Here is a 60,948-nt window from a genome sequence, read left to right as displayed (position 1 = left end):
GTGATTACAACCCTCCCCCCGCCAGCAGTCAGACGGTCTGTAAACGTTCCCTGCCCAAGAAGCCACCTGCTTCCTGATCTCCTGTCTCCACCAGCCTCCGTTTCCACACCACCAGCTGGCACAGCAACAGATTAACTGGCCAGGGACAGCCAGCCCAGCCCCAGCAGACGGGGCGCAGTACAGAATAGAGCAGAGCATTAACACCAAAGGGGTTAGGTCTGGGGGGAAGGACTGCACCACACCAACCACAGGGATCGCCTGGGCCCATAGCTCTATATTTATAATATAAACCATATACAAATACATACATATATATAAAATCCATATATAAAATAGAAGGGTTTGCTCCTGTGTACTTGGCTCCAGCTGTCAGTGCTCCAGGGGCCGGGCTCATCTGGGTTAGCTAAGCCTTGGATGCTCTCCGGTGTATTGTTGCAATGTCTGGTTATGCTGTGAGGTGCATGTGTTCATAGAATATCAAGGTTAGAAGGGACCTCAGGAGGTCATCTAGCGTACCCCCCTGCTCAAAGCAGGACCAATCCCCAATTTTTGCCCCAGATCCCTAAATGGCCCCCTCACGGACTGAACTCTCAACCCTGGGTTTAGCAGGCCAATACTCAAACCACTGAGCTATCCCTCCCCCCAAACAGGGGTGAGGGAGAGGGGCTGTTGGTGGACAGGACACATGGGGAGGAGGCAAGGCCTAGTGCCCGAGGTGCAGGCCTTGGAGGTCCATGATCCTGGGTAAGTCACTGCCCTGCTCTGTGCCTCGGTTTCCCCGTCAGTAAAAGGGAGGTCATTGGTTGCGAGGCTCAGTTCATTCATGTGTGATGCTGAGATGCAAACTGTTCCCAGGTTAGGCTGGAACCGAGGAAGGCATCAGAGATGGGGCCTGTCAGGCGAAAGCCATGTGCCAGGAGAGAGCTGGGGAGGGAGGGACTGGGCAGGCCAACTGCAGGGCGTGTGCAGGAGGCTGGAATTGCAGAGGGCATTCCGGGCAGGCATGGCGAGACGGGGCGGAAGGGGCAGCGACTGCACTGCGTACCATCCAGTGCACTGGCCTTCACGACCCCTCAGCTGTTGGCATCATTTATACAGAATTGGCCCCAGTGCCATTGTTCTGCCAGGGCGGCTAATTCAGGCTCTGCAGCCTGGCCCCTCCCCCCTCCTCTCGTTATCGTCTGGTAACAGCCACCTGGGGATTTCTCTTCATCCCACTCTTTGGCGCTTTAGCTCCCTGTGTGTACGAAACCCACTGGGGTAGAACCAATCCTGCCCCCTGGGATGGGCCCTTGGCCACGGGGTTTCCCTCTAGCACCCCCCATGACTGGTGGTGACACAGGCCAGCAGGGCCAGAGGCTCTATCCGCACGCGTCCTCTGCCGGCTCTTGGCTTGTCTGACTGTCGATGCTGAGGCCTGGGACAGGGAGCGTGTGCGGCCCATGGAGCAGGCTCCTGCCAGTATTATCCTCCCCAAGCGTCCAGCCTGCCACTTCCTTCTCCTCCAGCCACAGTCTCATTGGCCCTGTGCGCCAGGCACTAAGGAACCTGGATCTGTAGATCTTCGTCTTCATCCAGGTCACTGGTCCCATCGTCAGGGTCGTCGGGGCCAAACCGGGAGCTCCGGATCTTCCCAAAGAGCGGCGCGTTCTGCTGTCTGCGGAGCCTGGGCCGAGAAAAACCAGAGCAAAGGCAAACATAGCGGAGAGGGGGACCCAGAGAAGCCCACGAGCTCCCTGCCGCGCTGTGTCTATCTAGCCCCAGATGTACAGACCTCTCTATACACCTATCGCCACACGTTCCCCTTTCCCTCTCTGTCTGGTTAGGCTCTTGTACGACATCCATCAACATGGCATTGGGGTCCACTCCCCCTGCCCCCAGACCTTTCTATTTTCTCCTCTCCATACCCTCACGCCTGCCGGGGTCCCAGTGCAAGGCAGGGCCCCAGGGCAACAGCATGTGGCAATCTAAATGCTGTGGGCTCTGCCCTGCCGCTCTAGGGTGGGTGCTGCTGTGTGCAACCTCGTCTGCGCTTTGCTGTTTCTCCCACGCCAGGGTGAAAGCCAGTCACCACGCGGTTGGTGTGGGGCAGACATGGGGCTGATGGGAGAGGCACTGGACAGGCAGGTCCCTTTGGCCTCACCCTCATTATAGACCCAACCTCCCGCAGTCTCACAAAGACCTGCCAGAGCCACCCTTCTACAGACCAGCTCTCGGCCCCACCTTTCCTGGCCAGATTCCCCAGGCAGCCCCGGAATCTGGCAACGGAGTGATACCTGGGAAGAATCACTGGCACTGGAGGTCAGTGCCCATCCAGAATGGATGCCAAGGCACAGCCCCTGGGGGAAGACCTGGCACTGGATTTCAGTGCCTGCAGTTTGATCCTGCGATCCAGCCCCGGGGGTCCAGGGTCTGCAGATAGCTATGTTACAAACAGCTGGAACCTGGCCATTCCCAGGGAGGGCTGGGCCTGGGAGAAGAACACAGAGCTGTCTTCTCTCTCCGCTAAGTGGGTGTTACCTGCTGATAAAGCCAAATCCGAACAGCCTTTCCCACAATGGCTCCAAGCAACACTTAATGGACTTTTGATTAAAGCAACCAAGTTCACTTAAAGCCTTTTTCAGATCCCGGGTACTTAACAGCAGCACATTATTGTCTGGAGCCATTTATCAGAGGGCAGAGGGGAGGGGAGTGAGGGCTCAAAGCTGTCATGACCTCCGCCTGCCTCCACCCGATTATCATCACCCAGCCTGGGCAGCACAGCGGTCTGGGTGTCACTAAGACCGAAATGGAGCCTGCATTGACACTGCTGGGAAGGGTCTCCCAGCACTTCCCTGATTAACTGGGATATCTCGTTACAGCTCCCGAGCTGGATCCCTGGACCCCAGCCCCTGCCAGTCCCAGGGGAAGCTCAGATCCAGCTCCCAATTCCACAAGCCCAGGGCCCATCTCTAGGCCACGATTCTGGCTCCTTGGGGGTGGCTTTGCATTTGGTTCTGACATTGGTTCGGCAGCGCTGCGTGTTAGTTAAAGTTGCACCCAGAGCAGTCAGAGTTTGGCTATTTTCTGAGATTTTTGTTTGTTTGGTAACAAACAAAACCAACCCCCGCAATCACAATGCGTCAACTTCTCAGAGCCTCCAGCTTCGGCTGATTCTAGGGCCAGTTCTCTGCAGGCTCCAGCCCCAGCATAGAGAGCAACTCATATCGCCCCCCACTGGCTGGGGATTGCAGCCGTCTCCTCTCCCTGGTCCTATGCTAGACGCTAGACGGGGAAGTGATATACATTGACTCTCCACCCCCTGTGCTCTCCTAGGCCTGGGGAATCCCTGGCTGGGGAGATCTGGGTGCTTTACACCCCTTTGAGCTGCCTGAGCAGAGCTGATCACAGCAGCATCACATGGCTCATTAATATTAAAAACAGAGACTTTCTGGAGGAGGGGAAACCCTTGGATCCCCCCCCAGGCCAGGTGTCAGGGCGAGCCCTGGAACGCTGCTTCAAATCAGGCAGTGAGGCCAGGTGGTCCCTGCTGTTCCTCCCCAGATGCCCTCTCAGCCTCGGGAGCCAGCGACTGAGCCCCATCCCAAACTGGATCTCCCAGGACTGCCCCCTAGAAGTTTCCAATGTGCCCTGGGCAGCAGTACGTGGTCCCCCAAGAGGTTTCTAACCCCTTCCTGGGTGGCAATAAAATATCCCTGCGTGGGCAGCGCCACTTAGGGCGTGTCTTCCTGCGGAGTTAGCTCAGGGGATCGGTGCCTGGGTTAGGCTAGCCCAAGTGTCAGCAGCCACACTGCAGAACCCGGCCTGAGTTACTGGATCCTCACGGGTGCTGCACCCACCCGTGCGTGGCGCTGGGATTTCTGGGGGCACATCCCATGGGTCTTTATGCTGCAATGCGCTGAGCCACTCTGTGAGTCTTTCCCAGTGAACTGTGGGAGAACTTCTCTCCCTTTCAGGGCACACGGGGGGGAATGTAGGAGGGCACTAGAGGACTATCCGCGCTCGAGAGCTTTGCCCTGTGTCCTCACTGCAAAGCAGGTGGGTTACCAGCCCAAGGGACAGTTGAACCCGGGCTCCAGCCTCTATCCCCAGCTGGGCCAGTGAGTCTGGGTTGAAAGCACCATCAAACTCGGGTGAGAGGGTTTTGTGTGAGAATGGGAGAGTGGCTAGGGGCAACGCCAGGTAAGAGTCTGGGTTAACTCTGCAGTGAAGACAACTCTTCGTCACCGCCGTGATGGCACAGGGGATCGAAGGCGGGGAGGGGAGGGGTCGAATGTTCCCCACAAGGCGGCCCAAGGAAGCTAGAGGTTCAAAGTGCTGGAATTATTTTGACAAGAACCGGTTTTCCCCCGACAAAAATAGGTTTTATCCAAAACTGGCTGTTTTTTGGCAGGGAAATAAATCAGTTCTACTGGGAGAGGCTTCAGAGAAGCGTGTGGAGGGCGATGGTGCCTTCTGAATCACCTCAATGCATCCACAGGGGAGAGTGGAGCACACCCTTGACTGAGGGAGTGCGGCAGCTGGAGCGGGGAGGAGGGTAAGGGCCGAGGTCTGTTATTGGAGCGATAGGAGGGAGGCCGAGAGCTGACTGGACATGGAGAACACAGTCTCATTGTGTGGCCTCCCACAGTATGGCCTAGTAGACAGAGCACTGGACTGGGACGCTGGAGATCTGCATGATATCCCAGTTCTGCCAGCAGGATTATATTACTGCTCCGTGCCTCAGTTTCCCCATCTGTAAAATGGGGATAATGCTCCTGACCTCCTTTGTAAAGTGCCTTGAGATCTACTGATGAAAAGCCCTGGGTAAGAGCAAGGGACTGATAGTAGAACAGTGGGTGGGAAGCCCATGACTGCTCTCACTGGTGACTCTCTCCAGGAGACAGGAGCAAGGGGGCCTGTACCCAGCACTGCTCCTCAGAGATGGTTTCAATGCCCACTGAGGTCAAAGGGAGGCTGTCCATTGGCATCAGGGGGCTTTGGATTGGGCCCGTGTTCTCCTTGTCAATGGGAATCTCTTTGTATTCGTATCAACTCACTCTCCGGAGCATTCTCCTTCATCAGCTAAATTTATGAGTCAAATTCCAAGCCCAAGCCCCGAGAACGTGATGGAAGCAGCTCTCCCATCATCCTCTGGGCGAAAAGCACGACTTTGCTGCCTTTTACTGGAAAGCATGAATTATTTAAAGAGGGGGCTGGGGAGGCGGGAAGAGCTGAAGCCTCCATTATTCCTGTATGATTTAATGGAGATGTCCCAGGAAAATAAAATCAGATTAAAAAAAGGCCAAGCTGCCTCTCAGAGGCACTTTGGATGGCGCAGAATCGATTTGTCATGCGTCCATTTCAGTGTTTTATTGCTGGAGGAACGTACCCCCCTGCCCGCCAAAAAAAAAAAAAAAAAAAAAAAAACCTTTTTAAGAGCAATGAAACCAGAGCATCTTTAAGAGGACAATGCATTTCTCTGGCCCTGTGTCGTCCCCCCACCCCCTTCAGCCCTGTCACACACAGCACGCTCTCTCTCTCTCGAGATCCCCTGCTCATCCGGAGCTTGGTTTGTTTTCTGCTGCGTGCTCCTGTGTCTTCGTGTGGAATCCTCTCTCCGCAGCACAGTCTGGGGGGACTCCAAGGGTCTTTGCATGGAGGGAGGGTGACGGGTCCAAGAACCTGGGAGCTGGTTGCCTGGCTGGGCACGGGATGGGATGGGTACTGCTAGATGGACCCTTTTAAGCCAGCCTAGTAAGAGTTGCTCTCTAGACCGGAACATCCTTCCGTGCTGCGAGCTAAAGTCGCGGGCTAGTGAAGGTTCTTCTAGCTGTCCCAGGCTTGGCAGATTATAATCAGGTTAAAATAATAATTCTGAGCACTTCCATTGCCTAGTGCAGCCATAGATCTCACCCTGATTTGCACAGCAGGGTCAGTATAATTATCCTCATTCTTCACACGGGGAAAGATGAACAGAGAGTCATGCCTCAAAGAGCAGAGCCGAGCCAAGGCCACGATTTTCCACCAGGACCAGCGATTTTGGGGGCCTGACCCGCTATAACGGAGCCTGGCTTCCAGAGGGCAGGTGCTTGGCGCTTTCTGAAAATCATGCTCCTTTAACATGTCTCACATTGGGCACTGATAGCTGAGGCACCCAAAAGAACTAGCCACTTCTGTTGATGTTGGCTAAACGCCTTGACTCCTGGCTTCGTGCCCAGGCCCTCACATCACACGTGCCCTCTCCCCAGGTCTGCCTCTGCTGGCTGAACACGGCTCCAGAGCTTGAAAGCTTCACTCCCCACAGGCCCTAAGCAGGGACTTTCTAGGAGCCCCACAGCCCTCTGGCCTCAGAGGGGTTTGAAATCTGAACCCAGCTCTGAACAACACACAATCTTCCCCGTGGGCCAAGCCCGAACCCCGGAGCTGAACAGCCCAAAGCCGGGGACACGTTGGATCCATGGTTCTGATTTGGGCCAGTGTAAGGACAGGAGCCATTTGTGAAACCCTCCTCTGGGCCCGATCCTCATTTACATGGCTCGAGTTGCGTAAAGGGGCCTTAGAGTGGGTGCAAATAATAGTTTATTCCCCTTTGAAGGCCCCTTTATGGTGCAAGAATGAGTGAGAATCAGGCCCATCACTTCCACTGAATTACCATCCTCCTGTGCAATTCCTATCGTCCAGTGTCTCGCTCCTGTTACTAATCACAGGCCTTTCCACGCAGAAAGTTAGTGCAGTTTCATGGATCGCTCACCTGGTGGAGCTCATACTACAGGCTGGTCAACACACCTGCTGTGGTCTCCCATTCCCCTGCTCCCCATAAGAGCTGGCCTGACCCCAGCATGGCCTGCCCTCGGCCCTAAGCCTGGGCTAAGAGACAGGCGTAGATGAGTATCAGTGCTCGTCCCTGCCGTGTTCCATCCAGGCGTCAAACTGAGGAAGTACTCCAGGAAAACAGAGACAACCAAGTAAATAATGAATGACTCGCTCGACCCCTGGAAGTGACCCCATGCAGGTTATGGCAACGGGGAAGATTGCTTCTCAGGGAACATGGATCAGCCTCGCTCATTACGCTTCCTCCTCGGGCACTGCAGGTCTATCCCAGGAATGCCGGATCAATGGAGGAAGTACCCATGTGCTTTATATCATAATCACTTGCATTTCCGTCAGGCCAAACCCTCTGTTGACTGGTGCCTTCCAAATGCCAGTGATGGGTTAGAGACAACATCCTCCAAAAACACTTCGCGGCCTAAAATCCAAGACCTGCCACTGCAACCCTGCCTCTCCTGGGTGCAAAGATGCAGCTGCTGAAAAGTGCACAGCACCCTACCCAATGGCTCAGGGCAGGAAACGAGGAGCAAACGGACCAACGGAAGCAGTAGGGGAAATTTAGGCTAAATCTAACTCCCCCAAGTGACTTTGGCCAGGACACTGGGGCTAGCAGCTCGGGAATCTCTCTCGACTACTCATTAGCAAGGCCTCATTTTGACATGTTGTCCATAAGACAGCATCTCCAGCGGCAGCCGGGTTCAGAGGGAAGAGCGTCCCCTTACTGAAGCCCCAGTGCTACTTTCTGTCACATCAGGGTGCTCCTTGGAAGTCTCCCAGCCCATTCGGACCCTGCTGAACTTGGGGGTGCTGATGGGATCACAACCCAGGTGGATACAGTTGTAGACCACATGGGTAGTTCTAGGGGTTTATGCAAGAGACTCTTTTCTCTCCTTGGCTTGTGCTATTCAATGGAGCTTGCTCCCAAGAGCACAATGGAGAGTCTGCTCAGGGTGTCCCAGGTGGCGGCTCTTGTGAAGCCAAGAGGAGAGCTAGATCTTGCCTAGAAAACCTGCCTGGTGGAGGGGAGAATTGGCTCCTGCTTCGGAAAACCCTTGTGACAGGATGGCCGTCCCCAGCACCTCCTCCAGCGACGAACAGAGACACCCTTTCCCTTCGGGAGGCTGGTACCAAACTCCAGGCACTGGTAGCTGAGGACTTATTAGTGCCTTTCAGAGAGAAGGGAATCCGGGGGCTGGGAACCAAAGCCAGACTGAATACAACTGGAGCCTCACCTACACTCAGGGGTCAGGCCTGGGGCAGCTGAATCAAGGCTATGCACACAAGGCCTGGTCCCGGACTAGGTGGTGTTGGCTAACACTTCCCTCGGCTGCTACCTGCATTCAGCCCACTGGCGGTGGCAGCAGAGAGAGGGTGCCGGTGTCTGGACCCAGCCTGTGGGGTTAGACTCAACCTGCTACAGCACCCTGAGGGGCTTGGCAGAGGAACAGCAGCCAGAGACGAGTGGAAGTGTCACACCATCTTGCTGGCCCCAACTACAGGTCAAATGCTGCTCCTGATGGTGCCAGACACATGCAGCCACGGGGGCAGTGGGGAGCCACAGGGGGATGTGCCTCCCCCCGACCTTTCACTGGCCTGGCCCTACTCAATACAGCTGCAGGGTTCATGCCTTTTCACCTCGCCAACTCGTCTCATGTGTCTTCACCTCTGCAGCTACCGGAATCCTGAAGCAAGTGAGCAAGGACCCTCCCCTGCATGTGCTTCTCCCCCTCCCCAGCTCACAGCTATAACCTAGCAGCTACCAGGTTACATACAGTGCAGACCCATCCACATTGTGACCAGGTGTCATCTGGCCTGTGTGAACTGCGCCAGAACCATCTAATGCAGAGGTGGGCAAATTGCGGCCTGCAGGCCACATGCGGCCCGCGGGACCCTCCTGCCTGGCCCCTGAGCTCCTTGGACACTCAGATGTGGGTAGGTAGAGGTGAAGCTCAGCCACATGGGACATCATTATTGGGGTCCTCCAGAGATTCGGGCCAAGGTCCCCCAGCAGAGGGAAGTGGGGAGGGTCCTGTTCCTAGTATAAAAATAGGAAGTCAAATGATTTGTAAAACCCTGGGACAGTCTCTGCAGAGGACAGTGCAGCTGCAGCCCCAGCCGCGTGGTCTGACACTGCCCGGGCAGCAGAAAGACGCCCGAAGGTGTGGGTGTTGCTGCCCTTGGCTTTCCAAGCTGCCAGGATTGAGGGAGGCTTCCCCTGGTTTTAGCTTCCAGGCCTTTCTTGAATGAACGTGACAGAGAGAGGGAGAGAGCACTGCCCTTGCAGATCCGTCACTACACACCGGCACTGGCCCCGCATTCCCATCATGACCCTCCCCTCTCCTCCCATCAGGAGCTGACAGGCATCCCCTGGGGGGACACTAAATGGATTAGCCCACTTTGGAAAGCAATTTATCACTGGCAGGAGAATTCTCTCCTGCTCCACTTGATAAATAATTCAGGGCAGATTCCGCCCCCATCTACGCACCCTGCCCTTCTTCGGTAAAATCCTCCTCCTTGTCCCCCCACCATTTCCAGCAGACGGGCTCAGACCAGCATTAGTCCAGGGAGATTTGTCCAGAGTCCCAATTAACCCTCCCTTAGCAGCACTTAGTTATAGGGTCTGTGCCCATCTGTGGTCTAGACGCCACCTTAAGTGACTATGGGGAACGTGAGGTAGGTGGGATGAACGCTCCGGCCAAGCACCATGGAAAACAAAGAGCCAGAAGCCCTGGCTTGGCAGCTGTTCTCCTGAGCCTCCATCCCTCCTGCATAACACAGTTTAGCTGGGCAAACCTGAGTGCCTCCCAGTTTGGGATTTCTGACAATGCAAGTACGGTGACCAGTCATTCTGCTATTAGGGGGTTTTCTTATATATGCAAATATAACCTTCCCCCGCACCCCACCCCGAAAAAAGTGTGTCCTGATTTTTCACACTTGCTATCCTAGGTGCAGGATCACAGCCAGCGACTGTGGGGTGAAAGGAAACCCAAACCAACCTTGTTTCTCAGTGGCATCCCTTACGAAAGGGTAGCTGCCGTTCTACTACTGTTTAGCTGCAGTGTGGCACCGATTTAATGGGAGGGGTGATTTTATTCCAGTGTAGTTAAACTGGTGTAAAAGGCGGTGTGGATGCTCTTATTTCGGTTTGGTTTAAATCGATTAGGAACAGAGTTATGCTGAACCGAAATAAGCCCCTCTTAAACTGAAATAAGAGTGTCCACAGAGAGGTTTAACTAACCTGGGGCATATTTGTATGTAAACAGAGCCTTAACTAAACTGGTGCAAGTCTGTGAGTAGACCACCCCAGAGTCTGCCATTTAGACTAATCACTGGGAATCCCAACTCCTGCTCCCTCACCATAGGCCAGTACCCTGGCCTATCCTCCCTTCCCGCTCATCCTCTCTTCTCCTTTCTTCCTTTCTGCTACTTCCATTCATCCACCCACTTCATACCTTTGTGATGCTGGCAAACCAGGTGCCAGCTCATGCCAAGGCCACTAGGTCTCAACTGAGCACTGACAAATACACAGCGGGAACCAGTCTGGCTCCTCCGTGGATTAGTGTCATGAAAATAGGTATTAGAATTATAAAACTGTGTTTAGTGATTAGACTTTATGAAATGCTTGTAAACTGCCTCATGTATCAATCTCACTTATAACATCTGTAGCCCACGTGAGAAAGTAATATTTAAGTGTTTGCTCTGTAACTGTAAATCACCAGAGGAGAGAAGCATTACCAGGTGTGAAATACTAGCTTCCAACAGGAGATGTCTTCTGCCCAACAAAGGAGGCCCATGAACATCAGACCAACTCTTGTGGAACATCAGAGGACAAAAGACTTTGTTGATTCCCCCCCACCCCCACCCCATGAAGATGAGATGAGCAAGTGAATTGCCCCCCACAGCTGAATTTGCAACTCGAAGCAGAAACCGGGGAAGGAACAAAAAGCCCTAACAAGGAGGAACTGTATCTTTCATGCTGCTTGGACTCTGAGGGCAGGGTTTACTAAGAATAAGCAAAAGATTCCCTGTGTTTGGCCTGGGTTAGCCCTAAAGGACATATAGAGCTTGCTTATTATAGAAGCTTCTAGTCCTTTTGGAAACTTAAAATTGGAACTCGTGTGTGTGTGTGTGTATGTTTACTTGCATTAACCTTGGAAATAACTCTCTTATTTCCTTCTCCTAGTTAATAAATCTTTAGATGGTTTATCATAGGATTGGCTACAAGTGTTGTCTTTGGCGTGAGATCTAAGGTGCAGTCAACTTGGGGTAAGTGACTGGCCCTTTGGGACAGGGATCAACCTGAATATTACTGTGATTTTTGGTGCAAGGGACCACCTATCACAAAGACAAGCTGAGCTGGGCAGCCAGACAGACCGGAGCGCCCACGAGGACTGTCGGACTCCATGTTATGGCTGTTACAGTGCTTGAGGAGTTTACACTTGAGAATTAGTTGGTGAACTCTTAAGTATAAAATTCAGCCAATTCGGGGTTTGTGCCCTGCTTCCTAACAGTCTGCCGTGAGGTTAGTAACCTCGCTTTTGAGCCACTCCAGGTCAGCTTGACAGCTTCACCTTTCAGTCTTTCCACCCCAGCTTCCAACTTCATCTTGCCCATCTTTATTTCTGTCCTTCCTGTACTCCCACGTTCCAATCTCTGTCCCTCCTCAGGTCTTGTCAACAGGGACTCCGTCCTCCCCAGCCCTGCTTCTCCTCACCTGGACTGCAGGTGCTCCAGTTGCACTTGGAGATTCTCGCTTTGTTCTGTCTGCTCATCCAGGGACCTCTGCAGTTTCCGTGCCTGGTTATGGGCTTCATCAAGCTGCAAGGCGAACAGAAACACAGCTGTCTTTGCCGTGTGCAGTACCCATCGTCCCCAGTCACTGCCACCCACAGGGTTTGTAGGACAGCCCAGTGATCTGAGACGAGAGGATCAGATGTAGGGCATAACTGAACAGGATGGAGGCAGCTCTGCATTTCCTGGATTCTGTGGGTTGGTGTCTGAACGTATATTTCTTTTCTGCCATTCTCTCGTTACTGTTATGGCAGTGCTGACACGAGACGGGCCGTGAGCACAGACCATCTCTAGGTCATTGGTTCAAATCTGACCCAGACTCAAAGCCATTACTCTTTGATGGCGGCCGGTGACAGGCCCCATGTGACAAACTTTGCCTATACCACGTCAGCAGCAAAGCCAAGCTACCCTCTCACCCCTAGAAGTGGCCGCACCAGGCCAGCATGGCGGTGCGCTGGCTGTTCATTCACAGAACAGGTGCAGTATGGCCAGGGGCACTGGATACTTGCCCCACAATGCACCACGCCCGGCCTGGAGGGGACTGCTCTGGGGGTGAGCAGGGAATTCATTCTTTATACCAACCCTTGCTAGCAGGAGAGGCAGGTAGCTACATGGACACTGAGTTACTCACTAGGAACTGGGCTGAGCCCCATCAAACTCGTTTCACACAAGGCCATCATCCATCAGATAGTAACTTGCAGTCACTTCCGACCTAGGCAGGAGATGAGCTGGCACCAGAGGTGGGAAAGGCTCTTTACCTCGTTAGCCTATCTCCTGAGCCACTCAGTCCATCACATTAATACTTAATCGCCTTTTCTGGTTCCATCTTAGCACCTTTGAAACGTTGCCAGGGACATGACTAAGTGCTTGGCCTGCCCTTTCAGTAGGCCAGGACCTCCCTGCGGTGTGTTTAGATGTCCCTGATCTTACTTGCAGGGGAGCTGCTGTGACAGTGCTATGGGAATGGGTTCCTCTCACTGGGAAAAGGAAATGCTGATAGTTTGAGAGGTTCTGATCGTTGGGCATCTATATGTCTCTCTGTGGGAGGCAGTGTGGCCTAGTGGATAAAGCGCTAGACTGGGATTCAGGAGACCTGGGATTCTATCCCCAGGTCTGCCCCGGGCCTGCTGGGTGATGTTGGGCAAGTCTCTGTGCCTCAGTTTCCCCATCAGTAAAATGGAGATAATGATCCTGACCTTCCTTGTAAAGCGCTTTGAGCACGACTCATGAAAAGCGCTTGATAACAGCTAGGTGTTAGGCTGCCTACCTGTGGTTTCATAAAACCCTCTCACTGCGGCATCCCAGACATTATGAATTTATGAAGATGACAGGACAAGGAGTAATGGTCTCAAGCTGCAGTGGGGGAGGTTTAGGTTGGATATTAGGAAAAACTTTTTCACTAGGAGGGTGGTGAAACACTGGAATGCATTACCTAGGGAGGTGGTAGAATCTCCTTCCTTAGAAGTTTTTAAGGTCAGGCTTGACAAAGCCCTGGCTGGGATGATTTAATTGGGGATTGGTCCTGCTTTGAGCAGGGGGTTGGACTAGATGACCTCCTGAGGTCCCTTCCAACCCTGAGATTCTATGATTCTATGAATTTTACCCTCCCAGCCCCTCTGGGCTGTGACCGACTATCAATATCCCCATCACTGGTCGGGGGATGCAAGAAATTAAGTGCCGTGCTCAAGGTGACCCAGGAACCCAGCTCTCCCCCAGGGAAGCGGCGATTCTGCATCTCCAGACTGGCTGCCTTTCTGGAAGAGACGCTTTAGCCATGCGCAAGTTGCTGGGCTCCACACAGGGGTAAGCTAAGTGAAACTGAATGGCTTGTGATACACAGGTCTGACGAGATGGTCTTATAGTCCTTCCTTAACCTCTCTGAAACGATGTCTCTCCTGAGTCCCAGCTCAGTGCCTTTGTGCCGTTGCCACGACAGAGTCGCCGCGTGCCAGCAACGGCCTCGCCATATTACCTGGGCTACCGCTCCATTTCCCTCTGCTCAGAGCAAGGAGCCCCCTGCAGCATCTGCTGGTCGATGGTGACATTTCAACGGCTGCCCTCCTCCGATTTTGGGCTGGGTGCTAAAAACCCTCCCCTTGTCCCCGAGGCCAGGGAGTGGATGGGGGGGGGGGGGGGGGAGGTGTGCCCCAGACTTGCCTCATCCTCAGCCTGGCCCAACTCCTTCTTCAGCTCCTCCACCCGCAGACGCAGCTTCTTCACTTCCCCCTCGTGCTGCTCCACCCGGCGGTTGGCGTGCGCCAGCTCGGCCGCCTTCTCCTGGCACTGCTTCTTCAGCTTGCTGTGAATGTGCTTCAGGTCGGCCAGCTCCTGCAAGGGCCGTGGGAGGGAGTTAGGGTACGGGCAGGCTGGGGCACAGGTCATTCAGGGAGGGCTAGCCAGCCAGTGTATTAATAATCCGCCGTGCTCTGGCCTCTTTAGCCAAGGAGCTGAAAGCACGGAACCAACACTAGTGCCTTAAGGCTCCTATCAGCCCTGCTAGAGGGCCAAGTATCGTCTCCCCTCTTTTACAGATGGGGGAAGTGAGGCAGAGAGAGGGGAAGTGACTTACTCAGGGTCACACAGCAGGGAATAGAACCCAGGAGTCCTGAGTCCCAGTCCCCTACCTGAACCACTGCCCCTCCTCCATACTTCCTCTGAAAAACGTATTACCCCAGGGCTCTCCAAGTTGGGGGGCGTGAACAGGTTTCAGCGGGTGGCAAGCACTAGGGAGAGAGGTTATTAGAGAGGGGCAGAGAATCATTAATATAAGGGCTTTCTTTATGGCTAGAGGAGAGGGGCACCCCAAAACTCTGTCTGGAAGAGGCCCAAACCCAACGTTCTCTAGTAAAGGGTACAGATAGGAGTGAGCAGAGCTCCCAACGTGCTACTGCAGGTGATCGACCTACTACGGCTTTACACTGCCAGAGTTGTCACTGAGCCTTCACCTGCATCTCAAACCAAACTCAAACATTGATTTTTGAGATTCCTAAGTTCAGGAGACTTCCCCTCCCACAAGCCCTCGTGTCTCTGCATTTCCCAATTGCTCTCCAAATACCAACATAGCACAAACTCCAGGATTTCCACCCAGCTGAAGCCAGGAAATGCTGATGTCCAGTCCCTTATCTCCACCAGAAAGGTTTGGGAGAATGGTCGTTCCAGGGGAATTGCTAGTGGGGGTCACAGCTACACCTGGACAAAGCCACCTTCGTTCCTTTCCCATCTGCCCACCCACAGGGCTGGAAATATGACTGACTCTCCAGGTGAGGAGGCATCCGATGATGGGTGAACCTCAAACAACAGGGGATTTTGCTTCAGACATGCACCCCGAAAGGTGCATCCAGAGCTTATCTGAGCTGCTGCTTATAAACCTCTCTGGCTGGAAACCTCAGGACTGGATCGTCTTGTATTTCAGCAGCTCCTCTCCAGAGGCAGCCAGGACCAGGTCATGCAGAAACACATGGACCTTGACCACTAATGGGGGAAAGGTTAATGGAGCTGTCTCACACCTCACAGCAGCAAAAGCCAGGGTGGATTTTTATTTACTTGGATCTAGTTCTTCCATCCCTAAAACCATGTAGGTTTTACATCCAAGGTAGCAGCCTCCTTTCCTCCCTCCCCCAGCAATGACACTGGGTGCCCGAGCCCAAGACGCACGTAAAGCAACGCCCAGAAACCCCCCATGATCACTGTGTCTACACCTAGCCTGACTCTGGGCAGCGACCGGAGGTGTCATGGCGTCTCTCACTGGATGCAGGTGACTAGGTTCCTCTGATCCCCTTCCCACCTCTCCCCGTTGTCCTCTTGGTGAGATCCCAAAGAAGCGGAGAAGCCCACAAACACCGTTTGGCCTCCTGAGCTTGACCTAGAACCTGGGCACCCTGCCCTGAGGTCTCTAAGGAGGACACGGAGGTTGGGATGGAGCATGGAGATGGGTTTTAATGGCCAGGAGCCTGGAGCCAACTGGGGTGTGACTGGCCCCAGATGCTCTCGAATATCAAAGAGCCCAATTCATCCCTGATCAATGGGGTTTCCCGAGGCAGGAATTTCCCCCCAAGGCTTTCCCACCGCGGTCGCTTGCTGGGCCCCCACTGTTACTGACGCTCTGCCCATCAGCCTCACCTTGTTCTTCTCAAAGAGCTCGGCCTGGATGGTTTTGAGGTCAGTGTCCAGCGCGCTGGCCGTCTGCCGGCGCTTCCGGGCCAGCACCTCCTCCAGGTCCTCAATCTGCGCCCGCAGCTTCTTGTTCTCCCGCTCCAGGTTAAGCTTCTCTGTCTCCAGGCGCTCGCGCTTCCCCCACTCCGCCGCGTTCTCCGCTTGCAGCCGCTCCATCTGGGTGAAGGGGTGGGGACACACACGCCATGTCAAACCAGGCGGTCGCCATGTGTCAGGTACCAAAGGGCATCGTGGGGAGCCCACAGCTATCCCCTGTCTGAGGGTGATGCCCCCCACGCCACCACGGCTCATCAGCAAGGCTAGAATCCAGGGCCTGCAATGCACTCCTTAGCTGAAGTGGAAGAGGCCTGACTCCCTTGGCTGGTGACAGTAGTAGACTCTTTTCTCTGTGGGCCAGCCAGTAGAGGGAGATATGCCCACACCTCTTAGTCAGTGGTTAACGTAACATCCCGCACGGAGTAGCGCAACTCCAGCCAGAGCTGGCCTCGGGGAAACTCACCAGGGGTTCCCCATTGAACTGGGTGTATGGGCGAGAGTGAGTAGACCCGGCCGGCTGCTGGTCCCCTGGGTACTGGTGTCAGTACCCAAAGGGTGGGCGGGACTCAAGACATCTCAGTTTGGACACTGACACGGATGAAGCTCCTCGTCTCCACCCTGCTACGCCGCAGCATACAGGGCAGTCCCAATCAGAACCAACACCAAAGCAAAGCCCCCTTTCTCCCAGTGCTGGGCCCCTCCATACAGCTCCGCCAGGGGTCCTCACTCCTGACTTGCCTCAATCACTGCGGGTCTAAGCCTCTGCACCCAGCTCTACCAAAGCCCCTCCATGCTGACCCACAGCCCTCTCTGCTAGCCCAGCCCCGTGGCTCCAACGCAGCTCTGCTGATGGATCCAGTCCTGACCTGCAGCTCCCCCTGCTGTTCCAGCCTTGGGCCCGCACATTACTCTGCCAGCACCTGAGTCCTGGCTACACCAACCCCCATGGGGCTGCCAATGCACCTCAGTCTTGACCTGCAGCGCCCCCTGCTGGCCCAGTGCTCTGCCTCTTTCAGGAAGATACGGCCAACTAATCTATTCAGTGGTGGCTTTGTGATGTGCAGACTAGGGTGGGGATCAGCCCCCTTTGTTCCCTAAATTCAGCCAAGCTTCGCACCTCACTGCGCTATGTGTCTCCCTCCCTCAGCTCTGTGCCTTTCTCCACACTCCTCAAATGCCTGGAATCCTTTCTGCCATACGCCAAGCACGCCCTGTCTCTTCCAAGAAACCATCAAAGCATTCAAACCCCACTGGAGAGATCCTGCTCTGAGCAGCTTGCCCTTGTCTCATCCTGTTGGTGTTCATTGGTGCCTTTACAACATGCAGCCGTTGGGATGGGGACCTGGGGGGAGGGATAGCTCAGTGGTTTGAGCATTGGCCTGCTAAACCCAGGGTTGTGAGTTCAATCCTGGAGGGGGCCATTTAGGGATCTGGGCAAAAATTGGGGATTGGTCCTGCTTTGAGCAGGGGGTTGGACTAGATGACCTTGTGACGTCCCTTCCAACCCTGAGATTCTAATAACGGGCACTGATCTGCTACTGCCCGACACATATAGGAGGCTCTAAAAATGATTGGTAGGAAGAGACCCAAAGCAGAAAGAAAGGATGTCCTAGTGGCTGGGCACCAAGCGGGCACTCAGGTGATCCGAGTTCAAGACCCTGCTCTGCCATAGACTTCTTGCGTCTCTTAGTCTGTCTGTACAATGGGGTAACAGCCCTGCCCTATATTTAATGCCTTGGGGTGCTCAGACAGTGGAGGGCTGTATAAGTATTTGGGCATTTGACTGGTCCCAAAATAATTGGTCAATTGAGCAGCCAAACAATGTAAAAAATGGCAGAACGATGATGTATTTTATGCGAGATAAGGCATGTGAAAGGTCATTGAAAAGGTTATGATTTGCTGAATATGGTTATCCAGTTTGTATGCATGTATCGTTCTGGCATCTGAAGTTAGGAATATTGTCTCTGCATCTATTACAAATGTGTTTACACCTGGGGAACACCCACTAGGCAGAATGCAATCAGTCTAGATGGCTGGCTGGGAAGGGCCATTAGGGACATAGGCGCCGACTTCTACTGGGGCCGGTGGGTGCTCGACCCCTGTCTGCCCCCGGCCCTGCCCTGACTCCACTCCTGCCCCGCCCCCTCCCAACCCCTTCCTCAAAGTCCCCGCCCCAACTCCACCCCCTCTCTGCCCCTATTCCGACTCCTTCCCCAAATCCCCGCCCCGCCCCCGCCTCTTCCCCGCCTCCTCCCCTGTGCGCGCCGCGTTCCCACTCCTCCCCCCTCCCTCCTAGAGCTTACCACAGCTGTTTGGCAGCGGCAAGCTCCGGCAGGAGCGGGGATGCGGCGCGCTCAGGGGAGGAGGCGGAGGAGGAGGTGATGTGAGGTGGGGCGGAGTGGGGCGAGGAGCTTGGCTGCCGGTGGGTGCAGAGTTCCCACTAATATTTCCCTGTGGGTGCTCCAGCCCCGGAGCACCCAAGGAGTTGGCGCCTATGATTAGGGAGAACAATAGGTCTTAGAAGATGCTAATCTCCCACCAGGAAACGTTCCTGGGGAGCCTTCCCGAGGATGCTCCAAACAGCCTCTGACTCATGGCTGCTATGGCCCTACAGAGACATGTGACCTGGTACTGGACTCCATCATAGAATTTCCACTGAAAGGCATGGGAACTAAAGTAGAGACAAAGGATTCCCGCCATATGCAAAAGCTATTTTAGGCAGGGGAGTGACATCATTGTGGTTCTCCTTCACTGACTCCCTGTCCAAGATGACTGCTGGAAAAACCTGAGAAACAAGGACTGAACTGGGGGAGAAGTGCTGAACCCAGGCTAGAGGGAATTCTAGCCTTTGAAAGGAATACCTCGGGTTTTAAGCGCAAGCAAGTGAAGCTTGCCCTCAAGAATCTCTGCAAACTGCCTAAATGAACAATTAGGGTGAGAATTTGCTACTCATATTCAATATCTTGAGTATGTTAATCTTAGATTGCGTTTTTGTTTTATTTGCTAGGTAATCTGCTTTGATCAGTTTGCTATCCCTTATAATCACTTAACACTGATCTTTTATAGTTAATAAATTTGTTTTATTTTGTCTAAAACCAGTGTGTGGAAATCATAACTTGGGGCAGAAAGTTGTGTATATCCCTCTCCACACTGAGGGGGTAAATTTCATGAGCTTGCGCTGTCCAGTTCTCTCTGCAGCACAAGACAGTAGAATTTTGGGTTTACCTTTCAAAGGGGGGTGTGCACTTGAGTAACTGGGCAGTTCTTTAGCTGAGCCTTCCCATGCAGAGCGGATCTCAGCATCTGTGTGTGTGGCTGCAACTGGTGTGTTCCTACCTGCATGTGTGCTGGTAAAGTGCAGTCTGAAGCCTGGGAAAGGGCTTGGCAGGTTTGCCACCGCAGTAGAGTGTATAGGGAGCCCAGGCTGGTGGGTCGGGGGGCTCAGTGGTACCCCATTTCCAGGTGGCACCCCGGGGGGAACCCGTCACAGCCGCCTAAGGGATGTGGCTGCCTGTGACAAAGTGCTGGGAATCAGCAACTGAACCAGCACTCTGGCCACTGTTTAACCAATGAGGACCTCGGGAGGGAAAGATTAAGGAGAGGAATTCCTGATTACCAGATCAAATTGCGGCTAGGTAACTAGTGAGCTAATTAGCCCCTTAACAAGGAGACTGGATAAAAAGAGCACAGGAAGAAAGTGCAAGTGGGGAGAAGCACAAGAGAGGGAATGGCTAGGAGGGCCTGAAAAAAGGTGTCTCTGGGAAGAGACACCTTTTCATCCCCCCCCTTTGGAGAAGGTGTAATAAAGCCAGATAACACTGTGACAGCACTAGTGTGTACAAGGTGGTGGAGTGTGACCCTGTAAATCAGGGGTGGCCAACCGGAGCCTGAGAAGGAGCCAGAATTTACCAATGTACATTGCCAAAGAGCCACAGTAATACATCAGCAGCCCCCCAGCAGCTACCCCCACCCCCACCCCCAGTGTCTCCCACCTGTCAGCAGCGCCGCTGATCAGCACCTAACCCTCCTGCCCACTGCGATCAGCTGTTTTGTGGTGTGGAGGAGGCTTGCGGGGATGGGGATCTTAACCACTGAGGAGCCGCGTGTGGCTTCGGAACCACAGATTGGCCACCCCTGGTGTAAACAGACGACACAGTGGTATCTGCATGAGGAAAGATCTCAGAGCACTCTGTGCAGAGCCAAGAAGATGGGAGCCACGGGTACCCCGTCACAATGCCCAATTCTCATTCATCTTCCTGCAAACTGGGCTTCCAGAGATCTTCCGGAAGCTTTGACAATCTCAGCCATATCCGGGAGAGGCTGCATTCCTCCCGCACACCCCACTCACTCTCACCTCCGTGCGCAGCTCTGCCAGCTTCCTGTCCATGCTTGAGCGAGCCCCCAGCTCGTCCTCCAGGTCCTCCGAAATCCGCCCTAGTTCATCCTGGTGGAGCTCCTTCAGGATGTTTAGCTGTGGGGAGACAGACGCAGAGCGGTCACCACAGCCCCCGGGCTGTGAACCAAGCTGGCACCAAGTCGTGGGCTCACACAGAGCAGGAAACAGGAAGCAGCTTGGGACTGATTTAGACCCAGAAGGGGGCAAGGGGTTAGTTGTACCCAAGGGCATTCAAATCCACTTCTCAACGGGACCCACCTGTGATGCGACAACCCGTGCTGGCAACCCTCCCTCTCCCGCACATCTGCCATGGCCTTGCGCAAATAGCGTATGCTGGTCATTGGCACCTCAGACTGGGCTCAGAGTCACTGCACATGGCAGCAAGGAACGTCCACTGCACTAACCCCGTCTGTCCCGCCCCGTGCCTTGCAGCTCAGATACGATGGGCACGGCCGGCTACATGCCTGGCCAGATTGATGGTGCGAATTCACTAGAGTAGAGCATCCGTGCAGCACGAGGAGGTTTTCCTGGAGCAGGGGCTCCCCCTAGTGGATATCAAGTACTAACGGTCGCAGGGCACGCAAGACGGAATGAAGGGTGTAATGGAAACAGCCCCCCCCCCCCCGCAGCCCGGGCTGAGTTTTCAGCCACGTCGACTGGGCAGGCCTGTGTGCGATCGCTACACATGAGCGCCCTTCGGGGCGTAAGGGGCCCCCCGCTCCTCTCCAGGGTCACAGAGCCGAGCTCGCCCACCTGCTTCAGCACTTCCTGCTTGTTTTTGTTCAGCTCCTCATACTTGATCTTCCACTGGCTGAGCTCGCCCTCCAGCTTCTCGATGTTCTTGCTGAGTGACAGCTTGTCCCTGGAAGAGACAACAGGGAGCGGGCTCTAGCAGGGCTGAGGCAAGGAAAGGCTCCAGCCGTGGGAGTGTCCAGTCCATTCCTGGAGGGGAGGGGAGGCATCTTTTGGAGGACACCTTAAAACCACAGCTCCGGCCTCTGGTGGCCACGAAAGGCTGCGCTTGCCACCACGGGGTGATTCCACTGCTGCTCATTGACTTGGGGGGGAGAGACTATTTTCTCCCACAGGCCCCAGAAAGCTTCCAGCTACATGGGCTGAGTGCTGGAGAAATCCTTTTGCCCTTAAAGCGTTCAGGTAAGATCCTCAGCTGGCATAAATCAGCCAAACTCCATTGACTTCAGTGGAGCTAGGTAGCTTGAGAGCAGCTGAAGACCTGTGTTCTGAAACTGAGCTGGGGTATCGGACAGGTGGGAGGGCCATGAGGACGAGTGACCGGGGGTGGGGGGTGGAGGGGTTAAGCAGAGAGGAGTGAGCAGGGGGCAGGGTCTTGGAGGGAAGAGGTGGGGCGGGAGCAAGGCTTCGGGGGAAGAGATGACATAGGGGCATGGCCTCATGGGGAAGGGAAGGGACGGTGCATGGATGGGACCTCGGGGAGAAGGGAAGGGACGGTGCATGGGTGGGACCTCGGGGGGAAGGGAAGGGACGGTGCATGGGTGGGACCTCGGGGGGAAGGGAAGGGACGGTGCATGGGTGGGACCTTGGGGAGAAGGGAAGGGACGGTGCATGGGTGGGACCTCGGGGGGAAGGGAAGGGACGGTGCATGGGTGGGACCTCGGGGAGAAGGGAAGGGACGGTGCGTGGGTGGGACCTCGGGAGAAGGGAAGGGACGGTGCGTGGGTGGGACCTCGGGGGGAAGGGAAGGGACGGTGCGTGGGTGGGACCTCGGGGGGAAGGGAAGGGACGGTGCGTGGGTGGGACCTCGGGGGGAAGGGAAGGGACGGTGCGTGGGCGGGACCTCGGGGGGAAGGGAAGGGACGGTGCATGGGCGGGACCTCGGGGGGAAGGGAAGGGATGGTGCGATGGTGGGACCTCGGGGGGAAGGGAAGGGATGGTGCATGGGTGGGACCTCGGGGAGAAGGGAAGGGACAGTGTGTGGGCGGGACCTCGGGGGGAAGGGAAGGGGCGGTGCATGGGTGGGACCTCGGGGAGAAGGGAAGGGACGGTGCGATGGTGGGACCTCAGGGAGAAGGGAAGGGACGGTGCATGGGTGGGACCTCGGGGAGAAGGGAAGGGGCGGTGCGTGGGCGGGACCTCAGGGGGAAGGGAAGGGACGGTGCATGGGTGGGACCTCGGGGGGAAGGGAAGGGACGGCGCAATGGTGGGACCTCGGGGGGAAGGGAAGGGACGGTGCATGGGTGGGACCTCGGGGAGAAGGGAAGGGACAGTGTGTGGGCGGGACCTCGGGGGGAAGGGAAGGGGCGGTGCGATGGTGGGACCTCAGGGAGAAGGGAAGGGACGGTGCGTGGGCGGGACCTCGGGGAGAAGGGAAGGGACGGTGCATGGGCGGGACCTCGGGGAGAAGGGAAGGGACGGTGCGGTGGTGGGACCTCGGGTGAAGGGAAGGGGTGGCGCGGGGGCGGGACCTTGGGGAGAAAGGGTGGCAGGCAGGGCCACGGTTCTGGCGCTGGTGACCGCCCCACTTTTAGGGAGCTTCCACCGCTCTCATACTGAGTGCACTGCAGTCCAGGTGACGGGGTTAATATTTTTCCCAGACGCCTGCTTCGATGCTGGGTTTGGTTTGCACAAACCTGCCCTTTGGGTTGACCCATGTGGATTCACACCCTTTGCGTTTTGGGTGCAAATGGCTGCCCCAGTTCAAAGCAAGACTCTGGAAAGCACCAAGCGTCCCCTGATCTCAGGCTGAGACCATGGACTGGGCAGCCGGGCCACGTGGGGATGGTTTGAAGCTGGACTCAGATCCTCTCAAGAGGTTCACAAACTGTAGGGAACCTGAGGCAGGTTCCAAGTCCAGCGCTTAGCTGCCAAGGCTAAATATGAGCCCCCCCGGCCTGCCCTGGGTGAGCGGGCAGGAAGTGATGTAAGAGGAGCACTCACTCCCGCTCCTTGAGCAACACTTTCTGGGACTCATCCAGCCTCAGCTTCAGTGCAGTCACTTTGGTGGCATCTTCCTCGATGACGCTCATGTCCTCCCAGAGCAGCCGGTTCCTCTCCGGGCGGGTGAAGGACGTCCGGATGCTGACTGAGCTCCGCTGGTCCCAGCACTCGGGCCCGTCCTGTTTGCTCTTCAGGAGGTTTTCCATCAGCTCGAACTCCTGGAATGACGCGGAGGGAGAAGGAGGATCGTCAACAGCACGACCACGCTCCCGAGCCATTCGGGTTTTCAAACATCCAGGATAGATCCTGAGATAGACACAGCCACCCAGGCACTTCCTTCCCACCTCCCCAGTAGTCTGTCTCCTCGGGCCACCTTAGCCCAGCTCCTACCGGTCTGGCCCTGGCAAGCCCCTTTTCTGAAAGAATTGGCCCACCAAGGTTCTTGCTCAACTGGGTCAATGCCTCCTGCAGTGTAGGAAACCCAAGGCCAAAGGAATATGGGCACCAGGCTGCAGGGGGACATGTGGGCTGTGCTAATACCAGGGGTATAAATAGTGCTTTGGGGGCCAGATCCTCAGCAGGTGGAAATGGGGGCAGCTCCACTGAAGTCAGCTGAGTGACATCAGTTTACACCAGCTGAGGATCTGGCTCCATTTCTTCAAAGCACCAGTGATCACATGAATCCTCCCAACCACCCCGGCCAGGTAAGTCCCATCCCTGGTTTACAGCTGGGGCCCAGATACGTCACCTCTGGGACTTACCCAAGGCCAATGAGGGAGTCAAGTGTCCAAGGAGGGGGTCAGCACTCAGGAGTTCCAGCTCCTGCTCCTATACTCCGGCAACTGGGCCACACCACGGGTGGGTGAGGAAACACTTTCATCCTTGCCTGCTATACGTAGTGGCCTATAACCCTTCCCCCCCCCACCTCCCCCCAAATCTTTTGGGCTGACATTTTGTCATGCTTCCCATGCCACGAGATGGACTTCTTTTCTTCTTAGAAAGGTTAAAAAAACAGTTTTTTAAGTATCTGACCATGAAATATGAGAGTTCTTCAGCAATCAAGAAACATCTCAGAAGCATTTTCTGTGCTCGGGTAACCCGCAAGGTTTGGAATGAATACTTCAGACGTGGCACGCATGTAGCCTTCAGCTGAGGGACAAAGACCTGGTCTACGCACAAAGCTGTCCCGAGATACCCAAGGGGTGATTTTATATGTTGTTAAAACGGGGCAGCTGTGTGCGTGGACACGCCGATGTCAGCTTGAACCTTCTGGCTTCTATTGGTTTATCACGGGAACAAACTCCACAGGGTGCATTTAAGAGAGCAGGCTGGGTCGGATGTGGAGCTGCTCAGTAATAAGTTACGAACATCGTACATGGTGTTGCCAATCTCAAGGGAACAAAACCCAGGAGTCAGATCCCCCCGAATCATGAGATTGGCCCCACAAATCATTAGACTTTTATATTATCATCAAACCATGTTTCTTCAGGCTGTCTTTTGACTGTTTAATTCCCCTCTACTCCGCCGGCTACGTGTGTCAGGTAATAGACTGAGAAGTCAACACACAATTCACACCTCTCCCTGCCTGCTCACTTACCCTCTCCTCACCCGAGCTAGGGGAACTGCCATCCGTTTCCTATTACTGTCCTGACTCCCCCATGGCTTGTCCCCTTCCCCAGACCCAGCAGCACCAACTCCCTGTCTCCCCCTCTCTCCTGCCCCCCAGGTTTCTCCTCTGCCCAGATCCTGAGTCGAGACATCCCAAGGCAGCGGGAGCCAGGGACGTGTTGTGACGGGGACCAGGCCCCTGGACCCAGCAGCAGCTTTTCCCCCCATGCCTCCCTCGACTGCCTCCTGCTGCCCCAGGACCCTCTCTCTGGTTTGGGGTCATGCACGAAGACTGGGCTCAGCTGCAGGGCAGGTCTGTGTCCTCAGCCCCGAGCGCTGAAAATCAGAGGAGCTTCTTGTGCCTTCACAACAGCTCCCGCTGCAGGGCACCAAACTCTCAACATTTATTTTTTGAGCACTTGTAATCCTGGAACACTGTCTTCCCCTGGCTGCTCGAAGGGACGCCCCTTCCCCACTGCTCCCCCCAGCCTGGGGGAGTGGCCATCTTATCTCCTCCATCTCTCACCCCAATCCTCCGCAACCCCCCCAACCTCCCTTCTGCCCCCCACATCCTTCTCAGCCTTCCTCCTTGCCTTCCCACCCCACCCCCTGCCTCCCCCGCTTCCCTGCACCCCGAGCCTCCCTCCTGGCCCTACATTCCCCTGTCCCCAGCCTCAGAAGGGACTGTTTATGATCATCTAGTCTGAGCTCTTGTACCAGCTTCTCCTCGCAAGCTGCCCCTATTCTAAAGTCCTCCTTAAATCTCGCCTCAACCCATCTTAATAATGGTATTGGAAGGGCCCCAAGCTGCAGGCACCATCCCCTGCTTGGGTGTCTATCATGCCCCTTTCCCGGGGGCATGATAGACACGCAAGCAGCTCTGGCAGCCACTCTGCTGGCCTCCAGCCCTGCACACTCTATGGAGCACCCCTGCTCTTTGAGCTCACAGCCCCAGCGCCTGGGAAACCTGAATGAAACGTGCCCAAACATGGACATTTCTTTAACGACGCCAGCCCCTCCTAAGCCCGTCTGCAGTGCTTTTTGTCAGTAGAGCTCCAACCGCTTTACAAAGGAGGTTAGTTTCATTATCCCCATTTTACAGCTGAGAAAACTGGGGCACAGGAAGGGGAAATGACTTGCCCGAAGTGGCCAAGCAGAGAGTAGAACCCTGGTCTCCTTAGTCCCAGCCCAGTGCTCTAACCCCTAGGGCCAGTAGTTTTCAAAAAAAATTTCTGGCGACCCAGTTGAAGAAAATTGTTGATGCCCACGACCCAATGGAGCTGGGGCAGGGGGTCAGGGTGCGGAAGGGGGTCAGGGCTCTGGGCTGGGCATGCAGGCTCTGGGGTGGGGCTGGGGATGAGGGGTTTCGGGTGCAGGAAGGGGCTCTGGATTTGAGGGGAGGGTCTCAGGTCTGGGGCAGGGGATTGGGGCACAGGGTTGGGGGCACGGGGTTACCTCTGGTGGCTCCCAGTCAGCGGCGCAGCTGGGGAGCAGAGGCAGGCTTCCCACCTGTCCTGGCACCGCGGACTGCTCTGCGCCCTGGAAGCGGCCAGCAGCAGGTCCGGCTCCTAGGCGGAGGCGCGCAAGCAGCTCCGTGCGGCTCTCGCCCGCAGGCACTGCATCCGCCCACCTCCCAGCTCCTAGGAGTGCAGAGCCGGTGCTCAGGGTGGGGGCAGCGCACGGAGCCCTCTGGCCCCACCACCTAGGAGCCAGATCTGCTGCTGGCCACTTCCAGGGCGCAGCGCGGTGTCAGAACAGGCAGGGACTAGCCTGCCTTCGCCGGGCAGCACTGCCGCCGGGACTTTTAACGGCCCGGTCGGTGTTGCTGACCAGAGCCGCCGTGACCCAGTGCCTTCCATTCTGTGACCCAGTTCTGGGTCACGACCCGCAGTTTGAAAACCACTGCACTAGGCCACGTCGCCTAAAATGCATTTTTTTGGATCCTGCACTGTTTGACTGTACAGAGTCCAATCAACGTATTGGCTTCACACTGTCTGAACATAAGGAAATTAAATGCAAAAACCTACGTTAACCACACGTCACGCTTGAGATTTTACATACCCAGGTGTCGGGCGATTCTAAGTTACGGTCGCCACACCCTTTGCATCTCTTGTCACATCACTCAGATCCAGAAAGGCATTCAAATGAACACCCCACCCCATACAGAATTGGAGGGGGAACGCCGGGGCAAGGTACAGTTGCTGTGGGAACTGTATCGTTGAATGTTGATTTTTGCTGCTGTGCAATCATCAGCTCAACGATCCATTCAAACAGGCCTTTGCGTCTAATTCACAGCACCCTGCAAGTGCATCTCTTTTGATCCAGGCCATCTGGCCCTTTGAAGAGGGACAATCCCTATTAATTTTCTTGAGCAAAATATCTATTATTTTTCACTCTGCTCCTGCAGGAAACAATCCCAACTGAGTGCATTTCAGGGGAGTGGTAATAACTTTGTTTTTTACCCCGGATACCACTATGAATAGCTTCCAAACATTGGCAGATGAAACCCGGCAACCCACGCATTCGTGGCAGGGGACAGCAACTGGAGATTTGCCATCCGGTATCAGTATCACACCCCGAGACTCCAGCACAAAAGAGGAGACAGCAATCTGACAAGCAGGACACACAGCTGGACAGCTGACCTGATCCATTTTTGTAGATCCCTCCCTGGTCTCTGGAGGAGGAAGGAACAGGGGCGGGCGGGGAGCTGGGGGGGGGGGGGTGGAGAGGTGGTGGTGTCTGGTAGACTAAGCAGGATGGTGGGATTAATCTAAACTCAAAGCAAGGGAGCATGCTGAGCTGTCCTGCCCCTAACTGACCACGTGCTCTCTGTCTGCCCAAGGGTGGAAGAGAAGAACAGCCAGGATCTGTTTTGCAGAGGCACAAAACTCCAGCCTGGGGTTTCTCCTCTGGCTGCCCTTCCAGATCTCAAGACACTGTGGCCGTTTGTGTCAGCCTCCAGCTTGGAGTGGCCTCCCTTATGGGCGAGTGGGTTATGTGGATGAAGGGGGATAGTTTGGATCAGATGTCTGCCCCCCCCACCCCTGGGGACAGGCTCAGCGATACAGCCCCTGGCAGAAGGAAAACCCGGACTGGAGTTCTTGCTCATTTCAGAAGGGACTTGGGGCACAGCATTGCCTCTGGGAGAACTTCATTTCTACCCCCACCTGGAATGGGGTTTATGTTTCAGGGCTGAGACAGCACGGTGCCAGTGCTATGGAAAATGCTAAGTACACCTGCCGTGGTGCAGACGAACCTGGAGCAGGCTCTGGGTAAAACCACTAGGAGACCTAGCCCAACACAGATTTCCTAGCCACGTGTGAGTGGACTCAGGTTAATCCCCAGCCGGTGAGGATCCTGAATTTGGTCTCTCTGGCCAGCTGGATAGAGAGGAGAATCTCAGGTGGGTCTTCTTAGCATAGACATGGGGCACAGACACCAAACCACCGGCTCCTCTAGCAGGGACAGGGCTGGTCCCTGATGACCACAATGCAAATACATTTGCTCCTCAACTGGAAATGTTACAGCTTGTAAAATCCCTGCTGGTCCCACCCCAGAGCCCCCCAGCTAGCCAGGGAGGAGAGGGTCCTAGCACAGGGCCGAGCAAGGGGGAGACTGGGAGGGGAAACAGGGGACAGAACCACCAGGGCGTGCATGAGTCTAGCCTGCTTTGAAAACAAACATGCCCGGTTCTGAGAGCGAACGTCACTCTGAAGGCCTGTGGAAGCTGTTTGCGGGGCGGGGGGTTAGTAGCCAAGGAGAAGGGGCTGGTTAACTAACTGGTGATGCTGTGTTCCACACCCCCATCACTGGCAAGGCAAAGCTTGTACACGGCTCTGTCCACAGATCTCAGGGTGCTTTACCCACAGGCTGATCATACAGACCCTCCTAGTCACAGATGGGGAAACTGAGGCACAGAGTATGGCACGGACTTGTCCAAGACCACCCAGCTGGCCAGGGTCTGAGCCCACAACAGAGCTCTGGTTCCCAGTCCAGTGCCTTGTCCACTGGATCATGCCGAGTCAACCTGCGAGCGCATCCATTTGCACATGAAGGTGCCCTGCATGCGTTGGGGGGTGATGGAAACCTGTTCCCTTCTCCCCCCTCACCTTGTTTTTACTCAGCTTATCAGAGCCCACATCCCGCACGGGTTCCTGTTCCTGGGAGCCCTCGTTCTCCTTCTCTGAGGCCACCCTGTTGTCCAGCTCCTTCTCCCGCTCCTCCTCGCCCTCCCCTTTCAGCCGCGCCACCTCCTTGCCGAGCTGCTCGTTCTCGTTCAGCACCTCCTGCCGCTCCCGCTTGAGGCTGGTCAGCTCCTTGGTCAGGGTCTCCAGCTTCTGCCGCAGCTGGCGCACCTCCTCCCGGGCCTTGTTGCGCTCCGCCCGCACCTTGCTCCACTTCTCCCGCCAGTTGGCGGTGCAGTCTGACCACCAGCGCATGGTCTTCTCCATCTGGGCCGCCCGGGCCCGCGCCTCCTCCAGCTCCCGCAGCCGGAGCTCCTCCCGGCTCTCCCAGTCCCCGTCCAGATACACGGCGCCCAGCAGGGGGAGCTGGGGTGGCCCCGGCGAGGGCGTGCCACTCTTCGGGGTGGGGGGCATGGAGTCCGGCACGCTCATCATCTCGGGCTGGGGGCTGCCGAGGATGTTGAGGAGGCTGGCCCTGGAGAGCTGAGGGGAGTCTGCCAGGCGCGAGCTGGTGCTTTGACTCATGGCGGCCTAGGGGCAAGCCCACCTCTCAGATTTTGGGTTACAGCAAATTCTCTCTCATCTACTGCCGCTGGGCAAGCGGTGGGGAATGCTGGACCCAGACTCGCTGTGCACAGACATGCAATGGGGAGCAGTTACAGCGTTGGATCAAGGGGAGCCCTATCTATCCCAGGTCAGAAACAGGCCAGGCATGACGGGCTGAGCAGCCAGACCCCCTCCAAAAGGTGCCTCAGACGAAGAAGGGCAGACATGATCCAGCCTCTGCTGCCTAGCCCCTGAGAGGCACAGCAGATGGCACCCCAGCGGAAGGGAAACGGCCTGCTATCTCCTCACTGAGAGGCAGCTGAGGCCCGTCATGCTCTTGCTTTCTTGCGTGGGAGACACTTTTCTTGCTGGGCTAGTTTCTCAGGCGACGAGATGATCCTGGAGCCCTGAAAGGAGGAGGAGAAAGATGAGACGTACAAACACCTGCTTGTTCCTCAACCCAACCCAGGACTCTGCACTTCTCATCTCACACCTCAAGCTCCGGAAGCAACATCCCCGATGCCTAGCTTTGGATTGACTGAAGCGGGGGCCTATTGAGGTGAAGGGCAAGACGCCACCTAGCACCAAACTGGGCATCATGAAAGAGAGGACAACGGGGAAGGGACACACTGGTGCTTTGCTGCTTCTGTATTATTAGGGTTGGAAGGGACCTCAGGAGGCATCTAGTCCAACCCCCGGCTCAGAGCAGGACCAATCCCCAACTAAATCAGCAACTAGTCACTGCTTCGGTTCTGATCCTGGCTAGCTGTTCACTAAGACTCCAGGCCAGAAGTAAGTGGTGATTCTGGTTGCCTCAGGTTTTTGGAGGCCCAACTTGAGACATCTTGAAGGAGGCTGATTTCCAGAGGGTGGGTGCTCGGCCCTTTCTGAAATTATGCCCCTTTTGGGCATCTCAAACAGGGCATCCCTGATTGCTGGTCATATTTGAAAACCACATTTTCAAGCGGCTACTAAATTTGGATATCCAAAATGAGATAACTAGGGCATCATTGCCAGGAGGTTCTGAGCAACCACAACTCTGGTGGAAGCCAGTGGGAGTTGTGGGGACTCAGCTCCGCTGAACAGCAGCCCCCAGGGGTCTCCAGCTGGACACCGAAGAGAGGCCCCCCAAACTGGGAGCCCCCTGGTGAACGCGTTGATCTAAACTCTCCTGGGATTCTAATAGTATGGAATGGAATTTGGTTTTGTCTCACACTCTTCACCCCAAAGGTCTCCTGCAGCGATTTCCATAGGGATGATACCATGGTCTAGGTAAACTTTATGCTGCTTCAGCCCCGGGGGCTGGCCTAGATGACCTCTTGAAGGCTCTTCACCCTATGTTTCTATGATTCTATACAGGCCAACGTGACAGTATTAACATTTGCTCTCTCAGTAATTTCCAGTGTACCCATTAAAATGTGCCAACCCTGCCCACTCTGCCTGGAATCTAGACACCCAGCTATCTCCTTTCTACCCCTTCCACCATCAACAGTAAAGATTCTCCAGTCAGAACTGAGCCTGCAATTCTACTGATGTGCAAACCAGAATAGAACCTTACTCACCTTCCCAGGCTAAGAAGAGTAAAAGTTTATGTCAATAGAGTAGACACAAAGGGAGATGATCGGTCATAGATTTCAAGGCGGGAAGGGATCATTTTGATGATCTATTCTAGTCTGACCTCCTGCATTACACAGGCCAGAGAATTTCCCCCAGCGATTCCTGCAATGGAGGGAATTATTCCTCTCTCCAGCAACTTGTGGTTAAGCTGGAACATGTCTTGTTGAAAAGCATCCCACCTCGATTTAAAGACTCAAGTGATGGAGCATCTGCCCCATCCCTTGGCAAGCTCTCCCACTACATTGCAAAAGATTTCCAATTTGAATTTGTCTCTCTTCCAGCCGCGGGATCGTGTTTTGCCTTTATCTGGTCCCTAATATCATAGATATTTATAGATCACCACCAAGTCGCCTCTTGGCCTCCTTCTTGTTAAGCTGCTGCGTAAAGAGGTGTCTTTTCTGCACAGTCCCTTTTCTGACCCTAGCTGGAATCTCACAGTTTGCACCCATCTGCCAGAGCTTGGCCACCGAGCTGCAAATGTTTCTTAGAAACGCCTTCGCAGAGCTTCCAGCGGCACGTGTGTTCCAGTGGAGTCGTACTGCATTCCACTGTGCAGCCAGGACTGGGGGCCCAGGCCGGGAGCTGGATCGAGCTCCAGGGGGCGCAGGGAAAGGAGCACTTTGGCGAAGAATTCTCAGCGCACGCGCGCGCGCACACACAGCGGGCTGGGCGAGCGAAGGCAGACGGATATAAATAGAGCAAGCGAGAGAAGCACACATATACAGGAGGAATTGGCAACGCCAAGGTGCAATTTGGGTCTAGCAAGCCTGTCATTAGAGGCAGCCGTACAGCATCTCTGCTGGCAGGGGTGAGGCAGGGACAGAGACCTTGCTCTTTAAGGCAAGGTGGGCTGCAGCTGGTTGGCCGTGATGTGTCTCTGGAGGGTTGGGTAGCCTAGCCCATCTGGGGGCGAAAGCCTAGCTAACATGCTGGAAAGTGGATTGCTACAGGGGGCCCTCGCCAAGCAGAGACCTGTGCTTCTCTCTCTCTCTGTGGCTGGGCCCCAGGACCGGTGCGTGTATGCACGTGTGATGGGGAAGGGGGACAGGCTAACCACAGCGAACGGAGGGGCCTTTGGAAATGGGAATGGGGGAGGGAGGCTGGATTCACGGCCAGTTTGGAAGCATCACTCCAGCCAAATGCCGGAATCTCCCCTGACCTGGTGTGGGGGGACGCAGTTCAACATGCATGAGTGAGGCAGGGCAGGGGACGGTGGGGCTCAGCCAGGGCGCTGATCATGAACTCTCTCGCCTTCCCTCCCTCTTCACCTCTCCCAGCCCACCCCAGCCGACGTCTGGCATTGCTCTGTTTCACTGTAACCAGGCCACGGATGAAAGCAGCCCCCTTTTCCCTGGGGGTGGCATTGTACCGTGCCCCGGAGTAGTGCTGGCACCGCAGGGACAGGAGCTCTTCGCGCCAACCCCCGTCCCACAGCAGGACTTGGGCTCGCTCCCAGCACTGATGCTGCACCGCAGTCGCTCTGGCGTAGGCCTGCACCCCTTTACCAAGATGTCGTATCGCGGCTCCTGCTCCCCATCTCGGGTGGCTGCCCAGGTGTAAGTTGAAAAGCTCATGGCTTCAAAGGGCCCAGAGGCCATAAACCGTCCCACCCCAGGGCCATCCAGCGACGGCGCAGGGTGCCACGATCCCTTTGCAACGCGCCGGTGCAGCAGGAAGGTCACCGGAGCGTGATCACAGGTTTGTGCCCACCGGAGAGTTGTGGAAGGGTGTCTCCTTAGGGGGTGTCCTGCTGCGATGGGGAGGCTGGGGTCTGCCTGTGGAGAAGCCACCTGTGTGCTGAGCGACTGCTCTCGTGCAGGGCATCCTCACCCGCCCGAGGGGGCCATTTCTGCACTGCAAACCTAGGGGTAAGTGATGGGGATCGTGGTGGCTTTGTGAGCCCACTATGAAGGGAAACAAGGATACTAATTCCCACTACAACAGTCAATGGGCCTCACCCCTGCTCGGCCTCCTTATCCCCAGCCAATAAGTGCCCTTCACCGGGACCGCTCCACCCAGCTCACCCACTGAAAAGCTGGGGATGCCATGGGAAAACCCAGCAGCCTGCTCCAGAGAACTTGGGTCTCTCCTCATGGCTCCATCACAGTGCGCTGCCCCCACCCAGATTCCTCATGGGGGGCACAGCAGTTGCGCAAACCTGCCCTTCCTGCAACGAGTGCACCCTCATGCTGCTCCTCACGCCCAGTTCTCCACTCTGTGCGACTCCCCAGCAAACCCCAAGATGTGTGGGCCATGTGGGATGGCCACCCATCCCGCTGAGCCCTTGGCCAAGCCCTGAGGATGCCACCCATTAGCCATATTTGATCCCTTTACTATGGCCCCCGCCCCAATGTGCCAGCCGAACAGCACAGGATGGGACCCCAAGGAAGTCACTGTTCAGCAATGCCAAGCGCTGCCCCCCACCACAGTGCCCTTAGGCCGGAGCACTCCATCTCCACAGCACCCCAGCCCTGGCCCACCCTTTATAGGGAGCAGAGTCCTCAGAGCCCCCGGGGCCACACGCTCTCTGCTCTTCCCGTAACCACCACCGCTGCCCCTCTAGGCCCCAGTCCAGCACAACCATCCCCCTGGCTGAGAAGAGCCAGGAGCAAGCTTCTGTGCCATTCAGGCGAGGGGAGGGATCCAGGCTCACCCGCCCTGGGCACTGAGAGAGATGTAGTATTTATGTAGCTCTCTCAAACCCCCAGGGCAGCCTCCCTTATATTCCAAGCCCCCCCCCAGCCGCCAGTTACACATGCCATTGAGGAAATCCAGCAGCAACCCCACACACCGTAAGGGCAGCTGACGGGAGCACAGGAAGCTCCTTGCCCTCCCTGGACAGCACTTTGTGACCCAAAGACCCTCCAGGCCACCAGGACCGGGCTCTTCCAGACTGGAAGCAGGGGAGGGGAGAGCGTTCCAAAGGGAAGGGGTCTTCATGGAGAATCCTAGTGTCGGCACCCCAGCTGATCTCAGCTTGCTGGGGTAACGGGCAGCCTCTCAAGCAGGGAGACCTAAGCCTCTCAGCGCTCTACAGGTCGGAGCCAACATCTTGAAGCCACCCAGAAGCCAACAGCCAGAGCAGGTCACAGAGCACTGGTCTACGTGCTTGAAGCAGGACAGTGCTTCCCACGTGGGCAGCGGCGCTCTGCGCTAGTTCGAGTGGCTTCAAGGCACATCCCCAGGCAGAGCACATGACCGGGGCCTAGTCTCCAGGTGCCAGACAGAAGCAAGGAACCGTTCCAGGCTCCTAGCCAGCCAGAGACAATCGCCACCGAACTTGGCTGCAGCTCCGGGCACATGACCCCTCTCTGATCCTTGAAGCCACTTCCACTGGCTCCTCACCCCTACTTCCCCGGGCTGAGAAAACCACAGCTGCTTCCCGCTGCCCTCAGGAATCTTGCTTCGCGTTTACAGCCAGGCCCGGAGACCAACACGCTGGAGTTTGCTGCAGAGTCCCTGGCTCCTCACCCCTCCCCGTAGCTCGCGGCACAGGCCACCGGGCCATTGCTGCAGCAACATGAGGACAGGCAGAGTCAGAGCATCGCAGCCCGGCTCCATCCGCCAGGGTCCCTCTGGTCACAGGAGGCTGGCTGTGCACATGCCCTCAGCTTGTCCTACAGCATCTTCTGGGCCAAATCCTGGCCCCCAGGGCGTCGGTGGGAATCTTGCCATTGACTGCAATGGGCGTCCATGGCATTTCCCTCGACACTAACTCACTCCTTTGCTAGCCCCACCTCCACAACTTGTCTCCATGCCCTGGCAGCACCTCACCTCCAGCACCACCGCTTCTTCCTCTCCGCCCGCCCTGGCTCCCGGCGATCTGTCCAAACCACGGCTGACCAGATCCGCTTTCCCCAGGTCAGCCCGGGGAATCTCTGCACTGGCTTCCCTTCCTCTTCCTGCGCCTTGGAAAGGCTTCAGGGCTCTTCTCTCAGGTCCCCCTTTGTCACCTCCCACACCCTACGCCCCAGCCGCGCCCCTCTCCTCGCTGCTCCCAGCATCTCCTTCTCCCATGCTCGACTTCGTGCCTCCATCCCAAGGCCAGCAGGAACAGGCCAGATCCTCAGCCAGTGTAAATTGGATTGGCCCCAGTGAAGTCTACAAAGGGAAGCGAAGTCAACAGGTTCACACCACCTGAGGGTCGATGCCGATGGTCTGTGCTGTATGTCTGTGCTCCCTTACCTGCAGCATCCAGTTCCGGCGCCAGATGACTAACGACCATCGGCTTTCCCCAGCATCTTCTTTCCTTTACCTCGCTCCCTTTCTCCCCAGTTTGCTCTTCCCCTCTATTCCCCTCTCTCGCCCCCTTCTATTCTGCATACTGCCCCATCACCATGGCATCTGAGCCCCCTTCCCCGCCCCCTTCTACTTTCACCATCTCTTTGCTCACGCCTTGGCCATAAAGTTCTTTTACAGATTTCAGCTGAACCAGGCTCTTCTATGTGGCTTTCACCCTGCCCGCCACTCCCTCTCTCCCCCTCCCTGTCTTCCACCGCCCCCAGGATGCCATGGGAGGGGCTGCTAGGGAAGGGTGCACTTGTTAAGTCTGAGGGCATAAATCACTAGAGGTAATACAGCAAGGAAGGGGCAGCCGGAGGGTGAATAGGCCTCATTCAGAGAGTGGAGGGCTGCGGAGGGAATTGCAGTAAAAAATGAAGCCATATTCTCCCTAACAGGAATGTGCCCGAGGAACATCAAAGCCAGGGATCTCCCCAGAGCAGGGAACGTGGCTCGCCAGGGCACTCACGCAGGGAATGTCGAGGGGAGCCAATCTGGGCTTACTAGCCTGTGGGTTCAGAGGCTGGGAGAGCGACTTCTGGCATGAGTGGATCTTCTACGCTCAGATGTTGGGCACACGGATCCAGACGCTAGATCCAGACTCGGGGGCTGAGTGCGAATCCTGCCACTAGCGGCCCAGGGGATGGATACGCCTGCTCGCAGCAGCTGGATACTGGTGCTCCAGTGTGGATCCCTCACCAAAGCGTTTACAAACCAGGCTATTGCTGACATGCCCCAAGCTGCTCTAGCTGGCGGTTACACAGTGACGCTCAGAACCGCCAAAGGTTCATCCGTCTCCACCTCCCTCCCTCGCTGCCCCTGGCAGGCCCTCTGATCTCTGTCATCCCTAGGCAGAGTGGGCCGCACTCCCCTGCCAGCCCAGCGGCCAGGCGCACCGAGCACCTGGCTGTGCCCGCACCGCAGAGCCGGTCCCAGTCCCGGGCCAGGGGCTGGCGAGCTGTTTGAGGGGTTAGACACCACCCGCAGGACACCCCAAATGCTGGCCGCAGTGCCTCGCCCAGGGAGAGGAACCCGCACCTTACCTGCAGGAGCTCTGCTCCAGCCTACACCCTCTCCCCTTCTCACCCACTTCAAACGCTTCAGTAAGTTACTAATTAATTCATTAACTCCTCCCTCTCCCCAGCTCTCCGGAACAGCTGTCACAGCACTGTCTGCCTTTGTCCAAAGAACAAACCCAGATAAACTCTCCCAACCTCTGACCCCCACTCTCCCCACCCCATTAAAGCCAGGCATCTGGCCACTCCCACAGCAACCGTCCCAAAACTAACTCTATGCCCTCACGTATGACTTGTGCAATGAGCTTGGGGGTTCTCTGCTCAGCTTCTCCCCCAAGGTCCTGTCCTGCTCCCCCTGAGATCAATGGGGCTTCTGCCTTCAGTGGGAGAACGGGATGAAAGCCCAAAGGCAGGGGCACAAGGATAAGGCTTTTCCTTATTTATAACAAGTACATTGCCTGGCTCTCGCCTTTTCATTCAAGGATCTCAAAGCGCTTTGCACATCCCCTGCGGGACAGCTAAGGTCACCAAGCCCCACAAGGTCTAGGGAGATTATCTGCCTAGTGCTTCCTAATTATCGGATCTCTGGATTGCCCCATCATCCTTGGTGTTGCCCAGGTAGCTCACACAAGCTGACGCTGCATCTTTATCCCTATTCTACAGCTAGGGAAGCAGAGGGTGAGGATGATTTGCCCTGGACAACACAGCAGGTGAGTGGCAGAGCCAGGAGCTTTGATCACATATGGCACCTGTCACTGCAGCGTCTGCGTGCATCTCACAGAATGTAGGCCAAGAGCCTCACACATCCCCCAAACTAGGAAGAGAACCCAGGAGTTCGGTCTCCTGGGGCCTGCTCTGTGATTGATGACGGAGCGGGAAATAATGATCTCGGAAACATGTACAGCCCCATCGCACCCTGAGGAGCGCAAAGCCCATTACAGACGATAAGGAACCAAGTTTCCCCACCCGCTGATGCATTGGGCATTATGATCCCTATCGTAACGGGGAGGAAATAGAGGCATAGAAGGGGGGAAATGACAGCCGAGGGTGACGTGAAGATACCGTGCAGCTTGTGCAGGGAGAGGACACGGGGTTTAAATCAAACATCCCGTTTCCTGCCCTGCGTCAGCGCAAACATTCAGCTCGCTAACTAAATCCGACATGCCAGCAGCAGATGGGAGTTTGCGGTAATGCCCTATGAAGGGATGAGCGTCTGCTGTAGATTAATGCTTAGGACTGTAGTCAAACAATGGAGGGCGCAGGAGGAACATGCGTGTGTCTATGGCATATTATCCTAATTGTACAGTGGGGGAAACTGAGGCACAGAAAGGCAAAAAAACAGGCCCAGGGTGAGGCAGAGAGTCAGTGGCAGGGTCAGGGAAAGAACCCAGGTCTTGTGAATCCCCCCGAGACAACGCAACCTGTCTCATGAGGGCATGTAAGTGAGCATGCGTTGCATGGCGGAGGGGAGCAGACAAGTACTCCAGGAGGAAGCCAGGCTGGAGAGGGAGCTGGAGAAGGTTCGAGGTAGAAGCTCTGCGGTGAAACCGAGACTGGGAGACAGCGGAGTTTTAAGGATAATGGGAAAGATTTCCAAAGGTAGTTAGGCACCTTATTCCTATTGAAAGTCAATGGGCATTAGGCACCTACATTCCATTGGGGCCACTGAATATCTCCCCAACACAATTTTCCTGATTCTAACAGAGCTCCTTGTTCCGTGCTGGAAGAAAGCGACTCTCTCTGGGAAATCTGCCGGTGCCGTACAGTAGGTGGTGAACCACTTTTTGGCTTGGTGGACAAGAAAAAGAGATGGGCATGTTGGAACAAGCTGAAGCCACTAGAGAGGTTACAGCAAAGATTAGCAGGACCATCAGAGGAGCTGGGATTCCCACAACAGAGAGCAAGCCAGATGTTCTAACACCTGCAAGCTTCACTTCACAGCTGGAAATTAACACCGACGGTGCACTTACTGTATAGTCAGGGCCTGTTTAGATTGGAAGCTCTTTGGGGCAGGGACTGTCGCTTCATTATATGTTGGGAAAGGGCCTAGTTCCACAGGGCCTGGATCCCTGCTTGAAGCCTACAGGCACGACCATAATAAATAGCAATAATTCACAACATCCCCTGGCAGGACACATTGCTGTTGCCAACTCTCGGAGAGCTAATTTTTAAAGCCCCAGCTTCTGGAGTCCTTGGGAATCTCAGTTTCTATTTATAAAAGAGAGAAAGGTTCTAGCTCTCATGGTTGTGGAAAAAAACACAAAGGGATGAGATGGAAAGCCCTGGAATGGGGCAGCTTCTCTGTTGCACTGCAGTGCCAAAGTACAAGCCTGGGGAGAGAAGGGAGGGGAGAGAGGCAGAAGATGTGTGTGTGTGGGGCACGCATGTGTGTATACAAGGGGATGAATTGGGGGGGGGGGGGAGGAAGCCCATTGGAAGCCTCTCTTGGAATGGTTCTGCAGTGGATCAAAGCCCAAAACCACAACATAGTTTCCTCCTTGATACTCGACTTGGGGCAGAGGCAAGGGCGCTCTCCCAATGTTTCCACTAGAGCCGTTAATCCCATCACTAAAGCCGGAGTGGGGCTGGGGGGGAGGAGGGCGGGCAGTCTGGCTGGCTCTGGCTCTTCCTCCTGGCTCTGGGCTCCATCCCTGCGCGGAGGGGGAAGCGAGCTACCCGCAATTCACACTAATTAGTTGCAGATCTGCCCATTTCCAAGTAGTTTTGCCCACATGAAAGGACATTGCCACGAGCAGCCAGACAGCATGCAGACATGGAGGAGGGGGGCGCCTGGCCTGGGAGGGAAAGGGGGTTGTGCCAATTTTCCACTGGGCTCTTCTGACATTTCCACATTGCTTCAGCCAAGTGCCACAACACAACACAAGCCCCCCACCGCTCCCTCCCAGAGGGAAGGGAAGAGGAGAGAACAGAGGTCTGCTGTTGCTCTCTCCTTCCTCCCCGCTATAAAGCCCTCTTTACACTCTTTCCCCAACCCAGCACAGCTTGGGGGGAGGGATAGCTCAGTGGTTTGAGCATTAGCCTGCTAACCCCAGGGGTGTAAGTTCAATCCTTGCCGGGGCCATTTAGGGATCTGGGGCAAAAATTGGGGATTGGCCCTGCTTTGAGCAGAGGGTTGGACTAGATGACCTCCTGAGGTCCCTTCCAACCCTGAGATTCTGTGATTCCCCAGCGCGCACACAGGTGCTGCCTGTCACTCCCAAAAGCTGATCGCCAAAGACAACTTCCGAGCTACAGAGCAGGAAGCTTGTCCCATCCTCTGCACTTAGATCACAGAGCAAAGTGCTCAGCTGGCATAGGAGCTGTGTAGCTTCACAGACTCAAAAAGCTTTAAACTAGCTGAGAATCTGGCTCCCTGGTGGACTGGGGAGATGGAGGAAGCTCAAGGCCCAATGGACATGAAGAATGAATCCTTTGGTCTGGTTTGTCTTCCTGAAGCGTGGCCTGCTGTAGCCAGCCAGCATCCCCCATGCAGAAGAGAAGTGATGGGTTAGATACAGAGACAGTACAAGAGTGGGATGGCACCCCTGGCCTGATCCTCCACTTTCCCCTGTGAACGCAAACCTCAGGAAGAGGGAGATCCCATTCCTTTTCCTCTCGCCCTGCAGGCGTGCGAGAGCCCTCTTCTGAACGGAGCGGAAGCAGAGTGGAGACAGAGCTGGCACGCAGTGCTTACTCCCACCAGCACGGCCCTGTGGGCCCCACCACTTTCTGCAGAACTGGCATGTTCGTTCTTTAAAAAGCATTATCACATTCCTAGCTTTTATGGACACAGAGGAAAGCTTCCAACTGTGGCCTGATTGAGCACCGTTTGACTGAGTCTGCAGACAGGCAGCGTGAAACAACAGCTCTGAGAGGTGCCATTGGCCCATTGAGGTGTATCCCTGAAACCGTTCCAGCACAAACTAACCATCAGTTCTCTAACCCAGTGGTTCTCAAAGCCGGTCCGGCACTTGCTCAGGAAAAGCCCCTGGTGGGCCGGGCCGGTTTGTTTACCTGCCGCGTCCACGGGTTTGGCCGATCGCGGCTCCCCCTGGCCGCGGTTCGCCGCTCCAGGCCAATGGGGGCTGCGGGAAGTGGTGCGGGCCGAGGGATGTGCTGGCCGCCCTTCCCGCAGCCCCCATTGGCCTGGAGCGGCGAACCGCAGCCAGTGGGAGCCATGATCAGCCGAACCCGCGGACGTGGCAGATAAACAAACCGGCCTGGCCCGCCACGGGCTTTCCCTGCACAAGCGGAGGCCCTAGTTTGAGAACCACTGCTCTAACCGATCTCCCTGCCAATGCTGCAGAAACATCCAGCTACGCTGGTATCACGGGCAGAGCTTGCCACTGTGGGTAGAGTGCCTGACCCAAAAGCACAAGGGCAAAGTAAAGAAAGCACTTTAACACCGTATTTTTGTCCCCATTTTGAGGGACTACTTTTGCAGCACAGGGGGAAGAATACCAAAATAGAAAAGCCGTGCACACTGGCTCTGCCATCCCAGAGCTGAGCCAGAAGACCGGTCACCTGCCATGGGCAGCGACCCCTGCAAGAACGCTCCGACAGCGCCGACCCCTTCGATGCCTCCACCCCCTGCTGTCTTTGCCCGTTCTGCACAGTCTGCCCTGCTGCACCAAAGCCTTGCTTCAGAGCCTGACAGTGCCACTTCAGGGCGGATGCCTGCTGCCCCAGGAGCTGAACGGATTTCTCAGTCCAAGAACCTGTGACCACAGCACTGTGGCCGGTGGCTCTGCTAAGCTGGTAAACCGCTTCAGGAAACCTCAATGGGAGGGTGCTGGAGAGTCTTAATTGGATAAGTACAGGGTCCCGAGGACAGTCAGCCCACAGCTGTCACAGTCCCTAATCACTTAAAGCTGCTTAACTGCACGGGGCAGCCCAGAAGCAGATGGACACAGCAGCCAGCTACAGGTCTCAGTCCTCCATACGAATGCCAGACGAGGGGATAGGGCATTGAGATCTAGCTATGCTCATCCCCCAATATACACCAGCCTGCACCTGCTAGAGGGCCCTGCTCCACCCTGCAGAAGGAGACCAGGCCTGCCGATGGGGTGGGCAAAGGGGGCAAGTGCCCAGGGGCCTAGGCGATTTAAAAGGGCCCAGAGCAGCCGGGAGCCCCGGGCCCTTTTAAATCACCTGGGCAGGCCGCAGGGCTCCTAGGCGCGTGCGACCGTTCTGGGCCCCACGCTTTGGGGGACCCCTGGGCCGGTGCGATTGGCCAGCGGGGTTGGTCCCGGAAGTGATGGGTCTGTCCCAGAAGTAACTGATTCGTCACTTCCGCCCTGGACCCCACCCCACCCCCAAAGAACAACCCTGGTCCCGGGGCCCGGAATGGCTGGCGACGGGCCTGAAGGACACACAGCGTTGCATAGAGTTTAAGGCCAGAAGGAATCACCTAGTCTGACCTGCACATCACAGGCCATTGAGTTTCACCCAGACACCCCCACACTGAGCCCAAGGACTTTGGTTAGACGAAAGCATTTCAGACCTCAGGAGACTAAACTGCAGTGGGCCACAAGCAGAGAGCAGGCGGGACCAAGGTGCCAGCAATACCCAAGGCCCCTGCGTCAGCAGGGGATTGATTAAGTCAGCTATGCCCGGATGATCCCAGCAGGAGAATCGTGCCCCATGCCGCAGAGGAAGGTGACTCCACCCCCCACGGTCCCTGCCAATCTGAGCTGGGAAAAAATTCCTTCCCGACCCCCCCTCGGATGGCTGGTTTACCCTGAGCAAGACACACTAGGTAGGCATGTGAGAAAGGATTCTCTGCAACCCTGCAGAATGCTGGTCCACCCTGCCCAGTGCCCCAGCCGGTCTCTCCAATACGGGTTCTGCCACTCAGCCCAAGGAGGGGAGAATTCCCGTCTGGCTGCATAGCCGGGGCCAGTCTGTGGAGCCCTTGCTCACATTGGCGAGCACTTACTCATGTAAGGGGTCCCATTGGTTTCAATGGGGCAACCTGTGGCGTAAGGGGCTATTCAGTATGTCTAGTCCCCGCTGATCAGTTTAGTTCCGTGCACGTGAGCAAGAATCATCCGCATCCAGCTCCATTTACAGCCTCAGGTTCTGTCAGTGTCCAAGGTCATTAACCCTTTGTTTCCTGAATCCTTATGTCTGCAGGGGCAAAGAATGAAGAAGAGCAGGATCCTAGTCGGGTTACTGAAAGGAAACAGGCACACCCCGTTAGGACAACCCCACCCCCACAGGAGAGAAATCAGGATTGGTACTGGGTCTCCAGGCATATGGCACATGAGGGGTCAATGGAGGATCCTCACTGAGGAGTTGGGAGACTGCTCCCAGACATCTCAGCCACTGTTCTGTGTGAATGAAGGGCTGGTACCGTAGGACTGGGGGTACCAAGTCAGACCACTGGTCCACACAGTCTTGTACCCTGCCTCCAGCAGGGGCTGGGAGAAGGGCTAGAGTTAAGAAGAGAAAGCTGAGAAAACATCCTACATCATAACGCACCCAACCAATTGTGCAATGCTGAACCCAGGAGGAAATTTTCCTTCAGGACTCTCTGGCCCAGGGCATTAGTTTACTTCCTGCAGCATGAAATTAGATGATTTGGTATATTGGGTTGGTGCACTAGCCTGCCACCTCTGGACAGCTGTACGGAGATCCTACGTTGGATCTTGGTTCTAGTCCTAACACCCCTAAATGTCATGGAAGCTCAGGGACATCCATAAGAGATGCAAGTGGATGGAGTTTGTTAGGGCTCAGTCCAGCCCAGCCCCCATCTGTTCACATCACAAACTCTCCTTCACTCAGAGCAGGGTTGGCCATAAGAGGCTGATAGCGTTTAGTAGTTGCAGCATGGAACCATGAGATAACTCCATGTACCCGAGAGCTCCAAACCCAGCTCTGGCATCACTCCCTATGTCACCTTTGGCAAGTCACTTTACCTCCAGGCCCCTCAGTTTGCCCATCTGTAAAATGGGGGGATAATACTTCCCAGATCTACTGTGGCAATTAGCTGGTTACTCTCTGCATAGTGCTTCAAAGAAGTAAACTCTCTATAAGGGCAAAATACAACCCTATGTGAGGCCAGTCCCAGATTGGAACAGGAGGAGGTGGTGTGGGTCAGAGCTGAGGTTAATTGGCAGAACTGTGATTGGCCTGGAAAACGGTGCTTTAGGTCAGGACCGAGTGCATTGACAGAGCTATGTGAGAGCTGCCACAGCAGGGGCAATGCAGGCCAGAGCAAAGGTGCATCAGAAGAGCTGTATGGGGCTCTAGGACTAGAATAGTGGGGGAGAGAAGGGCTGCAAGTCACAATTCAGGTGCACTGGCAGAGCGGTACAGGAATCAAAGACTGGTAATGCAGATCAGAGCGGCAGTGCATTGGCAGAGCGGTGTGAGGATCAAGACCTTGAATAGCCGAGGTTGACTGTGCCTTGTGTGAAGAAATACTTCCTTTTGTTTTAAGCCTGCTGCCTATTCATTTCATTTAGTGACCCCTAGTTCTGATGTTATGAGAAGGAGTAAATAACACTTCCTTATTTACCTTCTCCACACCAGTCACGATTTTATAGACCTCTATCATCTCCCCTTAGTCGTATCTTTTCCAAGCTGAAAAGTCCCAGTCTTATTAAACCCTCCTCATATGGCAGCTGTTCCATACCCCTCAGCGTTTTTGTTGCCCTTTTCTGAACCTTTTCCAATTCCAGTGTATCTTTTTTGAGACGGGGCAACCACATCTGCACGCAGTATTTAAGATGTGGCCGTACTATGGATTTATATATAGAGACAATAGGATATTTTCTGTCTTATCATCTGTCCCTTTCTTAATGATTCCCAACATTCTGTTGGCTTTTTTGACGGCCGCTGCACATTGAAAACATCCACTCAGAGAACACTCCACAATGACTCCAAGCTCTTTCTTGAGTGGTAACAGCTAATGTATATACATATTCCAAGCCGAGTAATGCAGAGCATGCTGCAGGTCAGAGCTGAAGTGCACTGGCAGAGCAGTAAGGGGATCAAGGCCTTGAATAGCTGGGGGTGCTGTGGGTCTGGATTCAGGTTCATTGGCAAAACCGGCTAGGATTCAAAGCCTAGTAACGTAGAGAGCGCTGCAGTCAGATCTGAGGAGCGCTGGTAGCGGTGCCTAGAGGAAGCTCACGGTCAGCCTTCCTACAATACGTCTCGTTCTGGCCAGCATTATGCCCAAGCACCAAATTCTACTAGCAACCCCCCGCTAGACAAACCGGGGCTGGAAAATACAAACTCAATAAGGAGCCTTTTCCACTACCTGCAGCAAATCGATAAAGACCAACCACTGTAGCTTGCAAACAGAAAAGAGCTGGCAGAGCCACCTGGCTCTCAAGTTTAATGCCATTCCCTCCGCTTAGGAGCGGACATGTCTAGGGCTGGCTCCCAGGTCCCCCAGAGAGTGCATTTCACAGGCCTACTCCGCATGTTTCCGCACACGGGGATTTGCATGGAGTGCAGAGCACGACACACACCTGGCAACCCCAAGACTAGCTTGGAGCCGTTCTGAGCAACCTCCCTGGCTCCCAAACACCGGTGCATACCGTGCAACTCACTGCCAAATGGAGCCCATTCTTGGCTCTGACTTCCTGCCTCTGTGCCCACTCAGGATGCTATAAACCCGACATGTTTCCAGATGTTTCCCTTTCCTTCTTTCGTTCTTCTTTTCTAATTAAATAAGGAGCTTATGAGAGGTTTTTCCACACTGTACTAGACGTTGCAAGCAGGAGCATTTATCATTCATATTGCAGTAAAACGCACAATTTGCTGGGTGCTTTCCAAGACAAGAGGAAGATGTGGCACGAGACCCAAAGAGGAAATTATCTAGGGGCTCATTTTCAGTGTTAAGATCCAAATTTTCCTAATCTTCAGGGGGTGCTGTGTTGGTTTGAGCTCATCTCTAAAAATAGATTAGATGAATTTAACATGGTGATAGAAATATGCCGACAGAAAGCGCGGCAGAGATGGGACAGACATAGGGCAAAATCCTCAGCCGTGCTCCGAACTCTGTATGCCACATGTAAGGGCTTAAGTGGGCTAAAAGGCTGCTGAATGCACAGGGGGAGGATTCTCCCACTGTGGAAGTTACCTGTCAAGCGGTCTTCCAAGGACCCCCTGCAAGCCCCTTGTTACTCCTGGGGGAATTCTGCACCAAAAAGTTTAAAATTCTGCACACCATATTTTAAAATTCTGTATTTTTTGTCAAAATAATGCAATATCATCAAGTTGGTTTAAATTATTTTAGTAATTTATTTAAACTACAATATAATGGATGGAGAATGGGAGTGGGGGGCACTGGAGGAAATCACCGACCCCCTTTGTCCAATAGTAATGAAGCTAGTATTGACCCTTTACTTCTAGTTAATAGTCAAATATATGCAGCCATCTGCTGTGTTGCATCATAGGCAACTGAGAGGCAAGTGAGGGCTGGGGACTCAAACTCACAATTTATATTGGCTACAGACCACCTTCGGAAAGGTCGGTGGCAAACAGTTCACGGAGCAATTTTGACAGGAATTTTTTTCAGTCCAAAAATGTAGACCAGTTCTAATCACTAAAGCACCATAAGCTTTATAAGGCCATACTTTCCTTTATACCAGTCTGGCAATGTAAGGAGCCTTAAAATGTTTTACACCTGTTTTATACTCCTGGGGGAATTCACCAAGAACAATGGGAACAATTCACTCATCAGGCAGGCTGTTACAATATTCTGCTCTGCCTGAGGGAACAGAGCCAGCCCCACACCTGCTTCCTCAGAAACACCCCAAAGTCCTGCCCCTCCACGCCAAGCGGGCCACAATAGCAAGCGAGAGGGACAGAGGCTCTCTCCTCTGTCACATGCATGACTCGCCAGCCCTCCACCCCCACCCTCAGGTGGTCTCTACTGGTTGCTCTGGGTGCCCAAACCAACCTGCCTGCACTGCCGGGGAGGGGGTGCATGACCGCTCTTGCAGCTTCCCTTTGCTTCCCCATCAGAAGTCATTTTTCTGCAGGGAATCAAAGAAATCTGCAAGGGCCTTGAATTCTGCAGAACCGCAGTGATGCAGAATTCCCCCAGGAGTACTTTGTGAAAGACATGCAGAAGAGATTCCAGGGGAAGTTGAACCGGGGCCCTTTTCAACCCCTGAAGTAGCCCAGAATTGGGATGGTACAAAGGTGGGTTAATGATACCTTAGCCCCCTCTCTCACTGGGCTGTCAGTTCTTTGCTGTGCTTCTTGGCGGGGCAGCACAGAATCTCACTCTTATGAGAAATTCTTTACACACGTTCTCTCGTGCTCAACTTCCCATTTAATCCCAGTATGTCTAGTACCTACTAAACCCAATACAAAAAGAACATTCATGTCGCAAAGTCAAGCACTCAAAAGTTAGGAAATGACAGAATTAAGGCTGCCCAGAGCCTTGTGTGCATGCATCAGGCTACAGCTTTGAATTACGGGATCTCATGCTACTCTTCGACAGTACCTCTGCCTCATTTAGTGCCCAGAATGGACGATGCTCACTGCAGGGGTAGCTATTCAATATTCCTTTTTATCGTCCTTCTAAGAGTGGCCGCAGGACCTGTTTAGTGCACACCATCCATACCCTGCACTAAAGACAGAATTCTTAATTTCTTAATTAATTAGCTGGACGTTGCAACCTTAACATTCTGTTAATGTAGTTTTGTGCATGTAATTTCCTAGGTTTAAAAAAAAAAAAAAGCAAACTGAAAAAGCAAATTCCCTCACGTGGAACTATCAGCAGGAGTCACACCTTGAGAGCCACAGCACAGCCTGCTACCACTTGAACCAGTAGCAGTAGTAGGCTGTTATTCTCTAAGTGGACCAGCTGCTTGGGGGAGGGGGGCAGGGGCGATGAGAAAAATCACAGCTTTTGCCACCGGGTGTCACAGCTATTTGCTGATAGAAGAGGAATGGTGAGCCTCGGAATCCAGGGTTCAGTTCCAGGTTCTGGAGGGAAATGTTCTCTAGTGGTTATAGACCTTTCTTTCCTAGTCCCACGTTCTTGCGCCATCCCATAGCATATACCCCACCCACCCATCTCTGCCCCCTTACTCTAGCCACCCCCACAACCCCTCTGCTTGCTCCCTCCCTACCACAGTATGCCTCTTCCCCCCACTTCTCCCTACCCTCACCCCCCTTCGTCTCTCTTTGTGTCTCTGCATTCCAGCCAGGCAGCTTCCTCTTTCTCCTCTCCATTGTCTGGGAGCTAGCAATGGGAGCTTTGAAAGAACACACAAGTATGGTGCCACGATTGCCACTGATGGCTCACCCCCAGTGGCCCTGGGCTAGAGCCTGCTCAGTGCAGATGGAATTCACAGAGAATTTAGCTGCCAAACTACCAAGTCTCCGTTAGGTGTACATGAACTGAGATTTTTCAGAGGCTTATAACTTGGCCAAATTTGGACCAGTTTTCACAGGGAAAGCAACAGGCACATCCCTGGCATGAGGGTGACCTCGCCCTGCCAAATTTCAAGTTCTTGGCATAAAACATGGGGGGTGGGGGATGGAAGGAGCTAGGGCTTCTCAAGGAAAGCAATAATTGTTTAGCCATCAGTTAATCATGTATTTTTCTCTAACCTCACTCTCAGAAACAGCTGAAATTTTTTTGCTGAAACTTTCCAAAAAAATTCAGTCCGAAGCAGGCAACTGGTATGGAAAATTTCAGCCTGAATGGTTAAAGTTGAGGAAAAATTTGTGCGACTGAAAACAGGGTCTTATAATGGAATGTGTCAGGCAACCTTAACTATAGGCAGTGCTACCTGTTCCACCTACAATTTACTTTTTTCATCTATCATAATAATGCCTAGCTCTTATACCAGTGGTTTTCATCCCTAGATCTCAAAGTGCTTTACCGAGGAGGTCAGTATCATTATCCTCATTTTACCAGAAGGGGAAATGGAGGCACTCTCTCCCCCCACCATCTAGACAGTGTGACACTGTGTGGATGGAACAGACAGAGGTGGGTATTCCCCCAACATTAAAGTATAAATTACGAGTATAAACACAATCACGCATTCTTTCTTCGGGAGTTGAAAAGATCTATATTCAGGGGTTTAGTTGAATTTTAACTTTTTCCTTCAACAGTGACCAACACTTTGTTCATTTTGAGGAGGCGGGGAGGGGAAAACTGCCGGTTTGTGTTCTTCAAAAATCTTTTTCGGGTTAAGGCCAGAAGAGTCCACCTAGGGTTGCCAACATCCTAATTGCACAAAACGGAACATCCCTGCCCCGAGGCCCCACCCCTTCTCTGAGGTCCCGCCCTGCACTCACTCCATCCCCCCCACCTCACTCACTTTCACTGGGCTGGAGCAGGGGGTTGGGGCACGGGTGAGGGCTCCGGTGGGGGTGAGGGCTCCAGGGTGGGGCCGGGGATGAGGGGTTTGGGGAGGAGAGGCCTCCTGGCTGGGGCAGGGGTGCAGGGTCCCAGCAGCGCTTACCGCAGCTCCCAGGTCTCAGAAGCCCCTAGGTGGCTAGGGAGGCGCTGGGTGCTGCCCTTGCGCCCCCAGACGCCACCCCCCACAGCTCCCATTGGTCGCGGTTCCCGGCCAATGGGAGCTGCGGAGCCAGCCCTCGGGGCGGGGGCAACGCACAGAGCCTCCCTGGCCGCCCATGCACCGAGGGGCCACAGGGACCTGGTAGCCACTTCCGGGAGCCGCGGGGAACTAGGGCGGGCAGCGAGCAGACTTTTAATGGCCCAGGGAGCGGTGCCGACCGGAGCCGCCAGGGTCCCTTTTCGAGGGGGCGTTCGGTGGAAAACCGGCCGCCTGGCAACCCTAGGTCCCCCAGATCTAGTCCCGTGGCCGGTATAGCACAAGCCAGCGGCGCCACCCAGAACCCACATGCTAAACCCAACGACCCAAAGGAGACCACATCGCCCCGCCGCCCCCCCAGCTGGTGAACACGTAGCCAAGGGCCCCAAGCAGCAGGGGGCGGTGGACACACACAGCCCCCCCCCAGCTCCCCGCTGCGCCGGGCGAGTGCGAGATCGAGCCCGGGCGCCCCCTCTCCGAGCCCGGCGCTGCCCGTCAATCGGAGCCGGAGCCGGAGCCCCCCCGCGTCCCATCGCGCCGCCCGCCCCCGCGCTGCGCCCATTGGCCCGGGCCCCTCCTCCGCGCAGTTCGCTCACAGCCCTTTCCCCATTGGCCCGCCGGGCTCGCCAATCCTCAAATCACCATGGTGACTCCCCCGGGGAGAGCTTCAAATTCCTCTGCACCCCCCCCCTTTCCCCAGGCCCCGCTCTCTCTAACCTCTCTAACAGATTCCCCCCCCCCCCCCCACCGAACTGGGTCGTCCGGAAGTGGCAGGAGCAGCCCCCCGGCCCCACCCCTCGGGAAAGCCTCCCTCCGGCTGCCTGCAACCAGGTCCCTTCCTGCCCCCCCCACGCTGCTGCCCGCCCCGGGAAAGTTCTGCTTAACTCTGCAGCCGGGACGAGTTCCCAGTTTGCCCTTCCCCGCCCCTGCACCGCATGGAGCGCCTGCAACAGGCTGCAGGGCAGCGCAGGGGCTGCCCGGGAAACTTTTCCGGGGGGGCCGAACGGCTGATCCGCTGGGGCAGCCCCGCCGACCCGCCTGGCTGGAAGGGCTTCCCATCAGAGCCAGGGTTTACAGTTTGGTTCAATGGCTCTCCGCACCCGCACTGTACAAACGGTTCCAGCACCCGCCTGCTTTAGTGCGGGTGTCACCCAGAGGCCCCAGCCGGGATCAGAAGCTATTGTCCTCAGTACTGTACCCACAGATAGGAAGCAGCCGTCCCTGTCCCAAAGAGGCATGGGGGGGGGACCCAATAAGCCCTGAAAGGCTCCCACTGGGCCCAAGCGTCACTCACCTCCTTTCAGAGTATCGCGCCCCCCTTTGCAGCGGGACCGAGCTGGCCGGGAAGCCGAATTGTGGAGGAACCAGGGTCTGCACAGCCAGCCCAAACAGATCCGATTGCTGTGGTGGTGGTGACCTAGGAGAGAGGCATAAGAGAACTTAGTCTCCTCCTCCTCCTCCTCCTCCCAGCTGGTTACAGAGCTGGGGGAAGGGAAGTGGGAAAAGACTGGCACAGCCCCGACAGAGAGGGGAGGTGGAATGGCCCAAGTTACACACCCGTTTCCCCGCGCGGTGTTGGGGCCATGAGAAGTCCCCCAGGGTGAGTGGGGGGTAGGAGAGCAGAGAGCGTCGGAAAGGGGGGGATCTTAACTTGGAAAACAGTCCTGGAGGAGAATGGAAACAGGCGCACAAAGCTTGGGTCAGCTTCTCAGCCTCTGCTTGCTGGAGCGGGGGAAAGGGGGCTCTGCGCTGGGCTTGGCACTGCATCCTGTTCACACTGGCAGCAGGGAGTGCGAGACACTAGTGAGCATCAAAGCACAGGAATGGGAGCCCCAAAGAAAGACCCATCCAAGGCCCCCAGGTTTGCTCTGTGTGACTTTGGCCAGTCTCCTCTTTTCTCTTCAAGCCTCCTGGTGTGCAGACGAGCCCTGAACATCAGCAAAGGGCTCTGCACTGAGCCAGATACTACAGAAAACAGGCTGAGGGCAGCAGCAATTCCCCTGCTACAGCAGAACTGAACCAGGCCAATAAATCACAAAAACCCACACAAGTAAGGCTGCAAACCCCAGAGAGGTTTGTTGCAAATATTCAGATTCTGACCACTCCCAAGTTTTTCTGTGCAGGCGTATTTGCGTGTGCACATCTCAAATCTCAAGTTTGGGTTTGATCCCTTATAAATAATAATAGTACCTAGCTCTTACTTTCAACAGTAGATCTCAAAGCACTTGATAAAGGAAGTTGCTATTGTGATCCCCATTATAAAGATAAGGGCCATTTGCTAAATTCAGATCTGGACCTTTTTTCAGATTTCAGGCACCCCTAAAGCTTATGGGTGTTTGCATGAGTGGAAATTCAGAGCAAACACCCCATGATCTAGAAAAACACCATAGGATCATCAGTGGCCACGAGTGGTTAGGACCCTGGTTTTCCATCTTATCAGAAAGGTGTCACCCCCAGAGCCCTCTTACACCACATGGGACTCCTGGTTCAGGGCTACTAGGGGAATATGCTACCTACTCACTCAAGAAACCAAGACAACTTTCTACTTCACTATAGGTTCTACTGAAGGCCACACCATTCAACACTGACCAAGCGTAGCCTCTGTGATGGGGCATGGCACCCACCTCTCGCAAGCACCCCCTTCTGGTCAGGTGTGTCTGCAGTCTCAGTTTATGGTGACCCATCAGTGGTTTCTCAGGTGGTTTTTCAGTGACTCAGCCCTCCAGCCGAGTCACATGCGGTGTTTGAATGTGAAACAGAGCAAACCCCTTCTGGGGTATACAGTCTTTAACTCATCCCAGCCCTGATATGGGGCCATACCCCCAAAGGCTTCCTCCCTGTCTTCTTGCAGCCCTCCCTGAGCTCAGTCCTTATTCACTCCCAGCAGGCAGCCATGAGCTCCTGCTTTTCTCCCTGCTGGCAACCATCTTGGGCTCAGTCCCAGCAGCCAGCCAGGAGCGCCTTCTTAGCTCTTGCAGTCCTTGCCCACAGTGAGTTATCAATGGTCCTGCTGCTCTTTCAGCCAGCCAGGAACATGACCCTCTCTCCTCCAGCTCCAGGCAGCAACTGACTGGTGCTTTAGTCTGCAGCTCTCTTTATATGGCCCTGATTGGCTGCTCCCTGCAGCCTCTCGCATTGCCTGCTACCCCACAACCGTGCTAGGCCGCTTGGAGGACGTCTCTTCTACTCCTCTGTGGAATGAGCGTGGCAGGGCCCTGAGGCCTCCAGGAGGGGACCTTTGGGCCTAGTCCACCCCACCACAGCTCCTGAGGGATTTGATGAAACGACAGCCCCAGGGAGCATGGCCGGTTTCAGTACTGGACCCTGGGGAGCTCCAACCCCCGCCCCGCCCAAAGACTGCCGGGGAAACTCAACCCCAGCTCCTGCACCATGTGTGTTTAATATTACCACCCTCACGCATCAGCGCCTGGAGGGCTACGAGGCGCAGTGCTACCAAGGTGACCCAAGTGCAGCGTTTGCTGCTGCAATCGGATCACTGACATCATCTCACTCACACGTACCCCTCTGGCTCTGACTCTGCGCCCAGTGGATTTGCTGGATTGTCTTCACCTCACCACTGCTCTGTCATTGTCAGCACCGACTGCTTATGCAGGATGGACTGCGGGCAGGCTAGAGGCAGCTTGATGCAGGTTCTTGGGCATCATCTGCCATCAAGATGTAGTAACGGTTGGATTAAGAAGGTGACTAGTGATGGGCTAAGGAACCTTTAATCTCTACGTTGCTGGCTGGACCCTTGGCCTGATCCAAGAGTGACAGGAAGGGCTGGAAATCAGACACTGTAGAGCAGTGGCTCTCAACCTATTTACCAATGTGGGCCCCAGCTGCAGCTCTCTCCGTGTTATGTGGGCTGCCCCCACACAATATACATACTACCGGTATGGCTCCGAGGATGCCACCTGGGCCGCAGCTGTGTGCTGATTGCACCGGCACCAACTTCCTCTCTACCCAGGGGGTGCCCCGCCCCAGGCCTATCCCCCTACCCCACCTCTTCCCGCCCTCGCTCTTCCCCTGGCCCGCCCCCCCTTTCTCCCTTTCCCCCAAGGCCGCACTCTGCCCCGCTTCTTCCTGACCCGTCCCGCCTCTTTCCTCCCCAGAGCGTGCCCTGTCCCCGCTCCTCCCCCCTCCCATCCCTCACCTGAGGCATGAGGTCCTGGGAGGGTGGGGGAGAAGTGATCAGTGGGGCTGCCGGCGGAGGGGAGCTGGCTGCCGGTGGGTGCTAAGCACCCGCTAATTTTTTTCCATGGGTGCTCCAGCCCTTGAGCACCCGCGGAGTCGGAACCTACGGCTGATGGGGTCGCAAGCGGCCCCGCGGGTTGAGAACCACTGCTGTAGAGGAACAGGAAAGGCCAGGGGGACATCCTGAATGGAAGCCTCCATGAGCAGCCTTTGTGGAAGCCCTAGTGAAGAGCAGTCACCAGCTTTACTAAGCAGGGAGAGCCGGGGCTGGAAGCTGGGGGAGTGCAGGGGCAAAGAGAGGCTCTGTGGCATGATGGTAAGGTCATAAAGTGACTTGCTCCCACTGAAAACAAATTCCACCCTGGCAAACCAGAAGCTTTGACTATATCAACCCCCACAAGAGCAGCCTACCACCTGGCCCCAAGTGACTTGGGTATGAAAGCAAAGGAGACGGAGTCCTACAGTGGAAGCAGAGACCACTGAAGCAATCTGCTCTTCCGAGGGTCAGGATGCTCCGAGCCAATGCTGCAGAGAGCCTGGACTGGTCAGTGCTGGACCTGGTGTCAGTCACTCAGCATGAGGTGTCCTTCCATGGGAGTCAGAGGTGCCAACTTCTCCTGGTGCCGGTGGGTGCTCGACCCCTCCCCCAGCCCCGCCCCGACTCCACCCCTGCCCCGCCCCCATTCCAACCCCCTCCCCAAAGTCCCCACTCCAACTCCGCCCCCTCCCTGACCCTATTGGACTCCTTCCCCAAATCCCTGCCCTGGCCCCGCTTCTTCCCCTGAGTGCACCGTGTTCCTGCCCCTCCCCCCTCCCTCCCCCAGCTTGCTACACCGCGAAACAGCTGTTTTGCTGCAGCAAGTCTGGGAGGAGGCGGAGGTGAGGTGAGCTGGGGCGGGGGCAGGGAACTTGGCTGCACCCACCGATTTTTCCCTGTGGGTGCTCCACCCCCAGAGCATCCATGGTGTCAGCACCTATGACTGGAGTCAGTATCATGCTGGTTCCCCAGCACTGTGGGAGGGGCCGCTTGGCCACTGGATGAGACCCTGAGGTCAGTAAAAATCCCCTGGCCCTGGCTGAAAGAGCCAGAGTATCAGCCTAGCCAAAATCCCACCCCCGCCTCCCCCAATTACGTTACCTCCCTAAATGTCCCTGTTGGTTCAAAAGGGATAATGTATTGTTCATCTCCTTTCCAGCTGCGGTCACGCTCCTGAGCTGGACTGGTGCGTGGGTAAACACACCAGTGTGCTCGTGTCAGAATTCCCACTGCCAGTCCCTAGGTGCATGCACCAAGATTCACCCTCAAGATTTACACACTCCAAGATTCACACTCCAAGCACAGAAGGATACACAGCAATGCACTTGGGCCATGATGCAAAACCGCCGTCTTCGTGCACACAAACCAGCCCGAGCCTGATGCGCCCAGGCAGGGGATTGCGAGCTCATAGGACGCCCACTGACTTCTGTGCCAGGATTCCAAACCCCTGTCTCCGAGTGCAAGTGGATCTTCCCACTGAGGCTGCTTTTACGGAGCTCAGGAGGAGGGTGCTGAGGTTTTGGGGAACTGTCAGCAACTTCCGACAGTGTGGGCAGAGACTATAGCAAAACAGCTTTGAAATGCAGTGCAGCGTGGGCCCCACCCCACTGGCAACCCAGGGGCATTGTCTCGGCATCAGACTAAAGGAGACCCACGTGCTCAGCACCAGCCAGCCCTTTATTTATGGAACGCATAAGACGTTCCAGAGACGGAGGGAATGCAGAAACCAGAAGCCGCTTGAAATCTCTAATTTAATGTCTTGTGTTTCAGAACGTTCACCCTCCCGCTGCAGACGTGGGAACGCAAGGCCCGACTGAAAGCGCGTTTGCTGCCCTGGTTTTATGGGTTTCTTTTTTCCATTTTTGATTTTTGGGGACCCCTTCAGTGTGGGACACACAGGGATCCCAGAACTGCAATTCCCCTGAACAGGGAGGGGCCCGTCTAGGCTCTGCAACACAAACATTGTCTAGTTCAACCCCACAGCACTCCCGGTAGTTTGGGATGGAGGGCTTGTCCAGGAAAGAGAATTAAGGGCTAGTTTTTTGGCAGCCCTCCTTTCCCCAGGGTGCGTGATTTGGGAGGGACTCTGTTTTGCACACACACACACAACTTATATTCACGTGTGCAAAGGCTGGAAGTAAATGTGCAAAACACCAGTTTGTGCACACACAATGACCCATTCTGTGCGTGCAAGCCAGTTGCACTGGGAAATCTCTGCAGGTGTAGGTACAGAGGCTACAGAGAATGTGGCTCTGAAAATGTGACTTCTGGCTCTGCAAAGCTCCATACAGCTTCAATTCACGCAGCATGCCTGGGTCAGCAAGAGGTCCCCAGCAGTAGCATTGTCAGAGAAGACCTGCACCTAGGAAGGTTCCCAGGTGGGGAACTGGGGAGCTGGGCTCTTCTTCTTAGTCCATTAAAGGAGCAGTGTGTGACCAAACCTAAGATTGACTGGATATGGACTGTCTCACCTTCTCTCTCAGACAATAGTTCTTCCAGGGTAGAATAAGGGCACGCTGCTCTGGGGTTCCCTGCTCCAGGGCGGAATCGGGGCACGCTGGGGGAGGGGGGACTGACAGCTCAGTAGTTTGAGCCTTGGCCTGCTAAACCCAGGATTGTGAGTTCAATCCCTGAGGGGGCCACTTAGGGATCCGGGGCAAAAATTGGGGATTGGCCCTGCTTTGAGCAGGGGGTTGGACTAGATGACCTCCTGAGGTTCCTTCCAACCCTGATATTCTATGATTCTATGCTCCAGAGCAGAATCGGGGCACGCTGCTCTGGGGTTCCCTGCTCCAGGGTGGAATCGGGGCACGCTGCTCTGGGGTTCCCTGCTCCAGGGCGGAATCGGGGCACGCTGCTCGGGGTTCCCTGCTCCAGGGCAAACTCGGGGCACGCCGTTCCAGGGCAGCATTGGGTCACTCCTCAGCTCTCTCTCTCTCCACTTGCCTTTCCCAAAGACAGAACAGAGGGGCCATATCTAAACCCTGCCGGTTCCTGACTCTTTCAGAAGGAAAACTGATTTATTGCAGGAAAAGTTTAAGTCAAACATTTGTGCCTCATTTAGCAGGTCTCCCTTGAACATGCAGGATGAGATCACTCTTGGAGTGTGAATTTAGAACAGTATCTCCTCCTAAACCCAGCCTTCCCTCTTGGGGGGGCCAGCTTTTCACGTGCTGTCTCTTCTCATTCACCCAGGACCACCAATGATGCCTTTGGGCAGGGCGCCAGGGTGATAATCCACCCCCACCCCCACCCCCACTTCACCCACCACCTCACTGCGTTCAATCAGGATGTATATGTAGAGAGATACAGAGAGCAATTCATGCAGCGCTGGAGTCCACCCAGAAGGATGCCAAGCGGGGAAGGAGAAGGGGAGTGTCTGATACTGGACTTCCCTGCTCCGGGCTGGGCTAACCCCTCCCTTTCGGACACGGACTGAAGCTTTGTGTGGCCCAGGTTTACTAATGCAGGCCCCAGACCTGCTCATGTCTGGGGGCAAACGGGGGGTTGCTAGATGCAGAGGTGGGGGGTTCTTAGGAGCATGGGGCTCAGGTCCCGTTTTCACCTGCGCATTCACAGAGCACCTGGGTGCCAGCAGGATTTCTCCAGTGACAGCTCAGGGCATTCGGGAGATCATGACATCATTTCCCCTCCCCTCCCTGCAAGCCGCAGGACACCTCCAGGAGGCTGTCGGACCCAGGCCAGCCAGCCCTTGTGCTGCCCCGTTGCTTTGTCAGATTGGTGTCCTTCCCTAGGCAAACTCCCTGGCCCCCCTGCCCCTAGGTGTGCCCCATCGTCCCAGCTCAGTGGGTTTCTGCTCTTCCATTCTGCCTCTCCTGTTTGCCCAGGGCCATCCCTGGCGCCCGGGACATAGGCACCAAGTTTCTATCTGCCGGGGGGTGCTCCTCTCTGGCTCCACCCAGCCTCTGCCCCACTCCACTCCTTCCTCCAAGTCCCCAGCCCCACCCTACCCAGTTCTGCCCCCCCCCACTCTTTCCCCCTCCCCCCAGTGCCTCCAGAGGAAACAGCTGGTCCACGGTAGGCACTGGGAGGGAGAGAGAAGCACTGACTGGCAGGGCCCGCCAGCAGGTTGCGGGTGCTGGGGGGAGGGGGAGGTTGGTAGGGGGACTCCTCATCACCCCCCTCCATCCGCCTCTTCATGAAGCCCCCCAAAGCACTGGGCCCAGGGTCGTCGTCCCTATTGGCAGACGGCTCTGTGTGTGCCCCTCCTCCATAGGGGAGAAAGGAGAGGAGAGGCACACCTGACTACTCCCTCCTCGAGGTCGAGGATGATCTCTTTCATGGGTTTTATTTTTCATGGGTCCTTTGGGTGACCAAGGAGTGTGATCCCTGAGCCACAGGCTCATTGGCAGACATTGCAGGTGGGGTTGGAAGACAGGGTTGGGCCACGATTGCTGCGTGACTGTTGTCTTCCCTTTCGTTTCTGGGGTTTTTCTGCCACAGGGCAAGGCGATTTTCCTCTACGGTGCACGGTCCCTCTCTGACAAGTCTTCGCCAGTTCTCCCTATTCTGGGTGGCTGTCTCCCAGTGTGCGGTGTCGATGCCACATCTCTTGATGTTTATCTTGAGGCTGTCTTTAAAGCGTTTCTTTTGAGACAAAGACCCTGGCTTCCCTAGCACACTGCTGGAATGGCTCTGTGCGCCGGGTAACGGCCAGCACCTAGGGACTGAAGTGTGAGCCAACGCTGTGCCTGCCCCCTGCATTGCGTGCCCTCGCTCTGTGGGGCAGTAGGCTGCCCTGGCTGGCATCTTTGGGGGGCAGGGTATGGAGATAAGCCTCTGCCCACTCCCCACCCTCATGCGTGGTAGGAAAAATAGAGCAGAGGTCCTGTGCTGTCTCTGCTCTCCCCCATGCTGTGCCCCACACTGTGGGGAGCCCACACAGAGGCATCAGGGGGTAGGCGTCCTATGAGCTCGCACCTGGGCACATCAGGCAGCTCGTCAGGGAGCCCTTCCTGCACATTCAGGGCTTGGGGTTTTTGCACTCGCATTTGGGAGAAGAAGCAGATTCGATATAATCAGCCCAAGCATGTGGATTTCCTGCCAGCGGAGCTGCATAGGAACCGGAAGTGGGTCAGACGGGAACTCTGTGTCTTCTCCAGGAAGACTCCAGCTGGCCTGCCAGGTGAGTGTCCCTCAGGTAAATCTACACTGAGGTGTGGTCTGAACTCCTTGGGCTGTGAGAACCTCCAGCTGGATTTAAATGAAGTGGGGGATAGGGCAGACAAAATCTGATAAGACGAATAAATAAAGGAAACGCACAGTGGCAAAACAAGCCTAAACTTCTCATACACCATTGTACCATGATGTCTGGCTGGGTCACCAGCAGTGAGAATTGAACTTGAGACCCCAGGGTCTAAACACATGGACCTCTACTGCCTCAGCTAAAAGACTTACTTCTCTTAGGCCACAGGCTGTACAGACTCAAACATCCTTACATGGTCAAGCCACTGGAAGTTGAAGCTAGACACTTTCACACTGGAAATAAGGTGCACATTTTTAGCAGTGAGAGTACTCTGCCACCAGGACAATGTACGAAGGGCTGCCCATGGTGAATTCTCCATCGCACGCAATTTGTAACTCAGGACTGGATGTTCTTCCAAAGGATCTGCTCACGGCATGATTTAGGGGCAGGTCTCTGGCCTGTGCTATACAGGAGGTCAGGCGAGATGATCACAATGGTCCCACCTGGCCTTGGAATCTCTGAATCTATGAAACCAACAGGCCTGGTGGGATCCAAATAATGGTGTTTACACAACATGCAAGGCTAAGTTACATATACACACAGCTGCTCTGCGTGGCTTTTAACATACAGGGCACAAAGCACTATGAGAGGGCTTGCCAGCTATTTAAAGGGATACCCACCCCATTCTTGTACACCACAGCATGGACGCAGACAACATATTCTTCTTAAGCCTCATTTTTATGCACTCTATACACAGAGTTCTTGTTGTCATTGGACAAAGACAAGCAGTAAGAAAAGCAATCGTGGCAAAGCTTACATACAGGTGGCTGCACTCTTAGACCGTCCGTTAAATACAGCTGTAGTGTGTTCCAATGCCAAACCGGTCCTGCTGGGGGTGACCCTGTCCCCTCGCCCCATCTCAAACATGCTAAAGAACTGGGGCCAATTCTATGTTGGTGTAACGCCACTGCGATCAATAGAGCAGTGGATCACAGATGCTCAGGATGAGCTTCCCGTCACAGAGGAGGTATGTTGCAGAGAGCGTGTTGTGTCCCAGTCTAGTGGCTGGTCTGCCAAAGGATAATAGCTTACTACTGCTACTAGGTAATGGAATTATTCCCTTATCTCAAGGGATGGAGACTGGGGCTGAAGATCCCAGGTTCACGCATCAGTGGTGACCCATGCAAAGAGAGCATTACGTGAGCGGCACCATCCCTATGGATTGTATAGCATGTTCTCTACCTCCGCAGGCTGGTGCTGGGGAGAGGGAAAAGGCCATGCCCTGGCTCTGTCGGGATGGTATCATCCCCAGGAGGAGAGAAGGGCGCAGCCCCTTGAATTCAGGGAGTGCGATTGTGCCCTGTCCTGTGAAGGAATGCAAGAAGGAGCCAGGGAGAGGTGCTGAGCTCTCCTCCACACACCTGTGTGGGAACCTGTCGTGTTCTATTCTGTGTGATGTAGCACTCTTCTGGGTTAGTGTCCCAATAAACTGCTGGTGAATCTAGCCAGACACAAGCAAGGCTGGGTGGGAATGGTTTTCCCGTTGTGGGAGAACTTTCAAGATTTCCAAACATTTCCCATCTCTAGTCGGGAAGAACAGTTACTATTGCAAAAACTTTTGCAAACAGACAAACCAAGAACATTTCAGATTCGGTCAATCGAGACGTTTCACTGAGATCATTCTGACACATCATTTCTGACCATTTTTTGGACCGTAAATTATGTTACATTTCAAAGGAAAAAGTTATTTTGAATTTGAAAAATGAAACTTCCCATTTCAACTATGTCAGAATGGGACATTTTGACAATTTCAAAATGTTATGGGGGTGGGAGGGGAGTTGGGAAATTCATCGACACTGATCCTTTCCAGGGAACAGTTTCGGTTTTGACAAATTGGCATTTTTCATCCAGAAATGTTTTACTGAAAAATCCCTGATGGGTTCTAGTTACCAGCCCTCCAGAACCAGGGCGAGGAAGGGAAAGGACAGCAGAAATGGTCTCCTGACTTGTTGTCCGTCCAGGGCACGTATCCCTTTAGTGCTCAGGGCTGGAGTTCCTGTAACAGGTCTAGTGGCAACCCTCCCCTACTTAACTCCCGCAGCTGATCCCAAGGGGTTTCATGGCACTTTGGCTGTTTACAACACTTGTCCCAGGGATGGCCGAGCGTCAGGTGCCCATTAGCAAGAGGAGGCTGAAATGGGAGTTATGCAGATACAGGGTGTGCTACTCTGCTATTGCAGATCTGCACAGCAGAGGGTGCTGGAATTATTCTACGGATTTGGCCGCCGAGTTAATATTTAGAAATACAACTGCAGTCTTGCAAATGGGTGTCTGCTCAAGCACACAGATCGAATCACTTTCCTTTTCCTTTGCTGACAACAAAGAAAAAAAACTTACCCATCAGGAAAAGCTGCCGCAAATGGGAATTCTGCAAAGCCGAGCTAAAGAGTAATGAAGGAATAATGAAGACCCCGTCTGACCGTTCATGGATGCTGTCTCCCTTTGGAGTGATTCAGAAGCTCAGGTTGAATCTTGCAATAGCCCTAAAGAGAAAATGGTATATTGTGGGCACTGGCAGGGTGAGAATCACAGACT

The 60,948-nt window shown here is 55.0% G+C and overlaps 1 protein-coding gene across 1 annotated transcript; it reads right to left on the bottom strand.

Moving 5' to 3' along the window:
* Positions 1 to 260: 260 nt before the first annotated feature.
* Positions 261 to 50,352, bottom strand: CCDC102A (coiled-coil domain containing 102A). Its single transcript, XM_074968503.1, has 9 exons — positions 50,208 to 50,352; positions 28,840 to 29,867; positions 23,123 to 23,340; positions 20,960 to 21,068; positions 20,165 to 20,281; positions 15,721 to 15,930; positions 13,759 to 13,929; positions 11,525 to 11,628; positions 261 to 1,666 (listed from the first exon to the last, which is right to left on the bottom strand). The coding sequence occupies exons 2-9, from the start codon at positions 29,437 to 29,439 to the stop codon at positions 1,540 to 1,542; spliced, it is 1,656 nt and encodes a 551-aa protein (XP_074824604.1). The 5' UTR covers positions 29,440 to 29,867; positions 50,208 to 50,352; the 3' UTR covers positions 261 to 1,539.
* Between the last annotated feature and the right edge of the window lie 10,596 nt (positions 50,353 to 60,948).

The sequence above is a fragment of the Natator depressus genome, chromosome 12 (assembly GCF_965152275.1).
Source record: "Natator depressus isolate rNatDep1 chromosome 12, rNatDep2.hap1, whole genome shotgun sequence".
Classification (NCBI taxonomy): Eukaryota; Metazoa; Chordata; order Testudines; family Cheloniidae; genus Natator; species Natator depressus.
Note: the sequence above shows the minus strand (reverse complement) of the source record. Positions and strands in the feature narration are given on the sequence as shown.

Excerpts from the sequence above, each read along its gene's own strand:
- CCDC102A (XM_074968503.1), bottom strand. The coding sequence starts at position 29,439 with ATGAGTCAAAGCACCAGCTCGCGCCTGGCAGACTCCCCTCAGCTCTCC. Across the intron at positions 21,069-23,122 it reads GTGTTGCTCAAGGAGCGGGA|GGACAAGCTGTCACTCAGCA; the intron begins GTGAGTGCTCCT and ends TGTCTCTTCCAG. Across the intron at positions 13,930-15,720 it reads AGCTCTTTGAGAAGAACAAG|GAGCTGGCCGACCTGAAGCA; the intron begins GTGAGGCTGATG and ends CGGCCCTTGCAG.